At 51.5% G+C, this 71020-nt stretch overlaps 1 protein-coding gene across 1 annotated transcript; it reads left to right on the forward strand.

Annotated features, from left to right (window-relative positions):
- The first annotated feature begins 10091 nt into the window (after nt 1–10091).
- On the forward strand, nt 10092–50700 carry VWA5B1 (von Willebrand factor A domain containing 5B1). Its single transcript, XM_065887928.1, has 22 exons — nt 10092–10230; nt 12317–12489; nt 13732–13988; nt 14612–14621; nt 17331–17466; nt 18681–18812; nt 19443–19567; nt 23121–23297; nt 27176–27286; nt 29167–29369; nt 29838–29952; nt 31908–32093; nt 33996–34179; nt 35045–35235; nt 38751–38952; nt 39386–39700; nt 41323–41460; nt 45070–45183; nt 47353–47415; nt 48067–48148; nt 48591–48708; nt 50206–50700. Exons 1-22 carry the CDS (start codon nt 10092–10094, stop codon nt 50698–50700), a joined length of 3666 nt encoding a protein of 1221 aa, XP_065744000.1.
- The last annotated feature ends 20320 nt before the right edge of the window (nt 50701–71020 follow it).

Here is a 71020-nt window from a genome sequence, read left to right on the forward strand (position 1 = left end):
AGTTGTTATTCTTTTTAAAGAACTGTTTCAGCCACTGCTCTGTGTGCTGGGAAATATAACAAGGAACCAGATGGCTTTGGTCCCTACCCCCAGGGCATCCACCCTCAGGGTGTTGGACAAAGACAGACACTAAGCCAGCAACCACCAGTCTTTCCGCCCCACAGGCTGTGCTGAGTGCCAGGCCTGCGAGGTGGGCACAGGCTGTATGTGTGACAGCAGGGTCCAGTCTGGGGCCCACGTGGAGTGGGTGGCAGAGCTGGCACTCAGGCCTGGGGGCCTTGACCTCCTGTCCAGTGGCCTCAGCCTACATAGCGTCTCTGTGCCATCTGAGGGGACAGCGTGTGTGTGGGTGCAGCCTTGCAGCTCGGCATAAACCGACCTGGGACCTCAGAGGGAGGCTAAGGCAATGAGGCAATTCTTCAGCCAATGCCTAGGCTGGGCGCCCTGGGAAAGGGAGTCCCTGGGGTGGCTGGATGGCAGATCTGGGGGCTATGGGTGGCCATGGCCACCATGGGGAAATGCCAAAAAACACAGGTGCCCAGACGCAGTCTAAGTTGGTGGGAAAGTAAGACTAGGAGGAAATTCCAAAGAGAAAAGGAGATACACTGGGACAAGCACTGTGTATGTAATATCTCACTTGTAACCCTCACAATAACCTGGGCATTTTACATGCCCATTATACAGAGGGTGAAACTGAGTTTCAGAGACGTTACCAGTGAGACAGTGTTCGATCCAGAGGAGGAAAGGCAGGTTCTGGGAGCAGGAATTAGCTTCCCTGTCATTTCACCACTTAGAGGTGTTTGGGCAGGGCACACCAGAAGGATGCCTAGGTACATTTCCCTACGGCAAGGGAGCAGCTCCAGAAGGGAAAGGTTTACAGGGTGGGTTCTAAAATAGCCTTCCCCCCACGCCATCATCCCATGAGCTCCTCAGCAGACAGGGAACGATGGCCTGGAGATACATGGACGAGGCCGAAGCCACATGGAGAATCCATTTAGTGCCTTTCAATGGGGCCGCAAAGATGCTGGCAGGTGAGCCAGGGGTGCTCATCTTGCAAATGTGCCCCTGGAAGGATGGGTATAAACTGAACTTATGGAAATGGAGTCTAGTTTTCCCAGTGGTGTGGGAGCTCATTTCTGAGTGACCCCCGCCTCAGCGGGTAGAGACTCCAATGCTGGAAGCTTGCTGGACCCCCAGAGCACAGGCATCCGTCCACCTGCCGACCAGCACCACGCATGTGTATTTAAAGCATCCTCTCCCGAATGTCATACAACAAAGACTCTTATCAGTAACTCTACTGACAGCCTTCATGGACCTGGAGTTTTTGAATCCCCATGTGCCTCTTTCTCTCTCCTTCAGCAGGTCCAGACGCAGCCTCTTAGCTGGAAGCCTCAGAAGGCGTGGGCGGCTTCTGCCTCAGCCACGCGCCGGACTGACTGTCCTGGACGCCCGGACTGGCTGTGCTCCAGGTCCCCCGGGCATCACAGGCACGCTGGATGCTGAAAGGCCTGCTCCTGTTCTGTCCTGATTGTCCCCCCAGATCCCCACCCAAAAGGAGACTGCAGCTGTCTCTGGGATGGAATCCTCCAGGCTTTGGGTTGAAACAGAGGGATTTCCTCTACTATTCGGTTCTTTAAATGAACCCATTGCCAGGGCCTCTTCCCATTCCTGCCACATCCATCCTGGTCATTCATTCACCCACTCATTCATTTATTCCACAAATGGAGCGCATGCTGTCATTCACTGAGTTCATTGCTGAGAGCCCACTAGGTGCCAGACACTGGGGAGAGAGAGTTCTTGCTTTGAGTTCTAGGAGCTGACAGCCTCCCAGCTGGGGTGGGTGGAATCCCTTCCTCGGGGCAGATTCCTTGTCTGCCTGTTCACCTGTGTGGCTCAGGGTCTGACACGCGTACATTTGTTGAAAGGACGCCCAACGCGCGGGTGATGAGATGGCTAAGGTGACAGGGTCTGACACGCGTACATTTGTTGAAAGGACGCACAACGCGCGGGTGATGCGATGGCTAAGGTGACAGGGTCTGACACGCGTACATTTGGTGAAAGGACGCACAACGCGCGGGTGATGCGATGGCTAAGGTGACAGGGTCTGACACGCGTACATTTGGTGAAAGGACGCACAACGCGCGGGTGATGCGACGGCTAAGGTGACAGGGTCTGACACGCGTACATTTGTACACGCGTACATTTGTTGAAAGGACGCACAATGCGCGGGTGATGCGATGGCTGGGGTGACAGGTGCTGGTTGTGTTGCAGGGTGGGTGTGGAGCAGTCCTCTTCGGCATAGGACCCCCGAGAAGTCTTCATGGAGGTGGTGGCATTTGAGCTGTGCCCTAAAGAATGAGTCAGATCTCCTCTGGAGGAGGGCATGGCATTCCCGCCAGCACAAGCAGCATCAGAAGAGATGTGGAAGCAGGAAAAACCAGGCCTGATTGGAGGAATTCAAGTGATCTTACCCGGTTGGAGCATGGGGTGAATGAGGGGAGGGAGGGGGTGTCACAAGCGTGGGTTTGTTTACCCACATCGGCTGGATAGGAGCCCAAAGTGGGGAGGTTTAGAGGAAGGAGACCAGAGTTTGAGAGCCCCGGAATTCTAGAAGTGTAGAACCATCAGGTGGGATCCAGAGAGCCCATTGACTCGGCCCCCACTTGATGGGAGCGTCAGTGTTGGTCTGCGGGTGGGGTGGTCCTTGGACGAAAGGCTCCCAGAGAGGGCGTGAAAGCATGGACTTCCTAGAAGTGTCAGCGACAGGGAAGAGAATGAGGACGCCCCAGCCCGAGGTGAGTGGGAGGGGGGCAAGGCCAGAACTGCTTGGCCGGCTCACTGTCTGATCTTGACCAGGCCTGGCTGAGCCCACTCGGCTGGGGGTCTCCAACTCTGTGGATACAATCTGGGGGAGATCTGACCAGGGTGAGGGCGAGAGGCCTCCAGGATGGCTTTCCAGGCCTCGCTTGTCCCTGCCATGCTGTCTCTGGGACAAAAATGACCTGGGGATGAAAGGAGATGGGGAACTTCAGCTCCAAGGGCAGAATCCGAGGACTTACTGAGACAGACACTTGGGCAGAGACCCAAGCACCTTCCCAGCTGGGTGGTCTGCACAGGGGTCAACACAACCCCGGAAGTGGCCCTCACAGGGACAGCCAGTGGAGGAGGGCAGAGAGGAGAAGACCCCAGCCCCATCAGGACTCGTCCGCTTCCCGCCCAGTTTCCTAGGAGGCAGGTGCCATCACGGTCCCATTTTACAAATGTGGAAGCTAAGGCACAAAGAAGTTAATAACTTGCTCAAGGTTACACAGTATGTACGTGGCAGAGCACAGCCGAGTAATTGGCCCAAGGCCACCAGGAAGTGGCTGTCCAGAGAATCTATCCTCAGGCAGTACTCTAGATCCTGGGACCTAGCTGCTACCCCACAAGCAAGTTTCTCCCTTTCTAAATCCCTTTCTGAAAAGCAAAAATCCCCTGGCACGGGAGGCATGAGGTCCTTGACCCCAGGACCTCAGTGCAGGAGTTCTATGCTGCTGCCAGGAAGACCGAAGCCAGGCAGGGCCCAGCACCCTTTTCCTTGCTCTATCTCTGCACATCCTTCCCTCATTGCATCTAAATCAGATCACACTGCGCCTGCTGCAGGCACCTGTCACCCAGCCTCTGTGCTCAGCCTGGAACACTGCACCCCAGGCTGTTCCAGGACAAACTGGGGCCTGAGCCACAGGCTTCCCCAGAGGCATCTCTGGAGCCTGGAGGATGGACGGGGGCTGGCAGGGTTCGTGGTGCAATCGGGATCACAGCCCCACCTTGAGAGGCATCAGAGCAGGGGAAGCCCAGGGTCCCTGAGGCTAACAGCCCTAGTTCACCAGGGTCCTGGTCCTCCCTCCCCCTCCCCTCCCTCCCTCCCTTCTTTCCCTTGCTCCTGTGCTCGGCAGGGACCAGGAAGCAGCTGGGGAAGGGAAAGTACAGACTTTGGAGGAAGGCTGCTTCCTGTCCCAGCCAGCCTGACCACTCACCAGTTACGTGATCCTGGCTTCCAGATGTCCCCCTCAGTTTCCCTACCTGTAACGTGAGGGACTGTGAGCATTAGCAATGACTGCAAAACACTAGACACTGGTAGGTGCCTCCATTTCAAATCCCTCCTCTGAACTGAGCCCTGGCAGGGAGCTGGGGCACAGGCAAAGGAGGAGGGGCACCCCCGTCCTTACCTCACTCACAGCCCTGCGGAGGAGACAAGCCATCACAGATGCGCAGTTACGGAGCTTTGTGATGTGTGATGTAGCAGACAAGAGGCTGTGGAGGTACCGAGGAGGGCGTGTCTGATGGGCTGGGGTATCAGGGAAGGCTTCATGGAGGAGGTGACAGTGGAACTGGGTCTTAAGTGGTGAATAGGACTTTGAAAGGCAGAGAAGAAGGCCACAATCATTACAGGAAAAGGCTCCAGTGTGGGAAAGGCATAGTGAGGTCAATGTGTTTGGAGCAAAGCGAACATGTAGGACATGGCAGGAAGTGATACGGAACGGTGATAGGCAACCGATGGGGAAGAACCTTGAATGCCATGCTAGGAGTTTAACCTGCCCTGTTGGACAAAAACAATGGGAGCCATTAAGCTCAGGGGAAAGGGAGGCTGCTGTGTGTGTGTGTGTGTCTGTGTGTGTGTCTGTGCACGCATGTGCCTACACATGGGGTGACAGAGGGGACAGGAAGGGAAACAGCCTGGAGGTTGAAGGACCAAGTACGAGCTGGTAGAGATGGCCCAGGAGAGAGCAAAGTGGCAGCCCCAACGGGGATGGAGAGCAGAGGAGGATTTCGGAAGAGCGTTCGGGCAGAAATGTCAAGGCCTGGGGAGAAGCTTAACGCAGGAAGCAATGTAGCCTCATGGTTAAGGACATGGGCTCTGTGGTCCTCCTGCTTGAGTTAACTCCCAGCCCCATCACCTACTGGCTGGGTGACCTTGGATAAGTTACCTCACCTCTCTGAGCTTTGGTGTTTTCATCTGTAGTACATGGATAGTAAGAGTACCTACCTCTGAGGGGTGCTACCCAATTTTGTATGTAAAGCACTTGGAATGATGTTTCATCTATTTGACAAGTATTTATTGAGCATCTACTATACCCCAGTATTATTCTATGGGTGGCAGATATAGCCGAGAAACAAACTAAAAATTCTTGCCTTCACAGGGGATTATACTCTATCTAGAGAGTTGGGGAGACACATCAAACAAGATACATAAGCAGAATATACAGTCTATCAGATGGTGGTAACTGCTAAGGAAAAAACAGGAAAAGAGAGCTAGGAAGTGTTGAGAGGTTGCAATTTTGAGAGCGACCTAAGTGCCTGAGTGACTCAGGTTTTGGAGATGGAGCAATCATGAATGGCATCTCAAGTTCAAGGAATGAGCGGAAATTGGAGGCTGAGCTGGAGGGTAGCAGGGGTTACTGAGATGCGGGGGTTTGGGGATAGCAGCTCAGTGAGTTGGGTGCACCCGTCCCATGGATGCTGAAATCACCCCAGCTGATGGCAGGGCTTGGGGAGCAGAGAAGCCAGAACTCAGGTGCCAAGTGTTTGCTAAGAGGAGGGTGTGGTTGGGACCTTGAAGATGGCAAGCAACAAAGTGGGGCTGGGGTGTAGCCTCCCAACCTGAGGGGTGCAAGGAATAGCAGCCCCTCCTGGAAGAAGGGGAAGCAGGTCCTCAGTCAAGGACACAGAGAGCCTCTCAGGGAGCCTGCTGGCTGCCGAGTGGTGGTTGCAGAAGGCATAGTGGGAGGTTAGCAGAAGAGGAAGTGGGCCAGGGGCTGGCTCAGGGGCACAGAACCACAGAGCATCCCCTATGGATGGATGGTCTGTTCGAAGACGGGTGGGACCTCCGTGCTGGCGGGGAGGGTGTATCTGGGCTGCTGACTGATAAACACTGGGATGAAAACCTAAATGATGGATTTAACTCTGACATCTTCCCTGGGGAGCCGTCCTCAGCTAGAAAAATGGGGAACCCAGAAATGACCAGCTTTGCACTGTGATTATGTGTATTGATCCATTCATTCATTCAACAATATTTATTCACCACCTGCTAATAATGCAAGCGCTCCTCGAGGCACTTGGGATATATCTTGAGAAAAACAGGTCCCAAATCCTTGCCCTTGTGGAGGGGAGACAGGTGATAAGCAGTAAACATAATAAATGCTTTATATAGAGTATGTTAGTAATATGTGCTCTGGGAAAAATAAAAGAGCAGGATGAGGGATTGGAAGTGAAGCTGGGGGAGCAGGTTGCAGGTCGAAATGCAGTGTTAAGGATAGGCTGCCCTAAGAAGGTGCCATTTGAGCAAAGACTTGAAGGAGTGAGGGTGAGAGCCACGTGGATAGTGAGGGGGAAAACGTTCCAGGAAGTGGGAACAGCCAGTGCAAAAGCTCTATGGCATGAGAGCCAGGGCAGAGTCACCAATGGGGAGATGAGAAAGGAAAGGGCATGGGGCCCAGATCAGGGGGTCTTGAGGGGTGAGGGGAGCTGGCAAGGGTTTGAGCTCTAGAACCACATGACTGGATCCATGTTTTCAAAGGATCACTCTGGCTACTCCATTGGGGATAAACTGTAGGGGGACAAGAGGGTGGCAGCAGTGGAGGTGACAGGAAGGGGTCAGGTTTTGAATCCGTTGGCTTTTGCAGCTTGTGATATCTGTCACCTCCATTAGTTTTTATGTCACTTCTGCCTTGTTCGCTGTCTCCCAGCGCCTAGGTGACCGCTAAAAGTTAGTGTCCCTGGGAGGCTGCCGGCATTCATTCATTCATTCATTTCACGTTACAAATATTTATTGAGCTCCTACTATGTGCCAGGCACTGTGCTGGGTACTTTGTACACATTATTCAATTTAATCTTCTCAGTGCTGATGAGATGGGAGCTATTGGCCCCTCCACTCACCTGGCTTTATAAATGAGGGGACGAATACCCAGGGATTACAGTGGCCCGCTCACTTCTTAGAAATCCTCTTTCCTGCCCGCCCCCTCACTCTCCCCTTGGCTGCTCTAAGGTCTAGTGGCCCCTTCCATCCCTTCTCCCAGCGCATTCATTCCCCTTTCTCTTGTCTCTCACCTCACCAGCCCAGATTCTGCATCCCAAAAGTCAAGGACCTGGGAAAAGACAGGTGGTCTGGCCGATCAGGAAGGAGGTGAGGCGGGTAAACGCCTAGTGAAATATTGAGCCTGACACACTAAGATCAGCCCCTGTCACCACCTCAGCCCAGCTCACACCACACTGTTCCTGAGGCCGAGCCTGGCTTCTCACATTGTCTTGGGCTTCCACTGTCTGGTGGCTTCCTCCCTGTTAGGTCTCTCGTAGGAGTTTCCTGTGGCCTGACGCCCACTGGAGGCCCAGCTTGGGATGGTTGGAGGGAGGGTGCTCAGCATTACTTGCTCTGGTCCCCATCGTCTCTTGCAAGGATGCCCCTGGGCTCCTCCAGGAGAAAATCCCACACACGCACCCTGGGTACCAGTATGTCCTTGGGGCACCCCAAACTCATGCACGAAACCAAACGTGTCTGAGGCCTCGATGTCATCACCTGCAAAACAATACACTTTATAAGGTTGTGAGAATTAAATGAGATAATATGTGTGCCTGCCACAGTTTCAGTTTTCAACAAATTCCACCTGCTGTTACCATTATCTTCCCCCACTCCCCAACTCCTCTGCCTCTGGATTGTAAGTTCCTTAAGGATGGAGTTGTATCTTATCTTTGTATGCCTAGTGGCTAATTCAGGGCCTGGAACGCAGTAGGTGTTTATCAGTGCTGGATGAATCGATGGAGACTGCGTGAATTAGGCCCTGCAGAATTTCAAGTTTACTCTTCCCAAGAGGGCTGACATTGTTAAAGGGTCAGTGCGGAGTGAGTCTGCCTGTGTCATCAACATCGCTCACCCAAGCCCTACTCTCTGGGTGAGAGTCACCCCAGGAAGCTGGGGCGGGCACAGGGCCAGTGTAGGATGAGTGGGCTGGCTGAGACGCCCTGGGCAAAACTCTCCCTCGAGTTGAACTGAAGCTTAAGTTCAAGTCCACCACACGTCTGGGTGCTGGTTCCCAGTCAGCATTCTGGACAGGAGGGAACCAGGAGAAGGAGGGCGGGAGTGTGGATGGCAGGGAGTGAGGCTCTGTCAGGAAATGAACTCCGCCGTCTTGTTCTGGGCTTGGCCAGGCCCCTGAGACGGAGAACTCCTGAAAGAAGGCAGCTGGGGATACAGCCGCTCCCTCCCAGCCCCTTACCTTCCTCCTACTGTCAGTCAGCCCACTGCAGATACGCCAGGGCTGAGAGCTGTCTGGGCCGGAGCCACAGAGAGAACATAATTAAAAAGACACTGCTGGCCTACCTGAGGATCCTTGCTTGGGGACACAAGGAGGACATAGAAGCAAAGAGTTCCCTTCTCAGAGCAAAGGCAGAGTAAACAGCACTCACTGAACAGCCTTTTGCAAATAAATGGCAACAGGCTACCAGCCCGCTGCAGCTTTGCCTGGAACGTACATCACTGAGAGAAAGATCCAGAAAGAATCTCAAATTCATATTCCACACCCTCTGTTTGACATTGCTTCCCACTCCCACCCCACCTCATGAAGGCAGGTGATTGCCTGGGAGGGTCTCAGGAACCTCATAGAGAATCGATACCCTGCCCTGAGAAGCGCTCCGAAGTCTTTGGTGTTGGAATAATGACAGTCTTACATTCTTTTATGCATTCAATCAGCACTGAGAATGCCATGGGCAGCAAAAATAGACCTGGCCTCCAGGGGCGTGCACTCCAAACGGGATGACGGATGTGAATCAAGTCATCTCACGGGAACAAGATGCATCCTTACAAACTAATGGAAGTGCTCAGAGGGAGAGAAGCTCGGCTCTGTAAGAGGCAGAGAAAGGATGCTGGGCATGCGTGGACTGGCTTCCCGGCGAAGGGGGGCCCTGAGTTGACACTGAAGGAAAATAGGAGGTCACTAGTTTATAGTGGGTCATGGGGTGAGCCTTCCAGGTAGAGTGCGGCAAGTGCAAAGGTGGAGAGAGCACAGGACACATCTGAGGGATGGCATGGAAGCTGGGAGACACACAAAGTGTGGCTGGGAACATGATGACAGATCAGCTAGAGAGGCAGGCAGGGCCAGATCACACAGGGCTCTAGGCCAAAACTTTAAAAGGTTTTGGTCTCTATTCTAGGAGAAATAGGAAACCATTGGTGGGTGAGAGAGGGTGGCGGGGGTGATGGAAATCTGTCCAACTTGTGTGTTGGTCTGTTCATTCTGGCCACTGGGTAGAGAATGGATTCCGGGGTTATTCAAGAGGCCAGGTAGGAGCTGCGGCCCAGGTGGAGATAGATGGTGATGGCCGGGGCAGGGATGTTGGTGGCAGAGGAGCAAAGGCATGGATGGATGCCAGGGTCTTCCCAGAGATAAATCATGATCTTTGGCAATAGCTTAGGTGTGGGGGTGGGAAAAAGAGGTGCCGAGAACGGCCCCCAGGCTTTTGGTCTGCACACCTGGAGGGATGGTGGCTCTTTTCACTTTAGTATCTTTGGAGTGGTGGGGGTGGGTGTTTCTCACTTCCCTTACACCCCAAGTGTTGACTGTAGTGGGTAGATTCACTGAAGTCAGCGAACGAGGGGCTTGGTGAGCTATTTCAATCGTCTCATTCTGCAGAGGAAGCATCTGAGGCTCAGAGAGCACAGGACTGACAAAGGGGTGGGATCAGAGCCCCTGGACTCCCGTCCGGAGCTAGGAGAGCACTGCCATGGAGGAGCTCAGGTTGGACACGAGGCTGCCTGGGCTCTAACCCTGCCTGCGCTCCCACCCACTGAGTGAATCCGGGCAGGTCACGTGTCTTTAGGCCTCAGTCTCTCTACTGTGAAATGGAAAGAAACGGAATGACCACTCCTTCTCTTCTGAGGGGTGGTCAAGAGTCACTGTGGGTCACTGAGTGGGAAGTAGTTGGGGGAAGTGAAGAGAACAATGCTTTGACTTCCTGTGGGGGCTGAAGTGGGAGAACTGAATTGGGGAGGGATGGGAGGTCTCTCCCCACTTCCTGCCTTCCTGTCTCTTGCAGGCCCTGAAGGCTGAGTAGCCATCAAGATGCCTGGTCTGCTGAACCAGATCACAGGGGCAGCCCTGCCCCTCACCGCATCCGACGTCACCTCCTTTGTCAGTGGTTACGCCCTGGGTCTCACCGCCTCCCTCACCTATGGCAACCTGGAAGCCCAGCCCTTCCAGGGTAAGGATCCCTGTTGGTGCTTCCCCAGGACCACCTGCTCCTCCAAGCAGAATCCCCATCCTGACATGTATTAGCTGATTGACACTGGACAAGTCACGTCACCTCTCTGAGTCTCAAGTTTCCACATCTGCGAAACAGGAATACTGCTTCTGCCCCGCAGGTCTTAAAGCTGGTAGCAAGTCAGCTCAGGATTCGAACCCACGTTGGGGCTTGGCCCCAGCCCACTGTCCCAGCCCTATTTATGTTCACGAGACATGCCCACCTGTGTCAGATAGTCAGTCCTCCACTTTCCCCAGTGAGCCTCACAGTAGGAGAGGCGTCCAGACTCAGTGGAAGCCAGGAGCTCCCGGTCGTAGGTGTGGCTCTCGTCCCCGTGACCTTGGGGAAGCCACTGTCCTTCTCGACATCAGGGTGCTCCTGCACCTGTTTGGACACCAGGGTTTGCAGGAGGGACAGATGAGGTAATACATGAGGAAGGACAGCATAAAATGGAAAACAGTGTGCAAATGAGTCATCAGTGCAAGGCAGTCAGGAGTGTGGACCGGCGTTCCCCTGCAAGAGATGTTTGTAAATTACACTCCTCTCCTTGCACTTAAGGAAGGGAGTTATGGGAAGGCTGGCCAGGAGGGTTCTGCGTAAAGGCTTGTTATGGTTAGCATCTCTTCTCATCCACAGTGACGGGGGCCTCCTAACCCCCAAACTTCATGTCTCGGGGCACCACCCTCCAGCCTGACCTGAGCTTCTGAAACTCTTTCAGTTCCCAAAAGAAACCTGCAAGGGAAAGTCTCCTCCCTGTGGAAACCTCCTGGGCAGAGCAAATGACACTTTTCCTCTGTTCAAGGAAACCTATAGAGGGTGGCTTAAAGTGAGACCCGCGAGGAACCCAGGGACTAAATTACTGAACAGCTCTGGGACAGTCCTTTGGCTTTCCACGTGCAGAAAGGACAGTCCCCCCATTTTGTAGATGCGGAAACTGAGGGTTGGGAAGCTGGGATTTGTGGAGCATTCACCATGGGCCCGACACTGTGCTGCCCTCATGTTAGCGGGCAGATGAAATGAGATACGACCCTGATCCTCTGAGTGTGGTACCCCAGCCATCGGCATCACCCAGAGCTGGTTAGAAATGCAGAATCTCAGGCCCTGTCCCAGAACCACTAAGTCAGAATCTGCATTTTTTTTTTTTTTTTTTTTTTTTTTTTTTTTTTTTTTTTTTTGTGGTACGTGGGCCTCTCACTGCCGTGGCCTCTCCCGTTGCGGAGCACAGGCTCCGGACGCTCAGGCCCAGCGGCCATGGCCCACGGGCCCAGCCGCCCCGCGGCACGTGGGATCCTCCCGGACCGGGGCACGAACCCGCGTCCCCTGCATCGGCAGGCGGACCCCCAACCACTGCGCCACCAGGGAAGCCCCAGAATCTGCATTTTAACCAGAGCCCCAGGTGATTCATGTGCTCTTGAAGTTCGAGAAGCACTGAGATATAAAGATGTAGGGCACGCACTATGGGGGATGTAGTTTAATAAGTGGTGGCTGGTTTTTCCATTTTCATAACGACCCTGAGTTTGGCTCTATTATCCCCATTTTTACAGATGGGGCTGTGAGGCGTAGAGATGCTAAATGTTTTTATCCAAGGTCACCAGACTGGGGAAGGGGGCAGGGCCCAGATTAGAACCCTAGCCCTATTCCTCCAAAGCCCCAGCTCCTGGGTGCCATGCACGGGACCACCACACAGAGGTGTCTTATTCGTCCCACACATCAGGTCACGTAAAAATCCAGATTTCCACTCTCTCTTGAAAAATCAGAAGCCCTGGTCACACCGGCCTCACAGGCCAGCAGAGTAAGAGTTGGCTGGGACAGGGGAGCAGCCGTCCCTTTCCAGCTGCCCTGCAGCTGACACAGAGCCTGCGGCTGTGCATCTCCTGCCCAGCCCCCAGAACCGGGAGGCCCCAGCCCAAGTTCTCTCTGGAGTCCTCCAAGTGGCAGTGAGTACCATCCACTCGGATGGCAGACCAAAGGCTCCAGTTCCTTCTCCGGGGTGGGGCATGCAGAGTGGGTCTGGGGCACCCCGCAATGCTGGACCCTGCTCTGGCAGGTCTCTTTGTATACCCACTGGATGAGTACACCACGGTGATCGGCTTTGAGGCAGTCATTGCCGACCGAGTCGTGACAGTACAGATCAAGGACAAAGCCAAGATGGAGGGTGGCCACTTAGATGCCACTGGCCTCCGAGCTACAACTGTTGCAGGTAAGAAGGCCAGAAAGGCTGTGGCAGGGCCTGGGCATGGCTGGAGTCTCAGGCAGACTGAAAGGGCAGCAATGGGATAGGGTAGAGAGAGCACTACACTACGAGTCAGGAATCCTGTGTGACCTCAGGCCAATAATTAACCTCTCTGAACCTCACCTTACTATCTGGAAAATAGAGGTAATTGTTTCTGTTCTCACCTGGAAAGAGTGATAAGGCTCAAAGGAGGCAACAGAAGGATTGTTGAGATATCTCTAAAAAACAGAAGAGCATGTCATTTAAGCTCAGAGGTTGTAGAATCAGTCACACCAGGATTTGACTGCCTATCCTGTTGCTTGCAAGCTCAGATAAGAAATTAAGCCTCATTTGTAAACTGTAACTAATAATCCTATGCGTCCAAATCTCAACAAAGAGCATGCAGAACACCCATCACAGCCCCTGGCACAGAGTAGGTACTCACAGCATGGCTACTGATGCCTGCTACTGCGGCTACTGCGTCTCAGAGAGGGTGAGCGACTGGCCCAAGGTCACACAGCATGTCAGTGGCAGAGCCAAGGCTTGAGTCCAGACCAAGGATCATATGATATGAGATTCTTACCATTGGATTTATGATGGAGGTGAAGTTTGTTCACCTGATCATGGAGATGTTCAAGAATCTTTTAATGAACACTCACGATGTGAGATGCAAAGTTTCCCGCAAGATTTTAGGACTTCTCCCAGCCTGGAAGAATAGCTAGGACATGCCTGGTAGGGACCACGATAGGAAGTTGACAGTGGCTATGCCAAAAGCGGTCCAGATAATGTCAGAGGAGGGAAAGAGCGGTCCAGGTGGGACCAGGGAGGCTTTCATGGAGGGGTTGGATGGATGGGTAGGATGGGCTAAGAAGGACTGAGGGATGGGCCTTTCAGATGAAAGGAGACAGCATGGATCCTGGGGGAGGGGGGAATGCTCCAACGTGATTCTCGGGGGGACATAGAGTCTGCGGATAGAGATGTGACCCTCTGTTGGGGATTTGTGGGTTCCAGTCTCCCAATCCCCGCAGGAGACAGTGGAAAGTGCACAGGCCTGGCATCAGACCCATGTAGGTTCAGATCCTGGTTCAATAAATCAGTTATTTGTTGAGTAATTTGAGCAAGTTGCACCCACACGCTGAGCCTCAGTTTCCCCATCAGCAGAACAGACTGCTCTAACCTAACACACAGCAAGCGTAGAAGGGTTGGGAGAGAATGTATGCACAGTACCTGACGCCAGGCCTGGCACTGAGGAAACATTCTGCATCATCCCTCCTTCCTGCACACCAGGAAAGGTGGCTTTGGACGAGGATTTGGAGCGGATCCTCTTTGTGGTCAACCTGGGGACAATCGCCCCTATGGAGAACGTCACCATCTTTGTCAGCACCTCCTCGGAGCTCCCGACGCTGCCCAGCGGGGCTGTGAGAGTCCTACTACCTGCTGTCTGCGCCCCAACCGTGCCTCAGTTCTGCACCGAGAGCACTGGCCCCTCCAACCAACAGACCCATGGGTGAGGAGCCCCTGCCCAAACAAGGCCAGAGTCCCGGGGGCAGCAGGGAGATGGGCCGGTGGGAAGGATAGGAGGTGAGGCTGAGCTCTGTAGCTGCCCCCGTCTCAGTAACTGTCCCTCCCCTGCTCACATTTCGAGCACTGAAGAATCTCCCTGAAATGCTCTGTGTTGGTACTGGTCAGAAGTGTTAGGATTTGGACAGCTTGGTATCAGAATTTCCAGGCTTTTTTTTTAATGCACTCAAGAGGTATTTTCAGAGCACCTAGGTGCTAGACACTGGGGAGGGGGTGTTACGGACCCAGAGGACACGAAACCCACATGGTCCCTTGCCTTTTTGGAACTTGGTGGGAGAGATCATTATCCAACAGATAACACAACAAATGTGAACTGTTTATGAACTTGCATGCATAATTAATTATGTGAAAAGTACAGTAAAGGAGAGGTTCATTGGCGAAGAGTATAAAAGAGGGACCCAACCGGGGAGTGGGGGGTCTGGGGGCCTGGTCAGGCTTCTCTGAGGCGTGGTATTTCAGCTGAGGGCTGAGCCAGGAGGGGGGTGGATATAGGCACAGAGAGAAGCGTTCCTATAGGTGAGAACAGCAGGGGCAAAGGCCCTGAGGCAGCAAGGACAGGGCCACAGAGGGGGACTGAAGGACAGGTGACATGAGATGAGGCTGCAGAGATACAGGACACCCGGTGGCCCTGGCAGACTTTGGATTTCTCCCCGAAGCAACAAGGAGTCTTTTTTTTTTTTTTTTACATGTCTTTATTGGAGTATAATTGCTTTACAATGGTGTGCTAGTTTCTGCTTTGCAGGGCCGGGAGGGTACACTCCAGGACAGTTTCTCTATACTCCCCCGGTGGGGGAGGAGGGAAAAGGGGTTGGGTCACAGCCTGAGGCACCTGCAGCTGAGATTGGGGCTCCTCCCATTTTCCCACCTGTAAGCCCAGGGGGACTAGCGTTTCCTCTGCAGGGAGAGAGGATGCCAGTTTTAAAGTAGCCTGATGCATACAGGAGATGTCTTTTGAAGTCGTGTATCTTATCATTCAATTCGTGTCATTAAAAAACAAAATCTGTTCCACAATATATTAGCACCACTGTGGTAGAAAAACAACACTTGAATTAATTACCAGTTAAACTACTTAACTCCCCCTCCCCAGCTTTGAGCCTGAATCTTTGAGCCAAGTTGAAATCTGGGAAGATGTACCGTATGTATCTAGGAGTTTCATACATACCCTGGTTGGGCTATGGGGACAGCTGGGAGCGCGTGCCCACTGGGACACAGAGGACAGTGACAGCAAACCCCTGGACACCACCAGTTAAAGTGCTGACCTCAAGGTGACCTGACGGGGAGGGGTTATTTTAGCCTCCCACATGGGGCCAGCCCAGAGGGCACTCCTCAACCACACCACAAATAGTAATTAAACACCTACCATGGGGCAGGTACTGTTTTGGGTGCTGGGAATACAGCAGTAAACTAGACAGACAAGGTCCCTGCCCTCGTGGGGCTAGCATTCTAAGGGGGGAGACAGACAATAAAGTAATAAGCCCACAAACATGTCATTTGTTGGGTGATGAACTCTATGGAGATAGTTGCTACAGAGGCTAGAGGGGGACAGGATGGGGTGGGTGCTAGTTTCGCTAGAATAGACAGGGCTTAGGCAACACTTGAGGCCTGATCTGAATGAAGGGGGCTGGCCATGGAAGTATACTGGAAGAAGAACATTCGGGGCAGGGGGCAGAGTGGGCAGTAAGTGCAAAGGCCCTGAGGCAGCAACAGACTTGGTATGTTGGAAGAGCAGCTGGAAGGCTAGTAAGACTCTAGCAAAGTGGGAGAGTCAGCCTGTGTAGGGCCTCGAAATCTGGAGTGAGGACACTTGTTGGTACAACAGAGAAGCTGGTGGCACCAGCCAGTCTCAGGTCAGGGAACACCAGCTCGTGTGTCATCTATATAAATGCTGCCATAGGCGCCAAGCCAGGTGCTTGGAAGAGGCAGGACCTAGCAGACCTGGGGACATTCAAGACCTTGGTGGATCAGGGAACAAGAGGCCAAGCAGTCCCCGGTGCCCCTGAGGTGGCCCTGATAAGCTAATTCCTGCCTGTTAAAGCAGGCAGAGTTAACAGAGATGCTCTTGGGAGACGCCTGCATCCAATTCTGATGAACCTCAAAGTTGCTTAGATAGAGGGACATGGGAAAAAAATAAGAAAAATAGATAATACCAAGTGTTCGTGGGGATGAGAGAAGGAAACTCTCGTTCATTGCTTATGGAAGTGGAAACTGGCCCAGCCACCCTGGAAAGCAATCTCGGGCAATACTCGGTGTGTGCCCTTTGACCCAGGGATCCCAGAGAAATCCTTTTATACATCCAACCATAACACATGGATGAAGATGTTCATGGTGCTGGCGTCTGTGAACACAGGGAGGTGAAGGCAGGAAGAAATACATACAATATAACAGATGGCCCCAAGCCATAGCACATCAGCAGGAAAGACTTTGCTTTGCAGACAGCCACTTGGACAGAGCTTACAGACACAGTGTTGGGTGAAAGAAAGGGGAGCAATTGAATGAGATTCCTAATACAAAGCTTTCTTTTCAACCGAAAGTCATGGTGTCTTTTACAAAAATATGTGCATATTCAGAGCATGTATCAAAGACCTCAGAAGGCATGACCATAGAGGGGAGGGAAATAGAGCAGAATCAGAGACAGGGTGAGGGATGACAAAGATAGAGACCTGAGCGTTCAGCAGTGACACTTTGCTAAGCGCTTGCTCAAGACGGCTGTGTCATTATTATCCCCATTCAATGATGAGAAAACCAAGACTCAGAGAAGTGGCTTTATGCGAGGGTCCCCAGCTTGCAGAGACAGAGCAGGTATTCCAGAAGCGATGTGACGTATGTAAAATGCTTCACGGCCGAGCCACAGAGACCCGGGTGAGGATGTACACTGCCGAGTCCCAGTGGTGGCAACTTAGGCTAGTGACCTCATGTAGCTGAGCCTCGGTTTCCCCACGTGGTGGGGGGGGGGGAGATGAGGGCTCTGAGGCCTTCCTCTGGGGGCGTGGTGAGAACAGTGTGAGCCCCCATGCCTGGTGCCTGGCCCATCCATCGTAGGTAGTGGTACCTTAGGTCTGAATCCAGGCTCTCCCTGCAGGCAGGCTGAGTGAGACTGTCAGCATCTGGGGTGGAAGGAAGCCCCTCAGCCCCTTTTTGGGTGGGGCTGCTGGGGTGCCAGGGCTGCCTGGGACTTGCCGTTTTCTCCATGTCTTCTCGTTCTCCCCCCTGCCTCAGCCCTGACTGGCCGCCTCCTCCGCCTCTCGGCCCCCTTCCCAACAAAGACAAGCATTGCTTCGGCCCCCAGGACCTGGACTCCTGGAACAAATTGAGCCTGGCGACTCTCCTGGACACCGATGTGTCCAACCCCATGGAATACGAGTTCAACTTCCAGCTGGAGATCCGTGGGCCCTGCCTGCTCTCAGGTGAGAGGGAGCTGCCTAGACCCGGATGGGGCTGGAAAGAAGATTCGAGGCCACGGCGGGGTGGGGAAAGGAAGGGGAGGGAGGGAAAGCTGGCCAGCCCAGATGGAAGACAGCCTGAAGCTCATGTCCCTCGCCCCCGTTTCCTGCTCCCCAGCATGCGGCCCAAGATGAGTCTTTCCCAAGGACAGGTTTCAAGGCTGTCCCCACCCTCACCTCAATGGCTTCCCCAGGGAAATGTCCACGAGGACATGGCCGTCCGGAGTCCACGGTCCTCGGTCTTCTTCTGGAGCCACAGCCACAAAGCTGCTTCCTGCTCTTCCCCTTGCATGGCAGAATCAGCTGGGGAACTTTCCAAATCCCACCACCTAGACCCCACCCCAGAGCTTCTGATGACATTGGTCTGGGGTGAGTCCTGGGCATTGGAACATTTAAAAGTTCCCAGGCAGGGCTTCCCTGGTGGCACAATGGTTGAGAGTCCGCCTGGTGATGCAGGAGACGCGGGTTCATGCCCCGGTCCGGGAAGATCCCACATGCCGCGGAGCGGCTGGGCCCGTGAGCCATGGCCGCTGAGCCTGCGCGTCCGGAGCCTGTGCTTCGCAACGGGAGAGGCCACAACAGTGAGAGGCCCGCATACCGCAAAAAAAAAAAAAAAAAAAAAAGTTCCCAGGTGTTTCCGCGCCCCCCGCCCCCCACCCAGAGCTTCTGACGACATTGGTCTGGGTGAGTCCTGGGCAATGGAACATTTAAAAGTTCCCAGGCGATTCTAACAAGCGGCCAGAGGCGGGTACCATTGTTCTGATGGTTCCCCTCCCCCACCCAGTCAAGGTTTTAAAGAGACACTAGGATGTGGTTTCTTGTCAACAAGGGTTCTCCCAGAGCAGCAGGACATCCCAACACAAGAGGCGTTTATGGAGTGCCCACCGATGGAGCATGGAGCTCTTTCTGTCTTTCTGTGCCCTGTGAGGAAGCCATTCCTTTGACCCCCACTGGATCCTGAGGTCAGGGCAGGAAAGGCCATTAGAGCCCATCTAGCTAAGCCCCCCTTTTGCAGACGGGGAAATTGAGAAGACCTGTCCCCGGTTTTACACAGCAGGTCAGGAGCCCCTGAGGGCGCTGGAGTGCCAGTCATCTCTGGCCTGATTCTCAGGGTCCCCCAACAAGCTTCTCTCTCTCCGGGGACTCCTGAGCCTACCCCACTTTTCTGTGCCACTCAGGGGTGGAGAGTCCCACCCACGAGATCCGAGCTGACGCCTCCCCGTCCGCAAGCTCCGCCAAGAGTATCATTATCACCCTGGCCAACAGGCACACCTTCGACCGGCCCGTGGAGATCCTCATCCACCCCAGCGGTACTGTGCACCAGGCGGGGCCCCCAGGATGCCTGTGGGAGGGAGGAGGTGCTGATCCCATGGGGCACAGACACGTGGCCCCCCACCCAGTGGCCACTGAGAGGGTAGGGGCGCGTGACAGAGGAGGAGACCAACTACTTGCCGCCTGGGAAACTTAGCGCTAACTGGCAGAATTGAGTGTCTCCTGCCCCATTCTAGCTCCTGAGACCCCAGGGTCTCATCCACCCAGTGGTGTACTTTGCCCCCAGGCCAGCTGAGCAGAGATCTTTGAAACCCTAAGCTCCATGAGACCCTGGCAGCTCTGAACTCTCAGGGAGCAACTCATTTGTCTCTTTAAGAATTCATCGAATGTTTAGATGCAAAAAGATCAGAGCCCAGAATCACTCCCATTTTACAGATGGGTACACTGAGGCCCAGGGAGGGGCAGTGAACCACCCACAGCCACTAGGCTCTCCTGCCTCCCAGCTAAGGAGTCTTCTCAGGGTCCCACACTGCCTCAAGCAGCCAGGGATCCCATCCCCCTTTTCCAACTGGGAGTCCTCCGCACTGTGAAGATCTGCCACTCCACCAAGGCCCCCAGCATCACCCTCACCCTCGGGCAAGTGCCAAGAGCTGATCTCATCTCTGCAGAGCCCTACATGCCACATGTCCTGATGGAGAAAGGGGACATGACCCTGGGAGAGTTTGACCAGCACTTGAAGGGAAGAACAGATTTCATTAAAGGGGTGAAGAAGGACAGCAGTGCAGAGCGAAAGGTGAGGGTGACTGAAGCAACATCAGGGGTGGCAGAACTGGGGTGGCACCGGGGACTTGGTCTTTGCTGGACCAATGAGGAGCCTGAACCTGGGGTTGGGGTGGGTGTGACTTGCCCGAGGTCACACAGCAAGCTGGTGGCAGAGGGAAAGTGGACGTCCAGATGCAGCAGTCACCCTGGCACTGCCCTCCTGCTTCCTGCCAGGTCACCTGTTCCTAGTGCCACCAAGGTGCCTAAGCCAGGCAAAATTCTAGGCTGGTGGCAGAAAAAACCTTGGTCTCCTCCAGGCTAATCCACCCCCAAGAGGCATCAAGGACCCTACAGCCGGGTGCCCTCCCGGCTCCATCTCTACTCCTGGGCCTCCCTTTTCCCACCTGCTGAATGGGTCTCTTGCTCTTCCTGCCTCTGGTATCCCTGCTTGCTATTAGGTAAAGAATAAAGGCAGAGCAGGGAAAGCCTGAGAAAGATCCTTTCCCTCTGCCCGCCCCTCCCCCACGAAGTGAAAGGCTAGGGCTCCATCAGCAAGGGGTTGGGGGTGGGGAAGGGGGTAGGAGGATGCTGAGCCACAGCCACAAGCCACCACCGCAGCCTCCCTCCTGCTCGTGACCCTGCACATCGAGCCGGGTCCTGAGTGCCAAGGTAGGCTTAAGAATCGCGGGATACTTCTTTTTATTGTCTCCCCTTTTGAGATGAGAAAACTGAGGTTTAGCACCCAAAATAACTGGTGAGCTGGGAAAAGGGAGTTGTCTTTGGTGACAAAGAGGCTAAGGACTTTGCCTTGCTCATGTGGGGCAATTGTGCTGGATGTAAGGGCCCCCCGTTCCTGCTGGCCTGATTGGCAGAGGAACAGAGGAGAACGCGGAGATAACTTACAGCTGATGACATCATTCCCTTCGGTAGAGATCCCACTGGATCCCCTGCTTTGTGGGGGGTAGGGGAGTTGGCGAAAGGAAGGTGTAGGTGGCTCAATGCCCATCCCCACGTTAGAGACCCCACTGGAAACACCTGTCTTCCCAGAGGTGCCCCCTCACCCAGATGAGTCAGTTGGGTGAAAAGGCTGGAGACAGGCTCCCATAGCGGTGGTGGGAATGCCGGGGGTGCCACTCAGCTCTGAGAACTGCAGCACGTGGGCAAGGGGTGTTGGCAGTGAGCCTCCCAGGCGTGCCTGCCAAGCCTTAAATCAATTAGCTCTGGGACCACTGAGGCAAATGAGAATTAATTTGCCACCTTGGGTTGGTTATGCAAATACCCTGTATCCTCATGAGCTCCAGGGATGACAGCCATCAACCCACAGCTGCTAAGAAGTGATGAGTTTATTGTAACTGGATAATGGGAGCTCAAGACATCAGAGGATCCTGAGCCCGGACCCCCACCCCATGCCTCGGAGAGGCAAAAATCGGGCTCCTGTCACTACCAGATGTGGCTATTGCTGCCTTGGGCTCTGTCGTCAAAAGGGCCAGGCTGGGCAGTGGCTTTTGGCAAAGGAGCTCCCAGTGGGAGGGAGGAGGGCATCCAGAGGCATCAATCAGGAAGAGTGAGTGGGATGAACTGTCAAAAACTGCGATTTAGCAAAGAGGGGGCAAATGACACAGGGGGAGACATTATGTATGAGAGATGGAGATGCAGAGAGAGACAGAAAGACAAAAAAACTGATGCACATAGATCAGTAGCAGACAAAAAGACCCACACAGATTCATCCTCTCATTTATTCATTCAACAAACACTAAGTGCCCAATATGTTCTAGGCACTAGGATGAAAGCACTGAAAATGACACATCCTTTCCTCATGGCGCTTATATTCTAGCACAGGGAAACAGACAAGAAGCAAACTCATGAGAAAGATCTGTTTAGGTGAGGGCCGGGGGCTGTGAAACACAAAGCAGGACGATATGATAATGAGTGATGAGTACCGGGTGCTGTTCAGCCAGGTGTTTAGAGAAAGCCTGTCTGAATATGAGACCCGGTGGATTGTGAAGCGTTGGAGGAACACACAAAGAACTGGAAAGCAGAATAATGGCGATGAGTTTGGAAAACAGAAAGATGCCCAGAATGGCTGAAATGTAGGGCAAACATGAGGTGGACAGGTAGGCAGGGGTCAGTCCTTAGGGGGGCTTCATGAGCCCTGGTACAAGGTGTGAGGGGAAACTATTGCTTAAGCAAGAGAGTAACAAGAAAGATCACACTGCCTTCTCTCTATAGAAGGGACCACGGGGAAATAAAAGTAGAGGAATCAGGCCAGGAGGAAGCTATTGCAAAGATCCAGGCAAGAGATGGTACTGTCCTGCGCTTGGGTGATTGCAGCGGAGACAGAGAGAAGAGGACAAGTTCAGAATGTATTTTAGCTGCAGAACAGACAGCCCTCTGCTGAAGGAGTGGATGCGTGGGGTGAGGAAAAGAGACGAATCGAGGACAACTCTTAGGTCTTTGGTTTGAACACCTGAGCAGGTGATGATGTCATCTACTGAATTGAGAAAGGGACCCAAATAGACAGAAATTGAGAAATAGACAAAGAGAGATATGTACACGCAGAGACAGTCAGATACAGAGACAGAGAAAGTAGAGGTGGAGAGAGAGGGCGGCAGAGTGAGGAGAGAGGAAATGAGATTCGGTGCAAAGTGACCAGAGAGTCGAGGACAGTTCAGTAGTGGTGTGACAAGGCCAACTAAGAGGACACATGTAAAGATACAGAACTCTGGTGCTGTCCTTCCTTTAATGTTTACTGAGCCCATCTCTGCACCAAGCTCTATGTTAAGCCCTGGCGATGCAAGAGACTCGAGCATGACCTGCCTTCAAGTAGCCCCCGAGCTAGAGGGGAGACAGAGAGATGAGCAAAAACTCACAGTGTGAGACATGCCTGGGTCCCCATGACAAATAGTAATGGCAGGAGCAAGAGCGTAGATGGCTGCTGTGCAGGCAATCTCTCTGCTGGGAAGCCGTCTCACAGGCATTGCATTTAGTCCATACAACTCAGTGAGGTATGTGCTCTTGTCCTCATTTCATGGATGAGGAAACTAAGTCCACCAGGAAGATGGGGGCAGGTTTTCCAAAGAGGTAAAATTTGAAGCATGAGTAGGAAGTTATCAGTGGGAGAGAATCAATAAACCAGAGAATCCAAGTTCACAGCCAAAATGAGCCAGAGAGTGGCTTATCCCCTGGGTGTGAAAGGGAAAGAAACCACTATTCAACTGAGGACCTGCACGTGTGCCAGGACCTTCCCATTTGCGTGCCAGCTCAGTTCATCCTCAGAACCACCCTGAGAAATGGACATTGTTTGCCCCGTTTTACAAAGAAGAGTCAGACCCAGAGGAAGGTCTTGCCCAATATCACACAGCTGGACGGTGACAGAGCTGGGGTTCAAACCTAGGCCTTTCTGTTGCTGCAACCTGTGAATGTCTAGCAGAAGAGCCAGGTAGGGTCAACCTGGAAGTCTTTCACACAGAGGGTGAGTGGGATCCTGACAAGACTTGGAGAGTAATGGGGGACCAGCACGACCCCCAGGAGTAGCTCTGGACCCCTTGAACGCCCAAGTGAGAGAGTTTCCCTTTCTCCTCCAGACAGAAATCATCCGGAAACGCCTCCATAAGGACATTCCCCACCATTCTGTCATCATGCTCAACTTCTGTCCTGACCTCCAGTCAGTCCAGCCGAACCTAAGAAAGACCCATGGCGAGTTTATCTTCCTCATCGACAGGAGTGGCAGCATGAATGGGACCAACATGCACCGAGTCAAGGTACCTCTAAGAGGATCCCTACCCCCAGGATCTAGGGTCCCAGGGTGCCCGGCTTCTCAGCACTTTCTGTCCCAAGCATCCCTCCTTCCACACCTGAACCCGTTCCTTAAATGACTATCCATGGCTAAGAGAAATGACGAACAACTTTTTGGTATGTCAGTTTAAACAGAAACCCCACCCAAACTCAACTCGCTCCCAAAATAAACCCCTGAAGTGATCTGAGCAGAGGTTAACTGCTGTCCATTTACAAGGGATGAAGTGATCAGTAGCTTCCCTCGGCATTCTACACGCCTTTGTTGTGTCCCTGTTCTGGCTAAAACACCTCACTAGGTACTAGGTGGAGAGGGATACAGAGCAAACAGGAAGGGAACTAGCATTTGCTGAGCGCCTACTGTGGGTCAGGTACTGTGTAGCCACTTAATGCACAGCTAGGTGTTTAATCCAGACAATAATCCTATGAGGTGGGCCAAATTGTCACCATTTTCCAAACAGGAAAACCCATCCTGAGAGTTTCAGTAATGTACCCAAGATCATGGTCTAAAATTAAACCCATATCTGTCTGTCTGACTGTTTCTACCACGTGACATTGGAGATTCATTGGACATGGCCCCTGCCATCAAGGGATGTGTAGAATCCAGTAGAAATGACGTGGTTCATCCTTCTTTTGGTTTTTTTTTTCAAATGCCTAATATGTGCAAAGCCCTGTGCTTGGCCACCTGGAAAGACGGTAGTTTGTAAACATAGTTCCTGCCCTCAAGGAGCTCACAGTCAAGTGAGGGGCATAGCCCTGTTAGCCAAGCCTGCCTGGGAGCATGGTCTTGATGCTTTGGAGGGTTCTGAAGGAGTTCAGGGGAAAGAGTGATAAAACCCTCGCCCCACATCCAGAAGCGTTCCATCTCCATGAGGAGATTATTCACCACAATTATGGCATTATCCAACACTTCCTTGTATTTTTAGTTGTGCAGATGTCTGTCTCCTCCTCTGGAATTATCCACTCATTAAGGAAAAGGACCAGCTCTTTCTCATCCGCCTCTCCCCATGGGCTCTAGCTCTGTGTTTATGTGTAAAAAGCCCTTGGTGGCTGTTTATTGAACTCAGTAAAGGATCATAGTTCAAGAGAGCAAGGGATGAGAGAACAAGGAGAGGGCTCTGCTGTCACCTGAAATTTTGTCCTTCTCCCAACCTTGTCTCTCTTACTTCCAGAGCAACAGAATGAGCCAGGAGGAATGGGCTTAAGTGGGATCAGTGACGACAGCTATCTCCTAAGCCTTGCTATGACTGGGATTGGTCTTGAAGTATGACAGAGCAGTCATATATGACATCCAAGTTCTTGTTTGAGCCTCTTGACATTGGGATGCAGGACTGCTTGGTACCTTTTCCCCCACCCCTGCCCACCATCAAAGGCAGGCATTGAAGTAAGGAGCTGTCCACGGTGCTGGAGTGCTGAAGCATGCTCCAGGACTGTGTGGCCATGTGTATTCCATTCCACAGCTGTACCAACTTGTAAGACATCTCTTCAGTTACTCTAACGTATCATAGGATCACAGACCTAAAACATCTCTCAGAGAGCATTTAATCCATTTTCCCTGCCATTTTCCAGGTAAGGAAACTCAGTCCCCAGGACACTAAATGTTCTTCCCAACATCACAGAGCTGGTGCGGGAACCTGAACCTTCTGTATTCAGTGCTCATTTTCCCTACATTGCCAATAGGGAATTATACAGACTCTTCCACTGAGACAACCTCTCTTCTCTGATTGTCATTCCTGCTACATGGCTCTGAGAAAAACAATGCCTGGGTTCCAGAGTCAATTCTACCACTGACTCACTATGTGGCTTTGGACAAGTTGATTCTCAACTCTGGCTTCATTTACTCTTTCTGTAAAATAAGAAAGAAGGATTCATTCAAGGAGGGCAAACATATGTCACACATCCCTCTGTTCCCCTCCTCCAAGCCCAGACAGACATCAGTAATTGACCATGACACTTTTTTTCAGTGCTGAGCCTGGATTCAGTCTCTACCTCCTTCTCATCTCGGTGTTCCAGGCAGTTACCACCAGTGAGATGAAGCTGTTTCACGAGTAGAAATCCAGTTCCTGAGCTAGAGACCTATTGTCAGGATTCTCTGACAATAACTTGGTTCACATCTCAGTCCCTTTCCCCTTGGAGTCGCTCTTGCTTTCTTTTCCAGTTCAGCTCAGTGAGCTCGAGGTCATCCTTTTCACAAATGGCTTTGCATCAGCACAATCCATTCTGCTAAACGCGTCCCGTTTAGAAAAAGTCGCAGAAATTACTCAGGCCACACACCCCTTTCCCCACTGACAATGAGGCCATTGAAGGGTTGCTTGAGCCATTAGGTAGCTCATTAGGTTGAAGTTGTAGGAAAAACTGGGCTTAGGGAGGTAGGAGAGAATAGAAATCCAAACAGCCATGCCAAAGGGGAAAGTTCAGCCAATTTAATTTCCTGCAGCTGGTCTCATTCTTCAGCTGCTACTTGCTGCCAAAAACATGGCTTTAAAATTCTAATAGGTGCGAGCAGAGACAATCCGTATGGACCAGCAGACTCTCCTCCTAGCAGCAACACACATCAGTAACTAATGAAAAATAAACACATTGACTTCTTTTGCAGAAAAACAAAACATATTGACACAAGCAACAAAAGGGGATGGACAGAACATTAACATCAATATTTACAGAGGGGAGTGGAAGAGGGGCTGCAGGGCTGCAGAGCCTGGAAGGCCACATGGTGTAAAAGTTGCCAGGATCAACTTGCTGCTGTTTCCTTCAAGATTTTGGAGTATAACAGTTTGTTTCTCTGAAGCTATGCTGAGATCCCTGGGGTGCCATCAATAACTCTATAGGGATGAGGGAAAGCCACTCATTCCTGAGTTCTGTGCCAAGGCAGGGCCAACATAAATAAAGATCTCGGAGCTATGCTTCAAAAGCCTCAGTCCTATTCTCAGGTTTAACGATCCAGTGCAATTCCTTAACCCTCTGAGCCTCAGTTTCCTTATCTGTAAAACAGAGGCATTGATACTGATATGTATCTCATGGGGCTGGTAATAATAACCATTTACTGAATGTTTACTGTGTGCCACACTGAGGTTCAAAGGAGTGATATAACTAGCCCAAGGTCAAGTTAGTAATAGCAAAGGTGAGATTGAAGTCCAGATATGTTTAACTTCAAAGTGTATGGTGAGATTGAAGCCCAGATACGTTTAACTTCAAAGTGTATCTCCTTAACCGCTATGCTATCATACGTGTTACAGAGGTTAAATGAGTAATTAGTAATTACTAGCATATAGTAATTCTTGACATTTATCATTGCATTGTATCATCTTTATCATCAAAATCATCATTTTCCCTCTTGTCATCTCCTCCACCTTCTCTCTTTGTCATTATTTTTTAGAATATACCTTGATCAAAGTCTCCTGGTGTTGCATAGTTAAATAGGTTAAGACTCTTTACTGCTCACAGACCTTGAAGCAAAAGGCTACTTCATCACCAGTGGGACCCGGACCAGGCCACGTGCCTCCCTTAGACGTCAGTTTTGTTTTGGTGGAAGGCGGTGGGCACTCCCTGCTCTCCTTACCGCTCAGGGTCAGTAGGAGGTGAAACGAAACTGGAAAACTGTGATAGAATGGCTTTGAGAAATCAGACTTGCTACACAGATGAGGACTTTTATGATGATGGCTTTGGCTCAGCCTCTGGTCAACATCAGCGAATTTCTTTATCTGGGGGAGAAAGTGATGTTGGGTGCAGACAGAGGGTGAAAGGTCCACTTGGAGGCTGCTTCTGTGCTGCTATGAGAACAACGCTGTGTGATGGCCAAGCTAAGAACTCCTTCCTGAATCCTAAAAATTCCTTTCTTACCTGTCAGGATGCCATGCTGGTCGCTCTTAAGAGCCTCATGCCAGCCTGCCTCTTCAATGTCATTGGGTTTGGATCCACGTTTAAGACCCTCTTCCCTTCCAGTCAGACCTACAATGAGGTAAGGAGTGGGCATGGCTGGGACCAGAAGGGGTCAGGTGGTGAGAAACAGAGGCAAGGAAGGAAGAGGAAAGAGGAGGTAACCCCGAGGCCTGCCCTCATAGAACCTGTTCACACATATAGAACCTAGATGATGCCAGGAGCAAAGAACCAAAGGGAGGCTATCTCCATGTAGGCAGTCTTCTGGCCTCCCCCCTCCTTAAAATAAAGATCATGTGGGGCAAAATATGGATGTACGCTGGGAGGGGGTAGAGGGAAGGGGTAGGGAGAGGATATATCTTAGGCCTCCCACTCACTGAAGCCTCCATCTCATTAGAATGATAGACTCATGCAAGGAGTGCTAAAGGAGTGAATAACAAGGGATAGAGGAGTGAACAGGTGAGCGAGTGGACTAAGAATGGCGCTTGCAGGGCTCAAGGTAACAGTTTGTAACTAGAGGACCCTTGGCCCCAATAGGATGTTCAAAATGGGAGCATCCTAGGGAGTTCCCTGGTGGCCTAGTGGTTAGGAGTCCGGGCTTTCACCGTTGTGGTCCAGGTTCCATCCCTGGTTGGGGAACTGAGATCCTACAAGCCATGAAGCACAGCCAAAATAAAGGTGGGAGGGTGGCGGACATCTTACGCAGGTCTAGGAACAGGAAGGAAGGGAGGGAAGGATGGAAGGGAGGGAGAGAGAGACGGCGGGTGGGAAGGGAGGAAAGAAGGGCATAGGAGCGACTTTTCAATTAAAAATAACTTATTTGTCAGTTTTTTAAATACAGAAATAATATATATTGATTGTCCCACAATTTTTAAATCTAGATAATCAAAATGAAAAATCTGAAAATCTCCCATGATCAGTCAGAAGAAAAGAAAAACCACTGTTAAGAGCTTAGTATAAATCCCTTCTTGCTCTAAGCATTTACATACATTTTCAATAAAGGTAGGGTTAGACCTCCCATACTTTCTGCAACCTATTTTTCTAACAAGACAGCCTATCATGAGCATGTGTCCATGCTAGTAAGTATTCATCTACAACGTAATTTTCAATAGCTGCCTACTATTTCACTACACAGATAGGCTGCGACTTATTTAACTAAACCGCTACAGGTGGACATTTAAGTTGTCTCCATTTCTTTCTATTTAGTTATCTTTGCAGCAAATACTTCGCATACATCCTTAATGATTCGCTTGGAATAAATGCCTAGTCTTGCTGGTTCCAAAGGTACATATACAGTTTTTTAAGACTTTTGTTATATTCCATTACTCCAAGTGTGGATGTTGGAGGAACATCTTCCTGAGTCAGGAGCAGGAAAACATCTGATGTCCAGTGAGAATCTGTCCTTGCTACAGGGACGTCCATCCAGTGGCAGGAATCCTTGGCCAGTTGGGTCTCACAGTGTCGGTCCAGGAGGGAGGAAATCTGAAACCCAGATTGGGGAAATGGTTTCCTCAGAGTATCATAGGGATTTAGTGCCACAGTCAGGCCAGGACTCAAGTCTTAAAATTTCTAGTCTTGTGGTCTTTCCACCATATCTCCTGCCTCACTCACCAGAAAAGGAAACCTCATTTGTGCTGGGCGGTTAGGGCTTGATGCGCTACCTTTTCCAGGGGTGTTTATATTTTGAAAGAGGAACAAAGAAAGGACAACAGTAGGTTAATACATCATGAATGGTGGCATTTGGGGCATTGGTAGGTGGTATTATTGGGCAGACTCACACCAAAGTGGCCACCCATTCTTCCTGTGCGTGGGGCAGAGATGGAACTGGGAACGTGAGTCAGCTCCAGTGAGGCTGAACTAAGATCCTGGGAAACAAAGGATTCATCCTCCAAGGGGCTTAGAGTCTCCACACCATATAATGACCCTGGGGACGATCCCCCTGCCCATGACCCTTCTCTGCAGGAGAGTTTGGCCAAGGCCTGTGACAACATCCGGAGAATGCAAGCTGACATGGGTGGCACCAACATTCTCTCCCCGCTCAAGTGGGTCATCCGGCAGCCAGTGCCCCGAGGCCACCCGAGGCTGCTCTTCGTCATCACAGATGGTGCCGTCAACAACACCGGGAAAGTGCTGGAGCTGCTGCGAAACCATGCCTTCTCCACCAGGTGGGCACAGGGCTGAAGGTTTAGGGTTCGGTTACTCTGGGCTGCCCTGGGCTGGGGATGTCAGAACTGGGGCAACGTGGAAAGTGCCAGGAGGAGAAGAGGGGACCCACAATTCCTACAGAGCTTTGCTTCCAGGATGGTGTGGCCAACTTCAAAGTTTGCCTTTTCCCCACAGTGGTTCAGGAGGGATAAGATGCCCACACCTCTGCATCCAGGTCTCAAAGAGCAGTCTAGGCAGAAGAAGTCCTACCTGCTTCGACTCTGCGCTGGGGCGGGAGGGGATGGGCTGTCCATGTGTGAATGTGAATGCCCACTGATGGCCCTCTTTCTTCTCCCTCACCCTCTACCTGAAGCTGGGGCCAGCTCTGAGATAGCTCTGCTGGATCATGATCTGCCCCTTTCCCCATCAGGGGACAAAAATGGCAGAGAGGATGGGAAGTAGCAGCCTCTCTTGTCCCCCTCCTCCAGGTGCTATAGCTTTGGAATTGGACCCAACGTCTGCCACAGACTGGTGAAAGGGCTGGCAACTGTGTCCAAGGGCAGTGCTGAGTTCCTGGTGGAGGGGGAGCGGCTGCAACCCAAGGTAGGCAGAAGGGCCTCCATCTCTTCTGGTGCTGGGACCTCAGAGGCCCACACTGGTCACACGGCAACTCAGTGGTGGAGCTGGGATTTCACCCCAAGTCTGAGCACTCCACTGCACCCCAGTGAAAATCAGAGTTGGAGGCCACAGAGTGGACATTTCCTGCAGCTAGTACAGGACACTAGATGCCCTGGTCTCCAGCCACTGGCTCATATGCTCCATCCACTGGCTGGGCAGGACTGGGGCTCCCAAAGGAGTCACTGCCTCTATGGATAGGAGTTGCGCTTGGGGTCGTTTCTGGCCATGTTCCTGATGATGACAAATGATGGCTCAGAAGAATCTAAAGGACCCAGAAATCAAGGCAATTATAGTCTTCTCTTCATGTCTTGCACAATTGGCACAAATAATCCAACACCTAGAAAATCCCTGTGTCAGTCCAGCTCTTCCAAGAACAAGAAACAGAGCTGAAGTTAAGAGTGCAAGAGGTTTCTTGAGGGATAAAATCTGTAGAAGGGAAAAGAGGAGGAAACAGGAGGGGAAACTTTTTAGTCCACGTGCAGATGCAACACATGTGAAAGGGAAGGAGGGAAGCAGGATTGGTCAGGGAGCACCTCAGACTGCAGTGCAGATCTGACAGGGTCTCATCCAACCCACCAGGGGTCTCTGGAGCAAGAATTGCCCATTAGGTTGTCTCTGTTGGGTGGAAAGACCAGGCACTAAATCTCTGCCATGCTCATTTGTTGTCTGGGGGCTTCCAGGGAGAGGTGTGAACTTGGTTTGAAAGCTGAGGCATTACACATGGAGACTGTCAACTGCATTCCTTGCAGCAAAAGAACACAGTCTTGTCACATCTTACCCTTCCCCCTCCCCGTATCCTCAGGTGCATTCTCTAGTAGGTCTATGTCTCCTGGAGGGGTCGGATAGGTAGGGTGGGAGGGAGGGAGACGCAAGAGGGAAGAGATATGGAAACATATGTATACGTATAACATATGTATACGTATACGTTCACTTTGTTATAAAGCAGAAACTAACACACCATTGTAAAGCCATTATACTCCCATAAAGTTGTAAAAAAAAAAAAAAAAAGAATAAAGCAGAGGGAGGTTTGACTTCAGATAAAGAGAAGACAGTGTGACATCAGAAGCCAAGATTGGAGTGATACAGCTGCAAGCTAAGGAATGCCACCGGCCACCAGAAGCTGGAAGAGGCAAGGAAGGGATTCTCTCCTAGAGCCTCCAGGGGAAAGCAGCACTGCCAAATGCTTGGGTTTAGCCCCATAAAACTCATTTCAGACTACTGGCCTCGAGAGCTTGTAAAAAAAATACATTGCTGTTGTTTTAAGCCAAAAAAAAAAGAACACAGTCTTTCTCAAAGGGAAATTTGAGAGTGCACCCCTATGGCTGCCACAATCCTCAAATCATTTTTCCCCAGCTTTGCAGTCCATTGAGGAAATCATCCTAGGGGACGTTAAACCACTGTCTAAGCGCTAAACCAGGTGTCATTTATTGAATGCCTATCAAGTGGCAGATACTTCAAATGCAGTATCTTCCCAACTACACTGAAAGTTGAGAATTACTAACTCCCTTTAACAGAAGGGGACACGGTGGCCCAGGGAGGTAAATTGAGTGGCTCAAGGTCACTATTCAGTCCATGTTTTGAGACAAACTTTCTGTGTGCCCCAGGCTCATCACAGCCCTACTCTGAGTCTTGGGTTTTTCTCATTTATAAAATGCTAAGCTTAGAGAAGGTGAAAGCAAAGATCTGCTCCAACTCTGATGCTCTAGGAGTCTAAGAAACGCAGAGGCATGTTTGCTGCTGGGCAAGCCGCCCAAAGTCTACTGTCACTTCTTCCCAGCTACCTCTTCTCATGCTCACACCCACATAGTCTTCAGGCTCCTCATTTGTGCACACTCCCGTTCACACATCCCCCCAACCTGTGTTCTGACCCTGTCCAACAGATGGTCAAATCCCTGAAGAAGGCCATGGCCCCAGTCCTGAGTGATGTGACTGTGGAGTGGGTCTTCCCTGAGACTACCGAGGTCCTGATCTCACCTGTCAGCACCAGCTCCCTCTTCCCTGGAGAACGGCTGGTGGGGTATGGCATTGTATGTGATGCCTCCTTATACATCTCCAATCCCAGAACAGTAAGTACTTTAGAAATCCCAGGGGTCAGTGGGGGTCCAGAACCCTTCCCACAAAGCCATCCTTGGCCGGAAAGACAATTTATTTGTGGCAGCTAGGAGCCAATTGGATCTGGGTTTACTCTTGTGGGGTATAGTTGTCAGGCCATGGACATTCAGTCATGGTGACACTGCTTGGGTAAATGCTACCATCTCAATATGTGGTTCTCAAGATCCCCTGCAAGAGGAGAACTTGGGGAACATGTTTAAAATGCAGAGCCCTAGCTCCAACCCAGGTCCCCTGAATAAAAATCTCTGAAGATAAGGCCCAGGAACCTGCATTTTGCATAATCTACTCCAAGTGATTTTGGTGAATAGTTCAATTCAGAACAATGGCACTCAGATTTCTTTCCCTGAACACTCTAGACAGATCATATCTCCTTAGATGAATTTGTGTTTTATTCATTTACATGGATAATTCTCTTGTATGTGGTGGCAGAAGTGGAATAACAGTGAGGAACTTCTCAAAGGGAGGTGGAATCCATGCTAAAATGTAGAAGACTGCCTGAGATGCTATTTCCTCATCTAGCTTCCCTCGTTAGTAAGTCTCTCCACTCCCCTTTAAAGGATTTGTCATCTTGTTTTGTTTTTAAGCAGGAGTCACACAAACTCAACGCCTAGAGGGATTGGGCAGGTATAAAATGAACGAAATGGGCTTGTTGTAAAAATTAAAGGGACAAATGTCATGAGAGATAGCAGACATTCCCCATATAGAGGAAATAAGGGGTGGTGAGGAATACAGCAAACTGGAGAGCACACACTCTGTCTAAATGCTCAGCCCCTACTCGGCCCTAACAAACAGTTACCATGCAAGAATGTGGACCCTATGTTTAATGTGTTTCCAATCTTTCAAGAGAAGTTAGAATTTTATTTGAAATTTCCAGATTTTAAAGTGTTATGGAATCTCTTAAGAACCACGGTCAGTAACGGTAAAACTGTCTTGGAGACTAGAATGTTCAACTGCGGGGAGAACGTGCTAAACAAAATGCTGGTCAAGACTTTGCACAATCCAGGCCTTTCTTGGAGGTCTGAGAGGTAGCAGATCATCCACAGACCTTACTACTAGCAGAGACTGTCAAATCTATTCTCCTTTCCTTACCCATGAGACTGGCAATGCTTTCTCCTACTACTAGAAGAGTTGTTGGGTAAGGGTATAATCGTGACTTACCCTCCCGGAAGGTGATCTAGAAATAACTAATAAGATTGGAAATATTCAACCCAGAAAACCTCCTAAGAATCAAACACATAGAAATAAAAGTGATGTAATAGATTCACGGTCAAGGATTTATTGTAGCATTTTTTACGGTGGCAAAAAATAAATGGCCACAAAGCGAATGCTTAATAAAAAGGGGTGGTAGAATATCGTACAGGCAAATGTTTAAAAGAAGAGTTGACGTGAAAGATTTCCAAAATGTTTTAAGTGCAAAGTTCAAGCTACTGATAAATGTAAGTAATATGGTCCAGCTTTTGTAACACAAGATGACCCCAATAAGCCCTTATATTTTTATATATGTTTATATCATGGAGAATGAAACAAAAGGAACAGATGGTTCATGCTGTTATTTTTGGTTATCTATTTGGAGACAGCAGTAGCATTTAGAATTACACTTTTTTTAACATTTAATAAAGAATATAATTAGAAATATAGACAGCATAAGTGGTATGAAAAACCACCTCCATTCACCATCCCTTAAATTTAGGCAGGAGTCTGCCTAAATTCCCCAAGCAAGCAAAAAATTTTCTTATTATTTCAGTTCTTCAAAGGTACAACCTCCACCATCTCCTCTCACACCCCTTGCTGCCCTTTGGATGTCCTTCCTGACATCCAGCCTCACTCTAAGCCCTCTTTTCTCTCCCTCCCTCCAGGACAAGAGAAGACGATACAGCATGCTACACTCTCAGGAGTCCGGCAGCTCTGTCTTCTACCACTCACAGGATGAGGGACCTAGCCCAGACAGTGGAGACTGTGCCAAGAGCTTGGGGACACCCTTCAACCTGAGGCAGGCCAAAGATGCCCAGCCATCCAGCGGAGACTCCGCCACCAGTCCTGGTCAGTCAGTTGTTCTTTGAGCTTTACTCCCTTCTCCAGGGAGGCCATGATTGCTACATTTTTACTGAACACTTATTATGTGTTAAGTACTTTGTACAATCTCATTGAACGGTTAGCAGCTGTGGAGGTGGGTACTATAATACCAACTTTACAGATGAGGGAACTGAAACTTGGAGAATTTTAGCAACATGACTAAGCACATGGAACTTGAAAGAGATAGAGTACAGATAAAGAGTTTAGACCTGTCTTCCTCCAAAACCTCTTTATGGTTTTAGTTTCCATTCAGAGGGTAATTACTGATGACCTACTAAGGCTAGGTACTGAGTGCAGTGTGGGAAGCAAAGATGACTCAAACATGGCACTTGTCCCTCAGAAGTTCTCCATCTAGTGAGAGAGATACAACTGGCCTTAACTCTCTTAGAAAGCAGAATGACATGGACCACAAGAAAGTTTAACAGACTGTAAGGATCCCAGGGAAAGGAACATCTGGTAGAGGATATTAACAAAGACATAATGAGGGCAGTGGTTCTTAGAAGTGGGGAGGGAGAGGAGATGCCAGGCAGCCGCAGAAACTGCCTAAGCAGACGTGGAGGTGTCATTCCTAGAAAACGCAGACACAACTGGTATACTTGGAGCACATAATACCTTGAGAAATGAGCAGAAAGGAGAGTAGCTGGGTGGACAGATTAGAGCTGGGTTAGGCAACGCTTTGAATGCCAGGTGAGGTGAGGCGTCTGCGCATATTTCAGTAGGTAAGCAGTGGAAAACTCAAGAAGTTTCCAAGCAAGAAAGGGGTATGCAAGCTCCTCTCTCTTTCCCCACTGTCCTCCACCCTGATGGCTTCCCTGTCTCCACTCCTGCCCAGGTCTAGACTTCTCCCAGCGACGGCGGGCATACAGCACCAACCAGATCACCACCCACAAGCCCTCTCCAAGGGCCCTTACGGCCAGCGACCCCACAACAGCTGCCAGGAGATACCCACTGAGGAAAACCAAGCTGCAGGACCTCACCAAGCAGACCAGCCTGGATGATCCGCAGTGGCAGATTGATTTGCAGGTACCCAAGTAGGGCATATTGGAGTTGGGGGTGGCCATAGATGGGGAAGAGCTCTGTCTCCTGCTTCAGCCATAAGGATGGAGCTTGACCACAATTTACAGTGAAGTGAGTCACTTCTTCCTCCTTTTTCTGGATCTTCACTTGCCTGACCTCCAATGAAAACTTCCTAATAATGATACCCATTGGTCAATGACATCACCCATTCTCTGCTCGTAGAACTTCCCAGTTGGCAAGGAGCACCCCCATCTACACTCTCATTTGATTTTACAGCACCCCTTGGAAAGGAGGGAATGTGGGGGCCGGCCACCCCCACTCCGTACAGATGTGGAAATTGAGGGTCAGAGAGGTAAAGTGACTTACCCAGGGTCACACAGCCAATCAAGGGATTGCAGCGAAGGACCTTCTTCCTGAAAAGCCCTTCTTTTCCCCTCTCTGTCACCTTCTGCACCTTCTGAAAATCCCAAGGCTGTACATTCACCCAGGGCAGAGATCATCTCAGAGTTAGAAGCACAGCAGGAGCCGTCATCCAGTGTCCGGCCAGACCAAGGCTTCTCAGCTCCCACACTATCGACACGGGAATTCTTTTCTGTGGAGGCTGTCCTGTGCACTGTGGAATGTTGGGCAGCCTCCCTGGCCTCTACCCACTGGATTCCAGGGACAATACCATCCCCGGTCAGGACAGCCAAAAATGTCTGCAGACCCTGCCAAATGTCCCCAGGGGAGGGGGGCAAAATCACCAGGTTGAGAATCACTGTCCTAAACCAAATTGGTATTTGCTATTATCTGTATGCCTTATCCCATTTTCTTAAGAATGGGCTTTATGTAGCTTTGTCATTGTGAGTCTGTGGTTCCATAAAAGTAGCCTTTCGCTCTCCCATTCCCACCCATAACCCCCATCTCTCCCCACCTCCAAATACACATAAGCCCCCTATGCTCCCCAACGGCGGGGACACTGCCACCTTGCCCCTGAAGGCTCTCCTCTGTGCTTAGCCAGGAGCCACTCGATGCAGTTGGAAGATACTGACCTTGGAGTCAGGCAGACTCTGCCCCTCAAGCATGTTGCCTAGCCTCTCTGAGCCCCCAATTTCTTCATCTGTGACATGATGAGAATAGCTTGTCAGATGATTGAGCTAACAGTCATCAACTCTACTTGGTGAGAGCTCTGGGCAGCTGGGCAGCTCTCTTCCTCACTTCTTGCCCGTCTTTGTTCATCTCTCCCCATTCCCTGCTTGGCTTCTTCCACAATCTATCTCCAATACACTTGTGTGAATGTATATGCACGCGCACACACACACACACACACACACACACACACACACACACATACACTCCCTGCAGCCTATGGCTGGGTGAAGGGGGCTGAATCTTAGACTAACTTGTTGCTATGGAAACTGTAGCAGCTTCTGTTTCTCAGTGTGCTGGTGATGGTGGGGCAGGGGTAGGGGGAATCCCAGTCTCTGCTGTGGTAAAGAGGTTAGGGATGCCCTGGGACCCAGCAACCTTGGCTGGGTACCAGTTCCCACTGAGGCCGTCCTAAGACGGAGCAGTCCCTTTCAACTCCCACACCCCTGTACCATCCCCAGGACCTCAGGCCCAGAGGAAACAGGAAGGATGAATCTAGCCCCTGCCCCAAGGAGACCCCATCTAATGGGGACACACAGGCCTCATTCCAGTAAATATTTGATAGAGATGAAAAAGACCCCATGGTTAACTGTTAGCCTAAAAACTAAGAGGCACTTTTTCTCTCTGTTACACCCAAAAGTGCCTTTGTCACCCCATCCCCTCCTCCTTCCGGGCAGATATATGTGTTCCCAGAGGCGCAAAATTTATTTTTAACTAATTTAATATTCTTTAATTACAAAAGTAATACATACTCAGAGTTTTCAATAAAAAAAACTCTCGAACAGTTCAGTTGAATATAAAGTAAAAATAAAAGTCCCCCTCCCGTGTGCCCTGACCCACTTGGTTTTGGGTGTTCCCTTCCAGAAATACTACACACACTAAAAAACACACATATGCGACACACATATATGTTTTGAACAATCACATATACAAACTGCTCTCCAATTTACTCTTTAAATGTCTTTTTAATTCACTTTTTATATGCAGTAACATTATTCTTTTCAGTGAACAGCTCTATGAGTTCTGACAAATGCATGTAGTCATGTAACTCTCTCCACAATCAAAATATAGAACAGTTGCAATTTACTTTTTTGAAATAAACTCTATCTTGAACATCTTCCCATATTGGTTTGGAAAAAATCTGCCTCTTTCATTTCACTGTTGTATGGTTTTCCACTGCGTGGATGTACCATAACGCATTTACCAACCCCTAGCGATGGACATTTAGACAGTTTCCAGATTTTCACTTTTACAGAGAGCACCGTAATAAATATACAATACGGGCACACGGATATTTGCATCCTTGTGTATTACCACAGAATTAAATTCCTAAAAGTGGAATCGCTGGGTCAAAGGAGAGTGTGCATCTTGTTGAGAGATAGCACACAGCTAAATCCTTCTTTTACAAGTGTGCTTCGGTGCAGAGTCCCACCAACAGTCCATGAGAAACTGTCTCCTTGTTGACAACTATGGTTGTCATCAAACATTTAAATATTTGCTAATCCAGAAGATTAAAAAAATCATAACTTATTTCAATTTAGAGCAATGCTCATGAGACTGAGCATTTCTTCATGGGCTTATAGAATCCTCTTCCTATGAACTGCCTGCAGATGCCCTTAACCCACTATTCTATTGAGTTTATCTCCCTTCTCCTCCACGCCAGTGATTTAAAGAGCATTTTCTTGAAAACGATCTTCGTCATGCGTGTTGCAAATACATTTCCCGGTTTACTCCTTGCCTTTTGAAGTGTTTTGTACTAGCATTAAACAGATTAAATCCACAAAACAGAACAGAAAGTCCACAAATAAAACCAAATATACATGACAGCTTTGTCAGGATAGAGGTAGAGAACTGATAAGCCGTAGGGACTCCATGAATGAGCTGTATTCAGTAAATGGTGATGACGTTTGTACTCTTCATAAAATCAAAGAAAAGGCTGTTTTCTATTTCCTTACAACAAAATAAATTTTTTTGTGAATCAAAGATTTAAACAAAAATAGAATCACAAAAATTCTAGAATTTTTTTTTAGTAGGAAAGACTTTTTAAGCATGACAAATGAGAAGACATAAGGGAAAAGGCTGATAATTATAACTACAAACACACACAGAGTTTTAAACTTTATGGCCAAAACCAAAAAAGGTGGGTTTAGAATATTATCCATGGTATGTGATTTTCCACGGTTTTCCTGGTTTGGACTTTATCCATGGTTTGGGATTATTTGTGTTGATGTTTCTCATGGGTAATGGAGAGCAGGTCATGTGTCCTTGGGTACTACAGGGGCAGTCCCCCAGGAGGAGCTGGGGCAGCCAGCGAAAGAGCTGTGGCTGGGAGTGGAGGGAAGGGGGCCAGCCACCAGGAGCTCAGTCTCCTCCCCTTCCTCTTGCATTCTTAGCCCTTGCTGAACAGTGGCCCGGACCTGAGCCAGGGCCCCAGACTCTGGGGTCTAGTGGCCCGCAGGCCCTCTCTGCTGCCCCAAGGCTGCCAGCCCTTCCTGCCCTCCGGCCAGGAGACCCAGGCTTGGAGCCCCATGAACGAGCTGGATCTTGGGTCTGGTCTGAAGCCTGCCTCAGACAGCTGCAGCCCTGGGGACCTGGGTAAGTGCCCACAGGGTCCAAGACCTGACTGGGGACGGGGAGGAATCCTAGGCTGTAGCCCAGCCTGGGAGGGGGGCATCTGCTGTGGCCCATCCCTCCCAGATGACCTCACCAATCCCTCTCTCCCAATCAACCTGGCCCTTGGGCTGCCTGTGAGGCTCCCAGGTGTCCTACCTGTGGAGTGACCCGCCACCCTATCTGGCCCCTTCAGGTACTGGCTTCCTGAGAGGTGGGTCTGCCCTACTCTTGGGGACAAGCCAGTGCCACCCCTGCTCTCCTAAGGAAAGAGTTGTGTGTTCCCTGGGGGCGGGAGGGGGGAGGGGGACTGTCCTTGCTTAGCGGTGTCTGCATCCTGGGGAGGAATGATGTCGCCTGGGAACGGAACCCCTGTCCTGCAGCTCAGATCACAGCTCGCTTGTCCCTCCGCCCCCAGAGCTGTCCCATCACCCCTCCGCCTTCGAGACCGAGACGTCCTCGGACTGGGAGCCCCTAGCCGAGTCCGAGGAGCAGGCCAGTCCCCGCAGGCCCGTCAGCCCAGGACCCGTGCTGGGCAAGGCCGTGGTCAAGGGCCTGCGCGACAGCCAGCCTTTGCAGTGGGAAGTGAGCTTTGAGCTGGGGCCTCCCGGCCCCAAGAGGGGCGGCGCGCGCGAGCCCGACCTGTGGGGCGAGACCTTCCACCACCTGGCGGCCCGCGCCATCATCCGCGACTTCGAGCAGCTGGCGGAGCGCGAGCGAGAGATCGAGCAAGGTGAGGGCCGCGGGCCGCCCCCTCCTCGCAGCCCCGCCCCATGCCCCTCCCCTGCCTCTCCCCCAGGGACTGCCCTCCTCCCCCCCTGGCTCCACCCCCTTCCTTCTCCCCACTGCCCTGCCACCGCCCAATGCTCCGCCTCCCCTCCCCATCTCTGCCCCCAGGTGCCTCCCTTGACCCCCACAGTCCCCCTCCACACACACACACACACACACACACACACACACACACACACACACACACACACACACACACACACACACACACACACACACACACACACACACACACACACACACACACACACACACACACCGGCCCAGGGCTCCACCCCCTGCTTGATCTGCCCCTTCCCAGTCCCACGCTCCTCCCACCTCCCACACCCACCCGGTAACCAGTCCTCTCCTCTCTCCTTTTCCTCAGCTACACGCCCCTCACTCCTCCTCACTTCCCAGGGCATCTCCCTGCAGCGCCCCTGTAGGGCGCCCGAGACAGAACCGTGGGGATCGCCCTATTCCACCTGCCTTGCTCCTCTGGGACCACACCTATCTTCCCACAGAACCCCTAGATCTAATCGGTCCACCCAGTAACCAATCAAGGCCATTTATTGAGTATGGATCAGCTGGGGGCCAGGCTCAGGGCTGAGCAGTGCAGTGACCACCACCATACCCGTCCTTACTTATGAGTGCTTGACACAGATTAGCAGGGAAGCCAGCCGACATTAATCAAATAAACACAATTAATTGAGTGCATTTGTCCTAATGCTATTAAGAAGAAACACAGGGATCCAAGAAATTGTATAACAGGGATGGTGGGGAGACTAATTTAGTTCAGGAATTGGGGCAAACTTTCAAGACAGTGATTCGTGGGATCTTGATGGAACACACCTGGAGAACAGATAAATAGAGATATAGAGAATATTTCTATTATTTGTTATAGTTTATGCTTTATTTATATAACAATACTACATGGTTTATATTATTTGTATGTTTATAATTTTTTTTTCTTCCCACGAGCACTTTACCTTACAGTTTACCGGACATTTGTCCATCCTTCACGCCAAGGAGACTGCTCACCCGCTCAGTAGGAAGAGCCTGGGCTTTGGGGACCATCCTGAGTCCTGATCTCAGGTCCATTCCTAACTTGCTGTGTGACCCTATGCTCACCACTCTCCCTCTCTGGTCTGTCCCTGCGAGGTTGTCCCAATGGGTCAGACCAATGGTCCCCACACAGCCAGGGGACCTGTGAAATCCTGCAGCAAGATTCTCATCAGAGAGCTGCAAAATGAAAATAGAAGATACTGACAACACAGAGATTTGGTGTTTTTTTTTAATAACACTAAAGTTATTTAAGGAAAGTAGCTGTCATTTTTTATTAGATGTCTTACTTCTTTTGCATTAAAATATCCTTATTTTATGAAGTGATGGTGGAGGTTTTAATAATCTTGAGGATTTCTTATAAATGACCTTAATGGCAAGTTGGTAACTCCTTAATTTTAAGGGCTTATTTAATTCCAAAGATGGGACCATGGATCTAACCCTCCTTTTCGCTTCCAGAGCTTCCATGTCAGGGAGGACTTTCCCACTCCACACAGTGACCCCCCCCCCCTTCTCCCTCTGCAGGGTCCAGCCGCCGCTACCAAGTGAACGCCGTGCACACCAGCAAGGCCTGCAACGTCATCAGCAAGTACACAGCCTTCGTGCCTGTGGACAGAAGCAAGAGCCGTTACCTGCCCACCGTCGTGGGATACCCCAACTCTGGTAAGGCAGGTGCGCGGCCAGGGCTCTTCTGAGGGCCAAGCAATTCCCAAGTGGGCCAGAGGAGGGGGACTGGGATACAAAGCAGCCTAGACTGGTGGGGAGGGGTTCAGGGAAGGGCCTTGAAGCTAAAACGCCCCCCAGCAGATGGTTTGGCCGCCAGGGGGTAGGGGGCACAAGAACCCCCATCCCACTGCTCTGCAGAGGGCTGTGAAACCATCCCACTCCCCTTTTCCCACTAAATGAATATGACTTGATTGTATTTTTCCAATTGGTATGTGCTCACTGTAGAAAATTCTAAAATATAGAAAGATGTGGATGGACCTCGAGATTATCATATGAAGTGAAATAAGCCAGAGAAAGACAAATATCATAGGATATCACTTACATGTAGAATCTAAAAAAAAAAAAAAGATACAAATGAACTTATTTATACAACAGAAATAGACCCACAGACATAGAAAACAAACTTATGGTTACCAAAGGGGAAAGGGGGAGAGAGATAAATTAGGAGTTTGGGATCAACATATACACACATATATAAAACAGGTAACCAAGAAGGACCTACTGTATAGCACAGGGAACTCTACTCAACATCTTATAATAACCTATAAGGGAAAAGAATCTGAAAAAGAATATATACGTGGGTGTGTGTGTGTATATATATATATATATATATATATATATATATATATAAATCTGAATCACTTTGCTGTATACCTGAAACTAACACACTATTGTAACTCAACTATACTTCAATAAAAAAATAAATTAAAATTAAATATAGAAAGACATAAAATAAACAAAAGTGACTGGGGCTGCCAGTTATCCAGAAATGAGTACTAATTAATCCCTTGGTGTGATCATCCTGCCAGACTTCTTTCTACAGGTGTCTACATGTAGAGAAATCAAAAGACATAATTTTGCATAAACTGGATCATACCAATATGTGCTATATCTTACAAACTCTGGGTGTGGGGAATATCTTTCCGTCTTTTCATTTTACTAGCAGCAGGTACCCCACTGCAGGGAGTGATCGTCATCATAGCAGCCAGTTAGACAGTGTTCCAAAGCCCTTTATATACATTAAATCATTTAATCCTCAAAACAGCTCTGCAAAGAAGATACTGTTTCCCCCATTTTACAGGTGGTTAAGCAGAGGCAGAGGGGGTAAGTAACTTGCCCACGGTCACACAGCAGTGAAGGGCAGAGTCAGGCTTTGACTCCCAGTAGCCTGGTTTCAGAGTCTGTGCTCCCTCCTACTCCTCTCCACTGCCTCTTTTTTTTTAATGTTTAATTAATTAATTGATTGATTGATTATTTTTGGCTGCATCAGGTCTTAGCTGCAGCACACGGGCTCTTTGTTGTGGCGTGCAGGCTTCTCTCTAGTTGTGGTGTGCAGGCTCCAGAGCGCGTGGGCTCTGTAGTTTGCGGCAGGCAGGCTCTCTAGCCGAGGCACGTGGGCTCAGTAGTTGTGCCCCGCGGCATGTAGGATCTTAGTTCCCCAGCCAGGGATCCAACCGGCATCCCCTGCATTGGAAGGAGGATTCTTTACCACTGGAGCACCAGGGAAGTCCCTCCACCACCTCTTAAGGTTTTTCAGAATGTAGCCCCCTATTATTAGACCTTTTGTTTATTCCCGTTTTTTGGTTGTTTTTTGCGGTACGCGGGCCTCTCATGTTGTGGCCTCTCCCGTTGCGGAGCACAGGCTCCGGATTGGCAGGCTCAGCGGCCATGGCTCACGGGCCCAGCCGCTCCGCGGCATGTGGGATCTTCCCGGACCGGGACACGAACCCATGTCCCCTGCATCGGCAGGCGGACTCTCAACCACTGCGCCACCAGGGAAGCCCTGTTTATTCCCCTTTTGATTATTGTAAATTGTGCTGCAAAGAACATCCCTGTGCACCTGTCTGGTAATCTCCTCAGGGCTGACATTCAGAACTAAGATTGCATATCAAAGAGTTGGCCCATTTTAAATTATTGTGATGTATGTTACCAAACTGACCCTGCCCCCAAAGGTTATCATGAGGAAGGTTTTCTATCCTCATCACCACTGAAAATTGTTTATCTTTCTAAACCTACTAAACTGAGAGGGGAGAAAAGTACCTTTGGGGAATTTCTTTAGCTTCTTTGTTGAAAACTTTTCGTATGTTTATGGACTATAGGCACTTTTTCTTTCCTGAATTATCAATACATTTTCTGTTCTTTGCAGCAGCTTTTTCTTTTTTCTTTTTAAAGCAGAACTCCTGAAAGAATTGTGTTTGGAAACAAAATATGCCTTTTCTGATTCCTCTGCCCTCCCCCCACCCTGCTTTTTAAAAATCTGGTACCAAAATATTCAACGACCCACTCCCTCCCTCCCTCTCTGCCTCAGTTCCTCTGATTTCAGGTTCTGGCCAGCAGCCCAGGCTGTCACTCCACTGGGTCTTCTCACCCACTGGGCACTGTCACCCTGAATGATGTCACCTCCTCCCACTCATCTCTGACCATTTTTTTTTAGCTTCTGTAGCCACAGTCTGGGAGTTTTAAGGACCAGGCACATATCTTAACCTAAGTCCCACAAGCCCCCTAAGATTTGGATCAGCACTTCCCAAAGTGTGTTCCAGGAAACTAGAACCCTGGTTCCGTGTCTTGTTAATGGCCATTCAGCACAAAAATAGGAAATACCAGATTAGGAAAAAACATTTCTGAATGACTGGATTAAATAAAACTTAAAAGCTTTCTTTACTGCAGGACTTCTCAGAGCCTTTAGGGTGTTAGTATACATCAAGAGGCTCAGAGAATGGACTAGAGTATGAAACTTCTTCAAGACTTATTTTCCAATGGAACTCTTCATTTTTTTTTTTTTTTTTTTTGCGGTATACGGGCCTCCCAATGCCGTGGCCTCTCCCGTTGCGGAGCACAGGCTCCAGACACGCAGGCTCAGTGGCCATGGCTCACAGGCCTAGCTGCTCCACAGCATGTGGGATCTTCCCGGACTGGGGCACGAACCCGTGTCCGCTGCATCAGCAGGCGGACTCTCAACCACTGCGCCACCAGGGAAGCCCTGGAACTCTTCATTTTTTAAGGAACAACTTCCAAACTAGTGTTCTCCGAGAATGGAGTTTCCCAAAACACACTGTTGGCTGCTGGAGCTTCATCTTCATACCCTGATGGTGATGCTCTGGGACTCAGGGCCCTGCCCTGTGGGAGAGGAAACTGGGACCTCAGTTTCTGAGACAGCAAACTGAGAGAGAAGGGAAACGGGGTGTTTCTGAGAAAACCAGCCTTTTAACTAACTAGAAAACATTGGTGCTTTCTGAACATTATCTCAGCAGTAGAATTTACCTGGCAAGGTAAGTATTATTCTCCCCATTTTCCAGGTAAAGAAACGGAGGCTCAGAGTGGTCAGTACCCCATCCAGCTAGTCAGAGATGGGGCTGGAGTTCAAACCCAGGTCATTCTGGCTCAGAGCTCACGGTCTTACCTTCTGCAATGCCTCCCTGCCTTTAGATAATTGACAGAGGGAAGCCAGAGCCTTGACCTTGCTCTCCCAGCCCATCTTCCTTGGGGAAGAGGCAAAAGACTGGCACAGTTGTACCCATCTGACCCCTTCTCCTTGTCCTCATGAAGGTGCTGTGTTGCGGATGGTCAGCTCTCGGGTGCTGACCCAACAGTCGAGGGGCACTTCTGCTGGTTTCGGGCGGTCCCAGACGATGCCTGGGGAAGACTCGGCTGCCGGAGATGGCAAATTTCAGAACCTAAGTAAGAGCCGCCTCCACTGTACTCTGAAGCCTGGGCCCCTGAGCCACTGCACACTCATGTCCGAGGCCCCGAAGGACTCTCTCTCTGAGTCTTCACTCTGGGCCTTATGGGGCGAGAGCAAGGCCAGGTTTCCTGGATTCTCTGAGGCCTGAGAAGGGCAGCGGGGCTCAGCATGGCCCAGGCATGCGTCGTTTACACAGCTTTGCTGAGAGAGCCACCGGGAGCCAGAGAGCAGCCTGGCCTCCCTGCCCACGTGCCCACACCATTCCCCACCTCTCCCTTTTCAAGGTCCACCAACCTCAGTGGCTGTTTCCCGCCTCCAACCTCTGAGTCCTCCCAGGTACTGAATGCCGGGAAACCTAATAAAGGAAAAAGCAAAGAGGCGGTTCCATCCCACCTTCTGCTTCTTCCAGGATTCCCAGAAGCATCCTTTCCACCTTCACATGATTTCATTATGCCTGCAGCTTGGGTCCTTGAAGATCCATGATTTGACCATCTGGTGACCTTTTACTAATTCACAGGATTGCCTTAATCCTCTGTGTCTTGGATGTCTGCGTGTCTTTTTGTCCCACTAAAGACAGCCTAACTGCTGCACTAGTCCTAACCCCTTCCCACGTGCCCTCACATGTACAATGAGCATCTCCTGCCTTCTTCTGTGCATGGGAAGGACATCAGAGGTCCCACCTGGCCACTAGCCCCGACCCCCAGATCATAACAATGTTTTACGTGAGGGATTAGAAAGTGCTCACAGACTTTGATGGGTTAAAAAAGGAACAGTTTGTAAGGAGGTGAAAATCCCGAGGAGGATCTCTTCAGAATTAAGGAGTTCTGCCAGCTCCTTGGTCCCTCAGAGCCTCCAAAACCAAGGGGAACCTGCTCTACCCCTGAGCCAAGCTGGGTTACCAGTCTAGAGGAAACTTCTGGTCTACCCTTTCCTTTCTCTGTAGCTCAGCTACTGGTGGCCCATGGCTTCCATCAAAATCACAAATCCCTTCTTTTGAATTGTCCTCTGATTCTCGCACAGTGTGTAGGACGTCTAAACGCTTAGTCTATCCCAAGCCCTCTCCCTCCCCAAGGATGACAATGGCTAACACTCACTGAGGGTTTTCTATGTGCTGGGCACTGCTTTAATTATCCATGACTCCTCACACCCATCTGAGAGTGTTTCTTTTATTTTCCACATTAAGCGATGAGGAAACCGAGGCTCAGAGAGATTCATTGACTTACACAAGGTCACACCGCAGATGCACGAGAGAACCGAGATTTGAACAAGCCGTGTCTGGCTCCAGAGTCCATGAGGTTAATTAACCACCATGCTCTCTGCCTGCTGGTTGCCTCATTCATTCAGTCACTGGTTCACTCTTGTGCTGCCCCCCGAGCACCCAGTGATAATCAGAGCTTCTTGCCCTCACAAAGCTACTAACGGTCTCATGAGGGAGACAGAGGCTTTGCAGAACAAATCTGTGCGTGGAGCTTTTTCCATAATTTGGATCATCCCTATATAGTATATATGCCCGTCACTCTCCAGCCATTGAAATATTATAATAGTCATAAGAATAATCATCCTGATTATATATTTTGAACAAACGATGTGCAAGTATTATCCCCATTTTACAGATGGGGAAACTGAGGCTCAGAGCCCTCTGACACGTCAATGCCGTGTTCTGATCCCTCCTGGAGAGCTGGCATGAACCCACCTTTCCGCCCACCTCCAAACACCATGCTCAGGCCTCTGACCTGCTCCTGCTTCCCTGCTGGGTCTGTAGCTCTCGGCTTTACTGAGCACTTACCATGGACCAGGCCCTAAGCACTATCTGTGTATTATCTCATTTAATCTTTACAACAACACAGATCAATACTATCATCCCCGATTTGCAATTGAAACTTACAAAGCAAGTAACTTTCCCTGGGGTCACACAGCTAATCATTGGGAGAGCTGGGATTTGAACCCAGGCATGTCCAACCCTTACAGTGGAGCACAGGTGGTATCTTTGGGAGATGAAGGCCCATCCAGACAGGGATGGGAACCTTGACCTTGCTCTCCCAGCCCATCCCCAGGTATTGTGAATTCAGACCAGCACTCTCCTTGGGAGGATGGGAGGTAAGGGGGAGGGCTGGGAGCTCAGGCCTCACTGTCTTCCTCTATTGTAGATGTGGAGGAAAGCCCCACTGCGCCCTTCAGTGAGAACACATCCCCGGGCCGCGAGAAGTATGCTACTTCTGAAGGGGAGTGGGCAGTCAGCCAGCTCTCCCTTTAATTAAAATAGTGATAGATCTTTGGGCCAAGAGAGTGTCTTAACCCAACAAAGTCCTTGTTGGTTCTTTTATTCCTCAAAACAGTTCCATGTACGATAAATAGGAGTATCCACACTTTAAAGGAAGAAAACTGAGACCCAGAGAGGTGAAGTGACTTGCCCAAGGTCACACAGCAAGTTGGTGACAGAGCTAGGCCAGGGATCAGGCATCCCAATTCCCGGCGGAGGGACCATTCTACCACCTCACTCTGCCGAGAATCTTCAAGCAATGTGCCCATTGAGGAAACTCAATGTCCCTACTCGGGGCTGAAGGGGGTTGATGCGAAGTTGTCACTGTCCCCACAGGTAACCTTCCAGAAGATGCCAGGGGCCACGAGCCAAGGGAACTTGGAGGCCTGCTTCTTTACGCACAGACCCACATATTTCTCCCCTCCCCATACCAACTGCATCAGAAACAGCCCTGCAGCCCAGTCATTAGCTCAGATCCCTAGGGGTGTAGGCAAGCCCCTGGCCCTCTCTGGGCCTCTGTTTCCCCATCTGGGTCTCTGTTTCCCCATCTGGGTAGTGAACATCTGGACAGGGTCATCTGTCAAGCCCTAACTGTCTTTCTGTGGCTCTCCAGGTCCCCTGCGCAGTCTGGCCACCAACACCCTTTCTTCCTTGAAGGCCTCAGAGGCTCTCTTTGGATCCAGGTACATGGGATTTCCACTGGGGGTTCACTCTACCGCCACCCGTTTTCCCAGGACTGTCCCTAGCTTGGAAGGCCAAAGGCAGGCCCAGGCTGACATTTACACGAAAATGAACAATCTTAAGGATGCCAAGAAGGACCCCTGCCCAGAGATAGCACTGTCTTCAGGTATCACCCTGCTGAAACCACCTCCGCCCCAAGTTCACTTCCCACGGGTTCACGGTGTCTTTGCAAATGCAAGTCCCCCTGAGAGGGCTAGCATGAGACGCTCTGACCACTGGGCTGAACAAGAACATGCTATCAAAAGAGGGTCCTAAAAAGAACACTACCTTGCCCCTCGTAGCCCTGACTTTCAGAAGCTGTTGAGTGGGCTCTCGGGGGGGTGGGATGACCAGGGACACCACTGGGGCAGCGGTGGTCACTCTTCCCTGGCTCCACCCACACAGGCTGAATCTCAACAAGTCCAGGCTGCTGACGCGAGCGGCCAAGGGCTTCCTGGGCAAGCCGCTGACCAAGGCTCCAGAGTCAGCCCCAGGAAGCCAGAGCTTGGACTACGTCCCCCTGGTGAGTGCCCCAGACCCCAGAGCCAAGGCCCACACTCAGCAGAGGGGCTGCCCTGCTCCCCTTCCACCAAGGGAAGAAGACCTAGACCTTCCCGCCCACGTAGCAGCCAGGCAGAGGGAGTTTGCCTGAGTCCTCCATCTGGGGTTTAGGAGTGTTGCTAAAAGCCAGCGCCAGCACCGTGAAAATTCTTTGCAATCTGCCACCTTCGCTTTAAAAATTCACGGGAATCTTGCACTCCACTCCACCACCTCTGTGTGTCTGTTTTTCAATACATAAAATTAAGCCTTGAAATGATTCACTTGCAAGTAAAATGAACACCCCAGGGACATGCAACGTATTTAGCAAGTGGCTCTGCAGATGCCCCAGGTCGGGAGTGGGTGTCTCTGAATCGAGGAGAAAGGGAGCCTGGTCCTGCCACATCTGGGGCTCAGCAAGGTTGGGGAGCGAGAGGTGCTGAAAGGAGGGACACGGTTTGAGCTTCACTGCCCCGCTGCAGCCCCTGCACACCCAAGTGCCTAGTGTCACTTGGAGTTTCCAAATACCCCGGGCAATAGAGCAGGAGGTATGTATTCACTCAGCAAGGATTTGTTGAGCCAGGCACAGCGCTAGCCCCAGGGAGACAACCTTGAACTAGGTGAACATGGTCCCTGCGCTCACGGCACTGCCAAGGAAACCGGGCAATTCTGATCGTTAGGTGCCGTGAGGGAGCAGTTGGGTTTGCTGGGGGAGATGGGGAGGGAGGGAGAAACCTACTCCAGGCTTGAGGTCAGGGAGGAATGACGCATGGCTTCTGGAAGGATGTAATGGTTAAGCCCATAGTTTACATGCTGGAGTTACATGGTTAAGCCGACAGTTTACACATGAGAGAGCGAGCTTGGGGGCTGGAGAATGGGTGGAGGGGAAGGAGTCAAGGACGAGCCAGCGCTTTGGAAATCATAGCTTGGATTTATTCTAGGAGAAAATTGAAACTACTGAGCTGGTGGCCTCCAAAAAAGTGACAAGGCCTCTGCCTTACAAAGACCCCTCAGGATGCAGGAAAGATGGAGTGAAGGTGGGGGGACAGGGGAGGGAAGTAGAGGCAGGGACAACATGAAGTGGCAGATGGTGGGCTGCAGAGCTGTTCAGAAAGTGGGACCCGTTGGGACTTGGTAACCGATTGACATGGAGGGAGGAAGAGGGTGGTTAGCTGCCCAGAGTCTGTTGGATGGCAGTGGATGGTCCCAGTGGCCGAGCTGGGTCCACCTGCCCAGGAAAAGAAGCAGGTCTGGAGTGAGGATGTTGAGCTGGGCTTGGAAAGTCATCAGCTTGAAGTACCAGTGGGATAAAGCATGGCGGTGCTCGGCTGGGCTGGGTATCCCGCAAATCCCCCAGGTAGGTGGGGCGAGCTGGCTGGGGGAGGTGTGAACCAGCGGGCTGTGTTCACCCAGACTTGGGCATGGCCTGGGGCTCCATGGGCTAAAAAGTTTGAGGCCCACTGAGGGGCTCCCACACACACAGGTGTCTCTGCAGCTGGCCTCCGGAGCCTTCCTTCTCAACCAAGCCTTCTGTGAGGCCACCCATATCCCCATGGAGAAGCTCAAGTGGACCTCACCCTTCACCTGCCACCGAGTGTCCCTCACCGCCCGCCAGCCCCCGAGTCCCCAGACGTGCACCAGCCCCTCACCTCGGCACCCCTCCTGTGACAGCTTCTCCCCGGAGCCTCTGGCCGAGGGCAAGCCGGGCTGGGAGCCCAGGGCTGCGGTAGAGCACACAGGGCAGCTGTGGGCCACAGTGGTGGCGCTGGCGTGGCTGGAGCACAGCTCCGCCTCCTACTTCGTTGAGTGGGAGCTGGTGGCCGCCAAGGCCAACTCGTGGCTGGAGCAGCAGGAGGTGCCCGAGGGCCGCACGCGGGGCACGCTCAAGGCTGCCGCCCGCCAGCTGTTTGTGCTCCTGAGGCACTGGGATGAGAGCCTCGGGTTCAATATGCTCTGCTATAACCCGAATTATGTGTAGTGGGGGAGAAGGGGGCTGGGGCAGCGGCGGGGAGGGAGGAGACCACGTGGGCCTGGTAGGGGGACTCTTGAAACTGTAGCCAATATACTGGTTGCTAGAAAGAGCCCTGGATTGGCAATCAGGAGGCCTGAGTTCAATGCCAACTTTGCTACCACCTAATTGTGCAACTTTAGGCCAGCTCCTCCCTCCCTCCCTTCTGGGCCTCGGTTTCGCCACCTGTAAAATAAGTGGGTGAGGTGAGGGAGTTGGACTAGAACCCCAGAACATTCAAAGGTTCCTTTCTGCCCGGACATCCGGAGAGCCGTGGAATTTACTGCCACTGGGGGGTAGGGGGAGAGAGAATACAGTTTAAGCCTGAGTTCTCTCTGGAGGAGGGTCACATGGGCAATGGCACCCCTCAAATAAAGGGTGGATGAGCGGCCCCAAAGCCTGAAAGTAACCAGACCCGCAAGCCTGCATCCAGGCAGAGGGAGACCCCCTCTGCCAGCTGCGCTGTGGGATGAGCATTTGTCTCCATGGTGACAGACCCTAAATCCCACTTACAAACTGCCCGGAGAACCATCCTTCCCAGCACTTTAAAAGAGTCACCCGGGGAACTTTTATTTTGGCTTGGAAGCCCTTCATGTATTTTAGTGTTGGTTTGCAGACTATTTGTGACTTCCTATCTAAAAAGAGGAGATGGGCAGGACAAGGGGAGGCACCCTGCAAGCCAAGGTGTTAGCATCAAGCCGCAGCCTGTGCAAAACCAGTCCCCGAAGAATTCTGAGCCATGGTCACAGAAGCCAGTGGAGAAACCAGACGACACCTGAAGTCATTTTACACACTTCCAGGGATTGCGTAATGCAAGCTCTATCCCCGTGTGTTGAGGGGCTACAGAGCCACCCTGGGTCAGCTGTGTTTGAGGATAGTGGCCACAGCGCGCTGTGAGACGGAGGGGCTTTGTTTGCAACAGAGAACCTTGCTTGGCTGCATGCATCTGCAGTGCAGCTTCCACTGGGAGCCGTGATTTATCCGATGAAATGAAAGACTCTTGAAGCTTCAAAGCAGAGAGCCCCTGGGGACGTCCCTCTCTCAGGCCCACCATGTGTACCATGTGGGGACAGGTGTGTCCCAGCCTCAGATTCCCTCGTGGCTGGGGCCCCATCACCTCTGTCCTGCAGACTCCCTTGGAAGTGGGTCTGGACCTCACCAAGGAAGTCCATCAGCTTGGGACTCCACACTGAATCCATGCCCTTGCCCAGCCCCCTCTCCAGGGCCTTAACCTTTCCCAACCAAGGAAAGGATTCCCTCTGGCCCCAGGGCCCTGGCGAGAAGCACCCTCCTCCCAGATGTACCCCTTCAGGGATATGTGGAGGACCCCATGGATCAAACACCTTCATGAAGCCTCATGAAGACTCAAGAAATGCCCAGTCTTGGGCTTCCCTGGTGGCGCAGTGGTTGAGAGTCCACCTGCCAATGCAGGGGACGCGGGTTCGTGCCCCGGTCCGGGAAGATCCCGCATGCCGCGCAGCGGCTGGGCCCGTGAGCCATGGCCGCTGAGCCTGCGCGTCCGGAGCCTGTGCTCCGCAACGGGAGAGGCCACAACAGTGAGAAGCCCGCGTACCGCAAAAAAAAAAAAAAAAAAAAAGAAAGAAAAAAAAAGAAATGCCCAGTCTTCAGCAGCGGGTGAGAGAGAGGGGTGTTTCAGCAGAACGCCCATCACGTATGGAGAAAAGGCAGCCCCACCAGGACGCGGTACCCTACCCCGCACGCCACCCACCCCCAATGCACAGCCCTGCCCAACCCTCCTGCTGTGCTGTAAAATCTCCCACGAGGGGATTTCACCTCCCCGGCCCTTCTGAGGCTCTCCTCAGAGAGCCGGTGACCCCTCCCACGTGGAGGGGAAGGGGCTGGAGACTTCAGATCAAGTTCCATCTGCTGCTTGGCTGACTGTTCTGCTTCAGACCCCCCCACACCCCCGCCCTGGGGAGGAAGCCAGCCGGGCAGCCGCCCACACAGAGGGATGAGGGCTCGAGGCTCTGGCTCCAGACCTTGTCATCTCCCTGCGTGCATCCTCCCCCACAAAGTAACACTTGTGCAGCTATGCAGCCAGCAGCCCCAGCTTCAGGGGAAGGAGGAAGGGGCGTGGCATCCCCTTCTTGAACCCCCAGGAATGGAAATATTGTCAGGCTGAGAGCTGAAATGGCTGGCACTGGTTTGGGCAAGTGGCTATCCCTCTCTGGGTGCCCTGGAGCCGGGGTTGGCGGGGGTTTCCCCCTGCTTTGATATTCCCAGATTCTCTGCCTCTGAGGTGTTTCCCTCTTAGTGACCATGGACTTGCTTGATTGTCTGTGTGACCTTGAACAAGTCCCATGTGCTTTCTGGGCCTCTTTCCCCCTTAAGGTGACCAGGTGGGACTGAGCTGGCCAGCCTCCTGCTTAACCTGCTTCTGGGTCTCCAAGCTCAGTGTGGACAATGACCGGAGCTCAGGTGGTCCAGTACCTGCCCAGTACCTTCCCATTGTAAAACCAGTGCTGCAAGACCCCTGGAAGGAGGAACTGAGAAGCCCAGCAGAGCGATGGGCACATCACCCCCTTCTCCAGGGACCTGTCTCAGACCCTGCCCCAGTAGCAGTTGCTGGAGCCCTGGACGACTCTGATTCACAAGCAAGTTGCTGACCTGTGCACTCCCTGATTCCCCTGCTCCGCACCCAAAGGTGCAGAGGAACAAATGCTCCTTGATTTCAGATAACCCAAGGGCTTTGGGGGACATCTGGGTAAGAGACATTGTTTAAAAACTCCAGTGGTATTGAGAGGACATGAGTCTCAGGAATCTGCCCCAGGATCGCCAAGCAGAGGACCAAAGGGACTTGCTTTAAGGAAGAGAGAAGAACCTTAGGTAATTAGCACATATATTGAAGCTAAAGTGGTCCCAAGGGTTCTTGAGTAGGTGAACCGATGCCCCAAACATCGGGATTGATTTGGATTAATCTGGAGTCTTTGTTAACCTGGCCCTTGCTTTCTAGGTCATGCAGAAGGACCTTGATGCCCTGCCTGGCTGAAGAATCAGGAGGGTACAAATGCTTAATGGCGTTGTCCAAAAAAGCCCAGCCTTTAGTGGAAAGAACGTGGAGCTAAAAGCTGGGGAATTTACATGTTGGTCTAAACTCCGCCACTACTTTGCTGTGTGACTTCTGGCAAGTTGCTTGCTTTCTCTGGGCCCCTTTTCATATTTTGTAGAAGGATGAGGTGACACTAGATCAGCATTTTCAGCACTATTTCTTGGTTGATATGTGAATTAGCAATTCATGAGAAACCGTCTGGCGGGCAAATATGTTGGGAAAACACTAGGAAAACAGATTTCTTGAAGTCAGGACGACTCAGTCCCATGAATATGTAAATATGCATTGTCAGTCTCCAACGGGTGATTCAGGTCTCTCTCCCCGGGTTATTCAGTAGGGAAAATGCTGGTCTAGATCTCCCTTTGGGTTCTTCAGGCACTGACATTCAAAAATCCTTTATTGAGATCCTACTGTATGCCAGGCACACTGGGGTGGCGTAGTGAACATATTAGGTGGTGTTCCTGTGCTTTTTGGAGCTTGGTGAGAAGCATTTGAAGGATGTCTGCTCCATGAACTGTTTCCTCACTTCCTGGCCACCCGGGTGGGTGTGTCTTCACTGGCCACACCCCCACCCTGTGGTCCTGCCCTCTGTGGGTGTGGCCTCAGGCACCATTGGCACTGAAGAGCGCCCTAAGCCTTCTGACACTCATTGGTGTGTGAATAAAACTGACCACTTCAGCCAGGGCGGAGGTAGCTGTGGGCCTCCGTGTCCAGGGAAGCGGGGCGGGGGCGGGGGGAGTCCCTGCCTCAAGGGTCCAAGCTGCGGCTACACCCAGAGGCAAAGCCCTCGCTCTCAGACCCCTCAGCTGAGGAGACCACCTCCAGATCCCAGGAAAACTGGACCCCACACGTAGGCAGACTTACACTGGACGTGGAAATAAGCAGCATACGTTTCCAGCCGGCACTGTTGTTTTCTCAACCTGTCCCTTGCCTGTGGACCAAACCAATGGCATCTCCTGTCCTCCACTGCTAGGGCTGATGAATGGAGTAGCTGGTCCCAAGACTAGCTGCTGGTGGGTTTTCACCTGCTGCTCAGACATCTGAGAAAGCAAGGGTTCCTCTTCTTCCCTTCCAGCTGTTCACGTGGAACAGCTGTCAGAAAAGACCTCTCAAGTCTCCTGTTTGGAGGAGTCTCCTGAGATCTGTTGTGCAGCCTACCCCGAGGACTTGTCACCTCCTTCACCTGCCTGGCTGGGACCTGTGCGGCACTGCAGCACCTGCCGTGGCAGGGTCCCAATGCTGCCTCTCACTGCTTTCATACCGGAATATAGGTGGTGCCCAGACGCAAATGCATTCTGCATCCTTAGTGCCCTGGGAAGGGAAGGAGAAGGGCTCTGCTACCCCCAGGAAATAGGTTGTGTGTTCACTGCCATGGCATTTGGAAGATATTTTATTCCCCACCAATCTAGCAAGGACTAGCGAAAACAACGAAAATGGGCGCATTCCTCAGCTGTGTAAAAATAAACAGGGCAGGGGCGCGGCGGCATTTTGCAGCTGGATAATCTGATCCGCAGAGATCCGTCCCAAGGTCAGGAGCTTGGCGGCATCTCCCGGCCAGGCCTCCAGTCCCCACTGTGGAGCTCCCTGACCCACCTGTTCACCCGGCCCCCAGCCTCTCGACAGCACTGCCTCCCAGGTAGCCTGACAAAGTGGGATTTCTCCTTTGATGCTGCAAATCTCCTTGGCTCAGAGCCAGCGACCTTGAGCTTACAGCCGCTTTCCAAGGCAAAGCGCCTCGTCTCACTGTGGCCGAATGTGGGCACGCCCGCGGCATAGTTTCACTATTTGCCCAGATGGCTTTGGCTCAAGTGGCATGGCCGGTGCTTGTCCCCCTCAGAGCCTCAAGTGCCTACGACGGGCTACCCCATCCCCTTGCCTGCTCACCTGTAATGTCCCCATGGTGCCTGTGACACTTCTTGTTCTTGGAATACACATCACCTTTCTGCCTGGTAGCCAGTTATGTAGACATTGTGGAATCCTGGACACCAGCATCTAATGTTCACCAATAATTAGCAAAGCATACCCTGGGGCTGTATGCGTGTGCCTGTTCTCAAAGGAATGGCTTCTTTGTAAATGGTGGCTACTGTTCTCTTAAAGGCTTTTAGCTCATAAAAACTGTTGAACCTGATGATATGACGAAATTACACTTGTGTCTGCTCTTTTGTTCTCGAAGCCAGTGCTTGGCTCTCAAAATAGTGGTTCAGTGATCCTCTTGCCTCACTTAGTATGATTACATCTGTCCTACGTCTGTCTCTCTCAGGTGATCAACTGTCCCCCAGTTTGCCTGGAACTTGGTGGGGGAGGGGGTCCCAGGACGTGGGACTTTGAGTTTTAAAACTGGGACAATCCCAGGAAAATTGGGACAAGTGGGCCACAGTAGTTCCCCCAGAAGCAGAGCCTGAGATAAGGATTCAGTGCAAATAATGTATTTGCGTGATTCTAGGAAACACCCTAGGCGAGTGAGGAATTGAAATAGCTGCAGGAAGGACACGCAGAAAGGGGATGTTACGAACCTGGTTACTACGATGGGTGTGGACCCTCATCCCCCTGGGGAACTCTAGGAACAAGAGTAGATGCATCTCGAAGCTCACAGGGAAGGAATGGAGTGTATGTGCATCAGCTCCATTCAGCCACTGGTTGAGGGTCCCTCCCTCCCAAGGGCATTACTCGAGGCTGGCCACAGGTGCACCAGCCACGCTGACTTCCGCAGCTAGAGAAAGCCACTGGCAAAGGACAGGTGCCAGCAGGTGTTCAGCCCCTGTGCGCTGAGCTGAATGGAGCTGAGGGGATACAGCCAGACACTGAGAGCACCTGCTGTAATATCTCTGCAGAGCTGTTTGCCCCGTTTCAGATTTTTCTCAGAAGCCATTAGTGGTCCACGAAATATATTTCTTTGAAAATCGTCACCAGCCACCATTTCGTCTTGGAATCTACACAGACTGACCCCAAAACCAAACACAAGGTTCATCTGGAAATCCTCTAGCAGCCTGCCTTGTTTCCTCAAAATCATTCATCCCTTTGCAGCAGTCAGGGAAAACAGGGACTAAAACAGGAATTCCCAACAGGCCAAAAGCATCACCACAACGTGCTAACAGCCTCTAATAGAAAAAATTCCAGGAGCCAACAAGCTGAGATTAAAGGGTCAACAGAAATACTGTTCACGGGCAGCCTTCACTGATGATTTTCAGCCAGGTAATGACCTTCACTAAGACAGACAAGCCCTTTCTCTGATCCCCACCACAGCTCCAAGCTGCTGGGGGAACCAAGGTCCCTTTAGCACCTCACTGACTTACATGAGCTGGGCGCTACCTCCACCTTTCTAAGAAACTTCCAGCTTGCTGCTTTGTCCTCTTCTCGCACTGTGCATCCTGCAAAAGCTGGGGTTGGGGGCAGGTGTGCACATGCGCATCCTGCTGGGATGGCAGTGAGGGTCTCCTAGTCTCTCACACCGTGAAAAACGTGCACAGGAAAGCAGGGACTCAGGTTCTCTGCAGGAGCTCTGTAGAAGGAGAGAATGAAGTGAGCCCAGTGGGTCTCTGGGCCTCCTGGTCCTCTGTCCTATGGCTGCCTGTCCACTCCAAGGCACTGCTGGCCCCCTGAGCTCCCTTAGACTCAATTCATCTCTATCCTGGTCTGAAAAAGGGAGAAAATACTAAGTTGGGTCCCAGCCTAGCTCTGCCAAGCTCTCTTCTTCTGCCATCCGGCACAGTGGCCCTCGTTGCCATCTGAGCATCACCTCGAGTCTCTCAACCATCAACCCCTCTCGGAAGCATCCAGACCACCCACCCCAATTCCAGCCACCCCAGATGCCAGGTTGGAGGAAGAAAGGGACACACATCCTCTAGGATATAATGAGACATCGGCAATCTGCTAGGAGGGGGTCCTCCCATGCACTGGGGTGGAGGAGAGGTCCTGGTTACCCAGGGCGGTGGCCACCCCCAGCTCCTGAGCCCTTGATAAGATCTGGGGAGCAAGTTAACTATCATGGCTCCCTCAGTCACCACAAGCAGAACTAACCTTCCCCTACACCGCTCTTAAGCTCCAAATCCTCCAGGTTGCAGATATGGACCCTCCCGGACACGGGCCCAGGGTCCGTCTATCCTTCATTCCTGACTTCCGAATCTCTTTTCCCTGGCAGGAAACCCGGGGGCTGCCTGCACAAATGCCTTGGCACTCAGCCTGTTCTGATGCCGTCCAGCAGAGGGCGCTGTGGGCATGCACTGCCTTCCAGATCCAGGGCCTGGGGAGACAACATTTGGGAAAACAGGAGCAGCAGGGATGAAGGGAGGCTTTAGAAGCTATTCCCGTCCCCTGTCAACAGTCTTTTTTCTCTCCTAAAAATGGGTGATTCGTGATGGCTAGGAAGCCCACTGAAAGGCTGTGCCAGTCACGTATTCACCCGTGTGTCCAGATACCAGGCTAGCTCACCTGGGACTGGAAAGGAGAGATAACTACTTAGTCCCTCCCTGCTCTGCCCACGCCTCCTCCCCCCACCATATAGAACCCCCCCCTTCCTTCCCCCAACTCCGTGCAAACCCACTTCTTTCAGCAAGTCTTTCCAGGCCTCCCAGGAGCAGCTTCTTATGGGATATTTTATTAGTGTATGTATGTGTGTATGTCTCCCCCATCAGACTGGAAGCTCCCAATCACAATTGGCAATCTCTCCCTGCAGGGCAGGGGCTGTGTACCCACACCAGACTGGAGGCTCTCCAAGGGCACATATCTTATCTCCTCCGGCAGACCAGGGGCTTTCTCAAATAGGGCTCTGTCTCCTCCAACAGACTGTACACTCTCAGCGGCAAGTCTTGTGTGGCTCCTGTAGCACCTGTTTTAGGACTCTGTTCACAGACGGTGATCGGATGAGGACAGCTCTCTTCCCCACTCCCCCAAGGGGGGATCTGAGTTGCCCCCAAGTCCTATGAGCTTTGCACACTGGGTAAGAGAAAGATGGGATTTGATCAGGCAAAAGATCACCACTTTGGGAAAGAAGAACAGAAAGTGGGTGGATGAGACTTGGAAGGGACTGAAGCCACCAGCCCCCCTTGTCTGCACCACACCTCTGCCCTGCTCCTGCAGCTCCGCTCTTCAACCTGCACGGTCACCCGGGATCTGGTCCTCCTCGTTGCACATCACAACCGAGGTTCATTCCTTCAAGAAACATGAATTGTGTTGCCTACTAAACGCTGGCCCTATTCTAGACTGGGGATACAACGATGAACAGAACAAAGTCTCGGCCTGTATCAGTTTGCTCGGGCTGCCATAACAGAGTACCACAGACCAGGAGTTTAAAGAACAGAAATGTATTGTCTCACAGTTCTGGAGGCTAGAAGTCCAGCGTCAAGATGTCGGCAGCATTGACTCCTTCTGAGGGCTGAGTGAAGGATCTGTTCCAGTCCTCTCTCCCAGCTTCTGGTGGTTCCTTGGCTTGGAGCAGCATAATCCCCATCCTCACATGGCATCCTCCCTGTGTATGTGCCTATCTCCAAATTTCCCCCTTTTTTTTTTTTTTTTTTTTTTTTTTTTCTTGCGGTACGCGGGCCCCTCACCGTCGCGGCCTCTCCCGTTGCGGGGCACAGGCTCCGGACGCGCAGGCTCAGCGGCCATGGCTCATGGGCCCAGCCGCTCCGCGGCATATGGGATCTTCCCGGACCGGGGCACGAACCCGTGTCCCCTGCATCGGCAGGCGGACTCTCAACCACTGCGCCACCAGGGAAGCCCTCCCCCTTTTAATAAGGACACCAATCATATTGGATCAGGGCCCACCACAATGACCTCATTTTAACTTGATTACCTCTGTAAAGAGCCTGTCTCCAAATATGGTCACATCATGAGGTACGAGGGGTTAGGAATTCAACATACAAAGACTTTTTCGGCAGGGGGAGATTCAATTAAATCCATAACACTGCACTCATGGGGCTGATGCCCTAGTGGAAAGAGAAACAAGAAACACAAAAGCAAATAAATATATATTGGGGTAAAATGTAAAGCAGAAAAATGAAGCAGTTATAGGGGAAGGGGATAAAAGAGTAGGGAGGGGCTGCCCTGGTGGCGCAGTGGTTGAGAGTCCGCCTGCCGATGCAGGGGACACAGGTTCGTGCCCCGGTCCGGGAGGATCCCACATACCGCGGAGCGGCTGGGCCCGTGAGCCATGGCCGCTGAGCCTGCCAATCCGGAGCCTGTGCTCCGCAACGGGAGAGGCCACAACAGTGAGAGGCCTGCGTACCACAAAAAAAAAAAAAAGAGTAGAGAAGATGCTATGTAACCGAGAGCAGTTCGCAGAAAGTGACATAGGAGCAGAGACTGGATTCTGAGTGCTCCCCAAGCAAGCCATTCATGTCTGCCATGTTTTCTCCACCTATGATAGGTGTTTACCAGGAGCAAAGTCCTTCAGAGTTCAGTGTGGAGCTCACCTCCCCCAGGAAGCCTTCCCTGACCTGCACCCCCACCCCAGGGCAGACTGGACCTCTCCCACGGCCCTTTATACTCCAGGTAACAGCTATTATGAGAACTTCTCAGGGGTATTTCAAGGCTGTGTGGTCAGGTGTCTCCCCTCTCAGACAATAAGCAATCTGAGAGCAGAGACTGGGCTTCAGTCACCTCTAGGCCCCCTGTGGTGCCTGGAACATTGTAGAGGCTCAGTAAACGCATGCTGAAGTGCAAGGTTAGAGGGTGACCCAGTCACTCTCTCTTTAGTGAAAATAATCAGAAGTTCTAACTTGGGGAGTCCTAAATGTCAGACACGATTCTAAGGCCTTCCCATTGATTCACCTCGTTTGCTCCTCACAACTCGAGGAAGTATCTTTTCGATGTTATAGATGAGGAAACCGAAGTTCAGAGACACGAAGTAATCTGCTCAAGGTCAGCCGGCCAGAAACTGGTGGGGCAGGATCCAAACCCAGGTTGGCCCAACTCTAGGGCCAGGCCTCTTTAATTCAAGACATTCATTCATTCATTCACTCCACCTGTGAATTCACCCCATGTCTACTGTGTGCCCGGTACTGCAAGGCTAGGCTAACCAGGCCAAATAGGGGAGAGGAGTGTTTGTTACGGAGCGTTATATTTCTCCCGCATTAGACAAAGAACTGCCCTGCCATGCTCAGGTCCTGGAACTGCAGGCTCACTGCCCCTGTGCCCACCAAGTCTGCTCCGCCCCACACCATCCCCAAAAGGCAAATATAGCCCCCCTCTTCCTATCCCTCCCCAGAAAGGCAGTCAGGGGCCAGGAGGCTTAAGACACAGGAGGAGAATGGGTGACAAATCCTCCTGCCTTTCTCTCTTCAGACGCTGCTTACTGGGGCCCAGAGACCTTTGCCTTTTCTCCACTGTTTTTGCCCCATTACCCTCTCCTACTCCTGCCCCAAGGAGGGGAAGCAGCAGATGGGCCCTGGCCTGGGACCCAGGTCCCAGCTGCTCCTTCTGTGGGCAGTCCTGACATGTCAGAGCTGGAAAGGATGCTAGGAACCTCCAAATTTCCGCAGCACCCCCACTTTACAGATGGAGACACTGAGGCCCAGGAGGGACAGGGCCTGCACCAAGGTCACTCAGGTCCCCTAAAACCTGCCCTTGTTGGGTCTAAAGATCCCACACTACAGCTACTCTAAGGCGATGTCATTAGAAGGCCCCTGGGAAAATACATGTGTGTAGGTAAGGACTAGAGACAGGTGACTTCGGAGGGGTAATACCTACAAGCTAGATACTTAGGCCGGGGAAGTCGGGTCCTAGGGCAGCAGAGAGCACTGGATGAGGGGGAGCAAGGGCTGGAAAGAAGGCTGGCACACACAGAAAACAAATCTTGCCGCTCTCCCAATTCTGTAGTAAAATCCACACCCCCGATGCTGAAATAAGATGGGGGGAGGGGCCATCCACACCTCCCAGCAATCATTCAGTGAGGGCAGAGGTCATTTTGGTTGCACAGACTGTGTGCCCCTAGGTAAGTCCCTTCCTCTCTCTGGGCCTCAGTTTCCCCATTTGTTAAATGAACGTGGTGGACTGGATAAGTCTTAAGGTTCCCTCCACCTCTGAGGCTGGTGAGTTTAACATCCTGATTCCAGACTCCAGAACATTCCAGGATGAAAGGGTGGTGCCCCTATCCCACTCTCAGCCCCCATGAGGTTGTATCAGCTCTCCTGGAGACAAGGACTCTTCCCCGTAAGACTCCCAGCGTTCAGGCGGCAGCATCTAGCATGGCCACATCTGGTCCAGGAATGGAGAAATGAGCTCTGGGCATCTGGGGAACGTGCAGAGCACAGAGCAAGCCCAGAGCCTCAAGCAACCACCAACCAGGCAGATCGACCGGGTCCAGTTCCAGAAAGCTCTGTGGCCACCTCAACATCCCTTGGGGCCAGAAGCTTGATGAAATTATAGCCATCAGCAATCAGAGGTTTGGCCCTGGGTAGAGCTTCTGGGCTGGCCACTCCCTCTAGCTTCTGCTTGTCACTAGCTATGGGAGTCACTTCACCTCTCAGAGACCCTGTTTGCCCATCTGGAAAATCACCGTACCTACCTCAGCAGTGTTCACGGGGAGAAATGCACTTGGCCCAGCGCAGCTGAGAAGAGGGACCCAAAAGACCCCTGCACAGCTGCTTTAAATCAGTCTTTATGGGGGGGAGGGGCACAGTACCCCGGGTTTTATTAAACCGCAACTCCAGTCCAGAGGACAATTTTTAGGGTGACACCAGCAAGGCCTGACGGTTGGCAGACACTGTACACACAGTACCAATAATAAAATTCAATGAATAAATGTCCCCAAGTTAGCCCCCTGTCCCCCCAGTGAAGACTGCTGCCTGGGATGCGGAGGTGCTAATACAGGGAGGGGGTGGTCCCGGGCAAGAAGGGGGAGGGCCTCCACCTGGCAGAGGGCAGAAGCCAGGCTCGCAGCGCCCCTCTTCCAGCCGTCTCTCCAGAGTCCATCTTGCCTGTTTCTGCCCAGCTGTGTTTTCTGTCCCTCTTTATCTGCTTCTCTCTCCCAATCTTGGGCCACCCCTATCTTGTCTCCTCTCTTCAGGGGCGCCTAGCCGGAGTCTCTCTCAGTCTGTTTTGCCCGCTCCGACCAGCACCCTCCTCCGCCCCCGCACGCCCAGCCTCCAAACCCAGCGAAGCCACATCTGTCCTTAACCCAAAATCCTGCCGATTAAACCGCTGCCTCCAGCTTCGGCTGCTGCCGCTGCTGACGTCGGGAGAACCAGCCGAGGCGAGGCCACCGCCTACGTGGGTGGGGTGTGGGAAGGCTACGGCCCCCTCCCGGCCGCCCCCCTCCCCCCCCCGCCGCACGCCCCCACCCGTCATCGGTCTGTCTGCCCACAGCCAGGCGAGCTGCGCAAGGTCCGAGTGCAGCCCGTCCGAACCTCCGTCCCATCCAGCCTCGCACTCAGAGTTCCCCACCTACTCCCAGACCCCCCAGCTGGGTCCCCTGCACCTCCACCCCACTCCAAGACTCCAAACTGCGCCGCGGGCACGCCTCACATGCCCTGGCGCCGGGGTCCCCCTGCTGCGCTCTCCGCGTCCCCGGCTCTCCAACTGCGCGCTCCCTGAGCACCCTCTGCGCCTCACCCGCGCACTTCCCGTGCCCCCGCGCCCCCACCCCGCGCGGGCACCCGCACTCCCGGCACCCTCCGCGCTCTGGGCCTCTGTTTCCCCGCTCCTGCGGCGCTGACTCTGCTGGCACAGAGGCGTCGCCGTGGGAACCGGGAGGGGGCACATTAAGAGCAATTAGCCTGCTCACGGTTGGCAGCGATACCTTAATAAATAATAGTCTGAAAGGCATGTAAATAAATATTAAAGAGCATTACGCGGGCAGGAGGCGCGGCACGAGCCGCGAGCTGGTTCTGAGACCCCGGGAGATTGGTGCGTGCCGGCGGTTGCCGGGGGTTCCCGCACCGCAGAGGCCTCCACCCTCGGCCAGGGACTGAGCAGGGAGGAGGGGAGGGAGAGGCCCAGCGAAGGAGCCCAGGACAGAGACAGACACTGAGAAAGACATCCAAAGCGACAGGGAAAGAGAAAAAGAGGGGGGAGGGGAGGAGGGAAAGGGAATAAATTGACGGAAAGGGGAGTGAGGACAGAAGTAGGGGAGCTAAAGAGGCAGAATCTAGTGCCCCAAGGATATAGAAGAAAGAGCTCCCTCTCTCCTACTCGAATCGCTTTTTTCCCTTGGATTCTTCTCCTACCTCTAATCGCTCCTTCTCAGCCCTTTGCTGGCTTCAACCCCTTAACCCTGGGGGGCCCGAGCCCTCAGACCGAGGGCCTCTTACCTGTCTTCATTTACTCACTAGAGGAGCGCATCCTATCTGGATGTGTTAACTGTCATTCGTGTGTGGCCTCCCACGTTCACACTCCAGCCAGACCTGTCTCCTCTGAATCATTGACTAACCTACATCTCTTGGGTGTCCAGAACTTAACGTGCCTGGAACCTAACATCAGCCCTCCTTTCTGAAACCTGCTTTGCCCCCCAGTCTTCCCCAGTTGGATAAGTGGTAGCTCCCTCCTTCCAGTTGTTGAGACCAAAAACCTTGGAGCCCTTCCGGCTGCCTCTCTCTCACACCTCATATACAGCCCATCAGAGAATCCTGTCCTCTCTCCCTTGAAAATGTGTCTGGACTCTTTCCATGCCTCCCAGCTCCCTGGCCGCCATATGGGCCCAAACTCCCATTATTTCTCACCCGATTGTTGTAACAGCTTCTCCTCATTGGGCTCCCCCATGCCCACAGTCTCTCTATGGACAGAATAGAGATTTAAAAAACAAAACAAAACAAAAAACAAGTCGGATTAAGCCACTCCTCTGCTCAGATGTTTCATTCGGAGGAAAAGTCAACATCCTTAAAATGACCCATGAGGCCCTGCGCCATCTACCCTCCACCTCCTCCCCGACTTCTCTGCCCTCACTCTCTCTGCTCCAGCCATCCTGGCCTCTTCCCCGTGCCTTGAACACCCCAAGCCTGTTCCTACCTCAGGACCTTTGCACTAGCTGTTCCCTCTTCCTGGAACATTCTTTCCCCGCATATCATCATAGTTTAGCCGTCACCTTCAAGTCTTCAAGTCTTTAGCCTTCAAGTCTTTGCTCAAGTGTCCCATTCTCCATGAGGCCAACCATGGCCATTCTACTGAAATTGTGACTTTCTCTCCCCCCAACAAAGAAAACCTCATCCTCATCACTGTGCTTGATTCCTCCATAGCGCTCAACCCCTTCTAATATGCTACATAACTACCTACCTGTTCTTTGCCTCTCTCTCTTTCCCCAGTAGAAAGTAAGCTCCATGAAAGCATGGATTTTCTCCTTAGCCCCCTCCCTCACTGCTGTATCTCCAGTACCTTGAACAGTGCCAGGTACCTAAAAGAGACTCAAAAATACTTGAAAGAAGGGGGACTTCCCTGGTGATGCAGTGGTTAAGAATTCCACCTGCCAATGCAGGGGACACGGGTTTGAGCCTTGGTCCAGGAAGATCCCACATGCCGTGGAGCAACTAAGCCCGTGCACCACAACTACTGAAGCCCGCGTGCCTAGAGCCCGTGCTCCGCAACAAGAGAAGCCACTGCAATAAGAAGCCACGCACCGCAATGAAGAGCAGCCCCCGTTCGCCGCAACTAGAGAGAGCTTGTGTGCAGCAGTGAAGACCCAGCGCAGCCATAAATAAATAAATTTATTTTTTAAAAAATTTGAAAGAAGGGAAGGGGGGGTAGTTGGTTGGAGGGGAGGGAAGAAAGGGGAATAAAAGAGGAGAGAAAGAGAGTCCCAGGAGGAGGGAGCAGCATGGGCAAAGGGACGTGGTCTGGGCAGGCACACAGGGTGGGGAGTACTTGGAAGGAAGGCCCTGGGGCTGGGGTGTTTGAGCAACTTCCTCACCAGCCTGATACCCAGGTTGAAGGAGCACTGGTGGGGGATACGGCAGCCCCATCTCTGCCGAGCCCCCCAACCCCATGGCGGAGAGCGCCAGCTCCACCTCAGGCCCCAGCTGGGTGTTGGAACCCCAGGACTGCGGGTGGTACTGTATGGGTAGGCCCGAGTAACAGCCACAGAAATTACTGGTTGTGTGCGATTAGGGATAATTATGCTTAATAAGTCCAAAAGTAATTACCATGCAGGCAGCTTGCTGCTTTGGAAAACAGAGACCCCCCCCCCCCCAACACTCAGTGAGCAGGGTCCAGGGGCTTGAGAAGGGGGAGAGTGGGCTTCATGGAATGGCAGAGGCGCTGGTCCATTTCTCTAGCAGATGCCTGAATCCTCCCAGGGGCACCCACACCAGGGGCTAGCTCCCCTCCAGTCATGAGGAGCTCGCTATCACACAGGCAGCTCCTCCTGTCGCTGGAGGTCTGCGCATACCAGTTTGCATACAATTCTGTCTGTTCCCGGTTGTGCTGTGACCGCTTCACTTCCTCACTCAACATCTTAGCACGTGCAGAGACACAGAACTGGAGTATCATTGTAAGACCACCGAAGTACACATCGCTCCTGGCTGTCTCACTGACTCACTACATCACTGAGGCAGCATCTCTCGTTAGTCCCACTGCGTGAGTGAAGAAACCCAGCCTCTTGGAGGCCAAGCCCCTAGCAGTGGTGAATAACAGAGTCAGAACTCATATTTCAGCCTGTTTGATGCCAAGAGGTCTGGTCCTAACACCTAAGCTTTATGACTCCCCCCCCACCCGGAGCCACACAGAACCAACCCAATCCATCTTCCCAGAAACTAATCCACAGCACTTCAAGTCTTTTCTTTTTTGCTCCGGACAGAAGCAGTGGCTGGACTCCTTGCACTGTGCCCAGGAGGCCATGTGACACAATGAAAGGAAACTTGGTTCCTTCCATTGGTTCTGCTGCCAGCTAACTCTGTGGCCTGGAGCAAATCACCTGACCTGTAGGGGCCTCTGTTTTGTTTTTTTGTTTTTGTTTTTTTTACATCTTTATTGGAGTATAATTGCTTTACAATGGTGTGTTAGTTTCTGCTTTATAACAAAGTGAATCAGTTACACATATACATATGTTCCCATATCTCTTCCCTCTTGCATCTCCCTCCCTCCCACCCTCCCTATCCCACCCCTCTAGGTGGTCACAAAGCACCGAGCTGATCTCCCTGTGCTCTGCGGCTGCTTCCCACTAGCTATCTACCTTACGTTTGGTAGTGTATATATGTCCATGCCTCTCTCTCGCTTTGTCACAGCTTACCCGAATGGACTTGAGGATATGGGGAGTGGGGCCTCTGTTTTGCCGTCCGCACAAAGTGGGGAGGGGCCCCCAATTCGTGACCTTTGGTTCTGCTCCCTAAGACCAACCCTAAGGCCTGAGCAGCTCCAGGCCCACACTAGCACAACACTTCCACAACTGGGGCCTGGGAAGACTTAGCAACCTTCTCCAACCCCTGGGACAGTTTCCTTTCTTCCTCTGTCTGGAACTGCCCTTTAGAGGCACCTCAAGAAGACACCTTAGAAGGCACAATGACCAGCACTCTGCTCTGGACACACAACCCTGCCCTTCCGTGACCCCAAACATCTACCTTCAACTTCCTTTTTAGACCTTGATCTCCAGAGGAAGGGGAGAGAAGTGGAAGTTTGCAGGACACCAAGAATATCATAATAAAATGCAAATAAATGCCCTCCTTAAGTTTGCAGCCATCATATGGGTAGAGATTCCTTTGTACGATTATAATAACTTATGGTGGCTTATAGGATGACACTCTGATGTCCATTTTCTCATGTGATCTCTACATCAACCTTATCAAAGCATGAATGGTGCTGTCCACGTTTCAAACATTAGGAAACTGAGGCCCAGGAAGTAGGAGCAACTTGTCCAAGATGGCACAGCTGGCAAAAGGCAGAACCAGCCTTTGAATCCAGATGTGACACCAAAGCCTGTGCTTGCCATCACTATTCTGTACCTCCTCACAGCCTCAAAGCCAGCTGCTCTGGAATCTGGAAATCAAATAAGAGAGTGATGCAGTCAGTCTGCAAGGGCCCAATCCACCCACTCCCACAGCATTAGAGCCCAAGGGGGTTGTCAGAAGCTAGTGAAGCTCTCTGGCCCAATCCTGCTGGCATCTGTCTTGGTAGAATGTCCAGTGAGACTATTTCTCCACTGAGGATTTTCCTCAGGGTCTCAGGGGGAAAGAGAAGTATCTGAAAGAGTAAATACCACAATAAAGGCATCTCACTATGGCTGGAGCAGTTCAGTGTGGGGATGGAGAGCACATGAACATAACTGAAACCACTCCAGCACCCGAAATCTCCAGGCCTGAAGGCAGAGGGAAAGAATGGAGTGGACTTCAGAGGACCTCAAATATTGGATCAGGAGGGAATATGCACCCTCAAGCTCCCAGAGTAGGAAAAAAATTGCTACTACTATTTAAAAAAATGGAATTGCCAACCACCCGTAAAATCTGTTCCATTAATATGAAGCATATAAAATGATCTGTTTTTCTGCCACAGTATGAAAATTACAAATTTATTAAGAAAAATCAGAAAATAGTATCACTGAAAAACAATGATCCATGGGAGAGGTGGGCTAGCATTGGAATACGCAAATATTCCCCAAAGAAGTGGGGTCCCAAACCACACCTTGAAAGATTTTCAAATGTACAGAAACTGGGCAGTGACCCCAGGAGATTCCGATTCAACAAATGAGATGCAAGGCCTAGGAATCACCGTGATGATGGACTCTCCCCAAGAGATTTTGCAGCAGCCATTCCACCCTGGTCAGGAGTTGGGGACCACTGCCCAGGTACTAGCCATATTTCAGCACCAGGGACAGGGACGCACACATTGGCTCTCTCAAAAGTGCCTGGTCACTCTGCCTATAGGGGCGGGGGTGGGGGTGGTGGTGGAGTTTAGCTCTTTTACCTTTTTTGGTAGGGGGAGAAAAGTGGGAACTTCTCACCTCATCACTCTCCCTGGTGGAGAGGAAAGCACACCTTCTTTACGGCCACTGTGGCTCAAGCCTTGCAGGGCATGAAAAGCTAATGGAAGTGGGGTGGAGAGGATCACATCCGTCTCGAAGAAGAGGGACACGTAGGACTTCTGGGGCTTCTAATGTGCTATTGTGTGTTGATTATTTCCAAGATGATGGGGGAGAAGTGCTCAGTGTTTCTCAGACTTTCTCTCATGGAGCATCTATAGGAATAGCTAAGTCGTTCAGCACTTATTACACGCCAGGCACTGCTCTAAGATCTTTCTTTTTTGTTTTTTTCTTTTCTTTTTAACATCTTTATTGGAGTATAATTGCGTTCCAATGGTGTGTTAGTTTCTGCTTTATAACAAAGTGAATCAGTTACACATATACACATGTTCCCATATCTCTTCCCTCTTGCATCTCCCTCCCTCCCACCCTCCCTATCCCACCCCTCCAGGTGGTCACAAAGCACCGAGCTGATCTCCCTGTGCTATGTGGCTGCTTCCCACTAGCTAAGAGATCTTTCCATTTTAAGGCATTTTTTTCTTCACAACGACCTACGAAACAGGTGTTATTATTGTTACCATTTTGCAGAAAGGGAAACTGAGGCACAGAGGGATCAAATACTTATCCAAGGTCACGTGGCTTGTATACTGCTGAGCAGGGATTTGTTAACCTAGTCAGACAGGCTCCAAAGTCTGTGCTTTAACCACGTCCCACCTTGAGGACCTGGAGTTCATAGGCCACAGTGTGGAAAATGCATGTCTATTTAGCTTTGGAAATTTTAGTAATAGATTTTCCTTTTCAATTTTGCTGGCTTTGGGCTGTGTTTGAATTCACTGAGCAAATAGTGGCAGGAGAAAGGAGAGGAGAGTGGCTGGAGGAAGGAGGGAAGGAGAAGAGAGGAGGTGAAAGAGAAAGAAAGAGGGCAACAGAGGAGAAAGAACGAGTGCGAGAAAAGGAAGAAAGGAAAGGACGTAGACGGATAAGGAGGGGAGAAAAGCGGGGAACAGAAAAGGACCTCTTCCCCTAGGCTCCTGTTCCTGGAGTCCTCCCCCCACTTCCTCCAAAGCCCCCACTTTCCCCCATCCTCCTCCGTGAAAGCACCACCCTTCTCCACAGCCCAGACGAACACCCTTCTCTGGGCAGTGCTCTGGAGGACACCTGGGGGGGCAGGATCTGGAGCTGGTCCTGCCTGCAAGCCCCTCCATCTCCAGAGCCCCATTCTGGGCCTCACCTCTCTCCAGCCACTTTTCTGTACAGTTTGCCCAGAGCAAACCAGCCTGCCTGCCACCACCACCGCCAGGAACTGCTGCTCCCTTGCTGTCTCCCTAGATCTTCCAAAAGGGCCTGACATGGTTTCTCTCTGGCACCTCCTCCCTGCTTAGGTGGCTCAGTCGGCTCTAGGACTCAGCTGAGCCTCTCATCTTCTGGTCTTAAAAAAAAACCCGAAACACAGATCCTGCTTCTCCTCTCACAGGAAGCATCAGCACCAAATTGGAGCATCACCGGTGACAGTCCCTGCTCAGGGCCGAGCCCTGGGGCTTCCTTGAGGGCATCAGGGTGATGTCATCTCGATGGCCTGAGACACCAGTGGACTCCAGCCCCATCCAGTTCAGCCCCCACCCCAGCCTCAGGCCTCTCACTGCCCAAGGCATCTCTGGGAGGAAATTCAGGACCAATGTTGCCACGGTAACCATGGTACCAGCGCTTGGTACTCACTATGCTCAGCTTATAGAATTATATGACCTGGAATTTTAAAATGAGAAGTAGCTCACGTCATGGAAAGAGCAATGGACTGGGATTCAGGGGGCCCACTTCTGGCCGCAGCAAAGTCACTATCAAACAAAGAGACTCTGACAAGTTACCTGTCCCTGCTGGGACTCAGCTGCCCAGCCTGTCAAATGTACATCTATGTGAATGTGGGGAGGGTCGGGTGGGATGATCCCCAAGGTCTATAAAATCGGTGGATGCCTCCTGTAGTTAGGTGACTGCATGAAGTTCCCCTCAACATTCACCTACCAGCTCCTGGGAGAGGGTGAAAGAACAGTCCAAAGAGTATTATCAAAAGCTCTGTTTCAGTTCTCATTTCCACAGCCAGAAATCAGAAACGCATTAGTCCAAGGAAGCCAACTTCCCTCATGAGTTGGTTTCTCTTAGAAAAAAACTACATCCCTGAGGCTGCCAGGAATCTTTGGTCTTCCTCCCATCTACCCATCCCTAAAAACAGCCCTTCCTTTGACTCAGTAATTCCCCTTCCAGAAATCTATGCTCAGAAACTCACCTAAAGCATAGAAAAAAAGCTTGAACACAAAGAAATGCATCACTACGAGGCTTACATCAGAGAAAAC

This window comes from Phocoena phocoena, chromosome 1 (assembly GCF_963924675.1).
Source record: "Phocoena phocoena chromosome 1, mPhoPho1.1, whole genome shotgun sequence".
NCBI lineage: Eukaryota > Metazoa > Chordata > Mammalia > Artiodactyla > Phocoenidae > Phocoena > Phocoena phocoena.

Coding starts and splice junctions, on each gene's coding strand:
- VWA5B1 (XM_065887928.1), top strand. CDS start 10,092: ATGCCTGGTCTGCTGAACCAGATCACAGGGGCAGCCCTGCCCCTCACC. Junction 29,953..31,907: donor GGGAGCGGCTGCAACCCAAG/GTAGGCAGAAGG, acceptor CCTGTCCAACAG/ATGGTCAAATCCCTGAAGAA. Junction 47,416..48,066: donor CCCGGGCCGCGAGAAGTATG/CTACTTCTGAAG, acceptor AACTGTCTTTCT/GTGGCTCTCCAGGTCCCCTG.